Consider the following 51,030-nt stretch of genomic DNA (forward strand, 5'->3'; position numbering starts at 1 on the left):
AAGGGACTTATTCGGGCTGGAGGTCAGGCTGGAGGTCTTTGAGTAGTAGTGTTCCGCAGGGATCTGTACTGGGATCTCTGCTGTTTGTGATGTACATAAATAACCTGGATGAGTATGTTGATGGGTGGGTTAGCAGATGATACCAAGATTGGTGGAGTTGTGAATAGTGTAGAAGACTGGCGACTGATACGCAGTGATATAGATCAGTTGCAGATGTGGGCAGAGAAATGGCAGATGGAGTTTAACCCGGATAAATCTGAGGTGCTGCACCTTGGTAGGATGAATGTCAAGAGGCAGTACACTCCTAAATGCAAGACCCTTAACAGTGTGGAAGAGCAGAGAGACCATGGGGTGCAAGTCCATGGCTCATTCAGAGTGGCTATACAGGTAGACAGGGTGGTTAAGAAGGCTTATGGAATTCTTGCTTTCATTAATCAAGGTATTGCGTACAGGAGTCAAGAAGTTACGATGCATCTCTATAAAACTCTGGTCTCTGGTTAGGCTGCATTTAGAGTATTGTGTGCAATTCTGGTCACCTCACTCTAGGAAGGATGTCGAGGCTTTAGAGAGGGTGCAGAGGAGGTTTACTTGGATGATGCCTGGATTAGAGGGCACGTACTATCAGGAGAGACTGGACAAACTTGGGCCCTTTTCTCTAGAGAGGCGGTGGCTGAGGGGTGATCTGTTGGAAGTGTGTAAAATCATAAGGGGCATAAATGGGGTGGACAACCAACATCTTTTTCCCATTATTGAGTGATCCAATACCAGAGGGCATGCGTTTAAGGTGCAAGGGGGTAGGTTCAGAACAGACATGAGGGGTACATTTTTTACTCAGAGAGTGGTGGATGCCTGGAATGCGTTGCCTGATAGGGTGGTGGAGGCAAATTCATTGGGGGCTTTTAAGAGGGGCTTGGATGGGTACATAAAAGAGAGGAAAATGGAGGGATATGGGCATTCTGTAGGAAGGAGGGATTAGCTATGTCAGCACAACATTGTGGGCCAAAGGCCCTGTTCTGAGCTGTACTGTTCTATGTTCTTATGCAGCAGCTTTATAAAACTCTAGTTGGGCCACATCTGGAGTACTGCATTCCATTCTGGTTGCTCCATTATAGGAAGGACATAGAGGCTCTAGAGAGCGTGCAGAAGGGGTTCACCAGGATGCTGCCTGGATCAGAGGGCATGTGCTATAGGAGAGGTTGGGCGAACGTGTTGTTTTCTCTAGAGCAGCAGAGGCTGAAGGGAGATCTGATAGAGGTTTACAAGATTATGAGATGCATAGATAGGGTAGACAGCTGGTAGTTTTTTCCCAGGGTCGAAATGTCTAATACTAAATGACATGCATTTAAGGTGAAAAGGGTTAAGTTCAAAGGAGATGTGCAGAGCAAGTTTTTTACACAGAGAGTGGTGGGTGCCTGGAATGTGTTGCCTGGGGTGGTGGTGGAGGCAAATATGATGGAGACATTCAAGAGGCTCTTGGATAGGCACATGAGTATGCAGAGAATGGAGGGATATGGACATTGTGTAAGGATTAGGCATTTAATTACTAGTTTAATTAGCTTGGCACAACATACTGGGCTGAAAGGCCTGTTGCTGTGCTGTACTGTGCTGCAGTGTGGTGTTCTATGATCACCACACTATAGGAAAGATGTGATAGCACTGCAGAGGGTGCAGACAAGATTCACCACGATGATGCCTGGGATCAAGCAGTTCAGTTATAAGGAGAGACAGGAGAGGTTATGTTATATGTTCCTTATCTGTTTACACCTATCTTGCAACAGCCTCTGTCTCTTAACTCCCTCTCCCTACCCCACCTGCCCATCATCCCTCCTCCATCTGGTTTCACTGATCATCTTCCAGCCTCTGTCTCTACCATACCCCTTACCCGCCCCACTTGGCTCCATCTGCCCATCAGCTCCCCACCTAACATCAAAAATGGGAAAGTTATTTGAGGGGATCCTGAGGGACAGCGCCATTTGGAATTGAATGGATTGAAAAGGGGTAGTTAGCAGGGCTGAAAAATTTGTTAAGTTTTTTAAGGAGGTAATGAACATGATTGATGAGGATAGGCCAGTAGACGTTGTCTACATGGACTTTAGCAAGGCCTTTGTGTCATGAACCAGCAATAAAAGAAACACACTGAGTCATGGTTCAGTGTTAAAAACTATTTTATTAATCACTACATATGATAATAAGAAAAATAAAAGTAAAAATGTTAGTATGTTAGTCGTAAAAATGTTAAACCTTGAACATTAACCCCAAAAACTAAATCCTTCATGTGTGTGTGGCAAAGTCCCAAACTCCAAGTCCAGGAATGGTTCTTAAAGTTCAGTTCAGCAAGCCATAAGGTGAAACATGAGCAAAGGCTTCTTCAACAACCACCATTGTCTGAAGATAAAACGTAGATGTAGAGAGAACATAGAGAGTAATTACAAAATCCAAATGTTCCACAATGGAACCCAAACAACACCTCAGTGTTTACTCAGTAGTGACTTCCTCACCCCGAAAAGCACCCGAATCATGGCCGTCCACACTAATACCTGTTTCCCTTTACAGGTAAACAACAAAGTGAACTCCACTGGATTACTTCCTATTTCCATACGTGGATTGCAGTAACAGACACAAGTTATTGTTTCTCATCCATCAACTGAGAAACTCGCAGGCTGGTGTCTCTCTCCCTTCTCTCTCTCTCTCTCTCTCTCTGACTGACTTCGACTGACTTCTTCAACAACGTCATTACGTCCTTTATCTTTGGTTGCACGCCACACACACACACACACACACACACACACACTACTAACTCTATCTTAAAGGGACATTCACCGAGTCAGTACATTTGACAAGGTTGCCCATGGTAGACTAGTCTGTAAGGTTAGATAACGTGGGATCCAGGGTGAGCTAGCCAATTGGATACAAAAGGAGACAGAGGGTGGTAGTAGAGGGTTGTCATTCAGATTGGAGGCCTGTGACCAGTGGTGTATGACAGCGATCAGTGCTGGGTCTACTGATGTTTATCATTGATGCCAATGATTTGGATGAAAATGTTGTTGACATGCTTAGTAATTTTGGGGATGACACCAAAATTGGTGGTGTAATGGATAGTGAAGAAAGTTATCTGTGACAATGACAGGACCTAGATGAACTGGGGAAGTGGGCTGAGAAATGGAGTTTAACTCAGACAAATGTGGAGTGTTGCATTTGGTCAGTTAAACCAGAGCAGGACTGGCACAGTAAATGGTAGACCCTTGGTGAGTGCTGTTGAACAGAGATATCTAGTTCAGCACACAGTTCCCTGAAAATGGTGACACAGGTAGACAGGGTGGTGAAGAAGGTGCTTGGCATGCTTGCGTTCATTGGTCAGGGCAGTGAATGCAGGAGTTGGGATGTCATGTTACAACTGTACAAGTCATTGGTGAGACCACATTTGGAGTACTGTGTGCATTTCTGGTCACCCAGCTCTAAGAAGGATGTCATTAAGCTGGAAAAGGTGCAGAGAAGATTCACAAGAATATTACTGGGACTGGAGGGCTTGAGTTATGAAGAGTGGCTGGATAAGCTGGGACTTTTTTCCCTGGATTGTAGGAGGCTGAGGGGTGATTTTATACAAGTATATAAAATCATGAGGGCCATTGATAAAATGGGTGGCCACAATCTTTTTCCCAGGGCAGGGGAGTCTAAAACTAGAGGACATAGATTTAAGATGGGGGGGGGGGGAAGGATTTAAAAGGGATCTGATGAGTAAATTTTTCACAGAGAGGGTGGTGGGTATGTGGAATGAGCTGCTGTAGGAAGTGGTTGAAGTGGGTACAATCACAATGCGTAAAAGACATTGAGACCAGAGACGTGGATAGAAAAGTATGAGATGAGCCACACGCAGCCATATGGGACTAGCTCAGATAGATATCATGGTTGACATGGACATGGGGCTGAGAAAAATAGAGGGCTATGGGTAAGCCTAGTAAGTTCTAGGGTAGGGACATGTTCGGCACAGCTTTGTGGGCCGAAGGGCCTGAATTGTGCTGTAGGTTTTCTATGTTTCTATGACATGGACGATTGGGTTGAATCACCTATTTCACTGCTATATAATTCTATGACTCTAAGTCGATTTGAGGCCGTGGCAGATAAGCAGTAAGCAGTTGAATGGCAGAGCAGGCTTAATGGGGCACCTGTCCCACTCCTGCTCCTATTACCTGTCCCTCGAACATGCTCCAGCATTCTTCAGGATAGTGGCTGATGTTCTACCTCGCCTCGGTTCCTGTCCTAACTCACTACCCATTGATTCCTTTCAAACCCAGAACTCTATCGATCTCTCTTTTCAATTTCTAGTGATTAGCAAGCAGCTGAACCCTCAGACGGTATCTAAACTGGACATCGTAAGTAGGATGCGTTGTGCCAAGACCCCAGCGGCTAGTATCAATGGGAGGTATCTTCTCCTCGGGGTTGAGCAGCTCGAAGTCGAAGTAGCACAGCATGAGGAAAGCGAACTGCTTCAGTTCGTTGGTTGCGAAGAAGCGACCGGGACACATTCTGACGCCTGCTCCCCACGGCATGCTGTAATATTTCACCTTCTGCCCCTTCTTGTAGAAGTCCGTCTTCCTCGTCCCGTCCGCGTTGAGGAACCGGTCGAACTGGAAGGAGTGCGGCCGCGGGTGCACCTCCGGGTCCATCTGCGCCGACAGGTGAGGGAAGAGAGCCACCCAGTCCCCTTTCCGCAGCGAGTAGCGCCGGCCGTCGGCCATCGCCAGCTCAGTGTCCTGAACCACGGCCCTGGTCAGTAGCGGAGCGGCGTTCAAACGCAGGCTCTCCTCCACGGCGCTGTCCAGCACCGGGGTCTTCTGCAACATGTCCCGGGTCAGGTTGACGGGCGGCCCGCCCGCCGTCGCTCGCTGGCCGGTCTGCGCCAGCAATTGGTCCACTTCGGCCCGCGCTGCGCTCATTGCTTGAGGGCAGCGGCAGAGGTTTAGGAGGAGCCAGAACGCCGAGGGACCGGTGTTCCCCTGCGACGCCCAGAGCAGCAGGAACATGTAGCGGCTCTGCATCTCGAGATTCACACCTTGTTCGTTCAGCTGCCGCTGGCGCTCCGAGACCCAGTCGCTGACCTGCTCCCGGCTTCTCATGCCCTGCACCGAGAGCAGGTCCCAGAACTTCCTCTTGAGCCTCTCGGCTTCCAGCTTCTTCCTGGCCGGGAGCACGGCGTGAACCAGCCCGGGGAACAGTCGGTCGTACTTCCTGAACTGGACGAAGAGTTGGTCCGAGTGCTCTCGGTCCAGCTGAACGGCACGGTCCTGATCGCCATGAGCTGACTCGGTGCCGAACAGGGCGAGGTAGCCCGCCCTGAACATTATGTTGTAGCAGTAATGAAACAGTCCATCTTGCTTCCATTCCCCGGCACCGTCCACTGGCTGGTGAAGCATCAGTTTCTGCAGATTCATCATCATGACTTGGGTCAAGTCCACCAACCCGTTCCCCATTAGGTATTTGTTGTGCAATCTGGCCACGGATTTTTGGAAACCTTCTTGGGCATGATATCCGAACACCCTTGCAACCAACTCAACCGAAGACTTTTCAAAGTCTAGCTTCGATCTCGGCGCCTTCACCACGGCTCCGTAGGATATCGGGTCCATCAGGAACGTAATGTAACGGCCGGCTAGCTGGACTGTGAAGATATCCCCGTGCTTTTTCTGCATCTCCTGCAGGAACTGCTCCGTGTCCCTTCGGAAGGACAGGACGTGGCCGAGCCATGGCAGGTGGCCTGTGTCCAGGGGCGGCTCGTTAGGTCTCCTTCTTCTCAAAGCGCCCAGAAAGTAAAGGAGGGCGACGAGAAGGATTGTCAGGCTCAAAAGCACGTAAGCCATGGTGTGGAAGAAACTGACTGCTGCAACCCCTTTTCACTCACCAGTGACGGTGTGTGCCGTGACTTTGGTGTGGGAGGAGTTATTAACCTTTGTTAACTGTCCTTCACTAAGAAGATTCTGCAATAGGCAATACTTTGGAATGAACTTAAGACATATAGCACAGGAACGGGCACATTGACGCACGTTTTCTATGTCGAATGTGATGCCAATTTGAATTAATCGCTGGTCTACACATGGCCTATGTCCCTCCATCCGCTGCCTCTTCATGCGTCTGCCCATGAGCCCCTTAAGGGTTGCTCTACCATCTGCTTCCACTACCTCTCTTGTCACCACGTTCCAGGCACCTGCTACTTTAAGGCATTAAGTCAAAACAAGTTTTTGTTACATTCTGCATGAAGGAAATGGTATTGGTATTGGTTTATTATTGTCACTTATACCGAGGAACAGTGAAAAACTTGTCTTACAAACCGATCTTACAGGTCAATTCATTACACAGTGCAGTTACATTGAGTCAGTACAGAGTGCATTGATGTAGTACAGGTAAGAACAATAACAGTACGGAGTAAAGTGTCACAGCTACAGAGAAAGTGCAGTGCAATAAGGTGCAAGGTCACAACAAGGTAGATATTGAGGTCATGAGGTCATAGGTCATAGTCCATCTCATTGTATAAGGGAACTGTTCAATAGTCTTATCACTGTGGGGTAGAAGCTGTCCTTAAGTCTGGTGGTACGTGCCCTCAGGCTCTTGTATCTTCTCGCCGATGGAAGAGTAGAGAAGAGAGAATGTCCCGGGTGGGTGGGGTCTTTGATTATGCTGGCTGCTACACCAAGACAACCAGAGGTAAAGACAGAGTCCAAGGAGGGGAGACTGGTGTCCGTAATGCACTGGGCTGTGTCCACAACTCTCTGCAGCTTCTTGCGGTGTTGGGCAGAGCAGTTGCCGTACCAAGCCTTGATACATCCTGATACAATGCTTCTATGGTGCATCGGTAAAAGTTGGTGAGAATCAAAGGGGACAAACCAAATTTCTTCAGCCTTTTGAGGAAGTAGAGGTGCTGGTGAGGTTTCTTGGCCATGGCATCCACGTGGTTTGTCCAGGACAGCTTGTTGGTGATGTTCACTCCCAGGAACTTGAAGCTGTCAACCCTCTCAACCTCAGCACCATTGATGCAGACAGGTGTATGTACACCGCCCCCTTTCCTGAAGTCAATGACCAGCTCTTTAGTTTTGTTGACATTGAGGGCAAGGTTGTTGTCATGACACCATGCCACTAAGCTCTCTATCTCCTTCTTGTACTCCAACTCATCACTGTTTGAGATACGGCCTACAACAGTGGTATCATCTGCAAACTGATAGATGGAATTAGGGCAGAATCTGGCCACACAGTCATGAGTGTATAGGGAGTAGAGTAGAGGGCTGAGGACGCAGCCTTGAGGTGCACCAGTGTTGAGAATAATCATGCCGGAGGGATTGCTGCCTATCCTCACTGATTGCGGTCTGTTTGTGAGAATGTCAAGGATCCAGTTACAGAGGGAAGTGTTGAGTCCTAGGTCTCGGAGTTTGGTGACAAGCTTGCTTGGTATTATTGTATTGAAGGCAGAGCTGTAGTCAATAAACAATAGTCTAACATAGGTGTCTTTACTGGCCAGATGCTCCAGAGCTGAGTGAAGGGCCAGGGAGATGGCATCCGCTGTAGACCCGTTTCAGTGATAGGCGAATTGCAGTGGGTCCAGGTTGTCTGGTAGGCTGGAGTTGATGCGTGCCATGACCAACCTCTCTAAGCACTTCATGATGGTGGATGTCAGAGCCACTGGTCGGTAGTCATTGAGGCATGTTACCTTGCTTTTCATTGGTACCGGGATGATAGTGGTCTTCTTAAAACAGGAGGGAACTTGAGATTGAAGCAGGGAGAGGTTGAATATATCCGCAAATACTTCTGCCAGCTGATCAGCACAAGATCTGAGCACGCGGCCCAGGACACCATCTGGGCCAGGTGCTTTCCTCGTGTTCCCTCTTGGGAAGACTGATCTTACGTCCTCCACTGTGATCACAGGTTCAGCTGCGTTGGTGGCTGTCAGAGTTGATGGTGACAATCCACTTCCTTTTTGTTCAAAACGTGCATAGAATGCGTTAAGTTCATCAGGAAGTGATGCGCTGTTGTTAGTTATGCAGCCTGACCGTCTTGTAGCCTGTTATGGCATGTACACCCTGCCATAACTGGAGGCTGGTCAGGGACTCTATTTTGAGTTGGTATTGCCTCTTGGCATCCCTTATAGCTTTACGAAGGTCATACCTCGCTTTCTTATACAGATCAGGATTACCAGATTTGTGTGCAGCAGTCTTCTCCTTCAGTAGGGAGTGGATCTCCCGGTTCATCCACGGCTTCCTGTTTGGGAACACCCGTATTGTCCTCTTTGGTACACAGTCCTCCACACACTTGCTGATAAAGTCTGTGATGGTGGTGGCATAGTCATCAAGGCTGGCAGCTGAGTCTTTGAACATGGTCCAGCCCACTGTCTCAAAGCAGTCATGTAGAAGTCATGTAGAAGCTCATCTGCTTCCTCAGACCAGCACTGCACGACTCTCTGTACCGGATCCTCCCGTTTCAGTTTCTGTTCGTATGCAGGGAGAAGGAGCACAGCCTGGTGGTCTGATTTCCCAAAGTGAGGATGTGGGGTGGCTCAGAAGGCATCTTTGATGGTTGTATAGCAGTGGTCAAGGGTGTTGGCGCCCCTGGTGGAGCAGGAGATGTGCTGATAGTATTTTGGTAACACACTCCTGAGGTTGGTCTGATTGGTGTCCCCCGCGATGATGAAGAGGGCCTCAGGGTATCCTGTCTGAAGATTATTGACCACGGAGTATAGCTCATTGAGTGCAGGCTTCATGTCCGTCTGTGGTGGGATGTAGACTGCCATCAGGATAGCTGAAGCGAACTCCCTTGGCAGATAGAATGGTCGACACTTCACAAATGGGCTATTCTAAGTAGTAGCAAAATATATTGATGAAGCCATTGTGGTCGGTGTGGTCTGCATGGACTTCAGTAAGGCCTTTGCAAGGCGCACATGGGAGATTGGTCCAAAAGATTAGAGCCCATGATATCCAGGGCAAGTTGTCAAAATGGATCCAAAATTGTCTGGAGAATAGGAGCAGGGATTGTGATAGAAGGTTACTTTTGTGATTGGAAGCCTGTGACCAATGTTCTGAGATTTGTATAGCATGGAAACAGATCCTTCGGCCCACAACATCCACACTCACCATAGCCCTCTATGCCTAGACACTTCAAGCACTCATCCAGACACTTCTTAAATGCTATCAGTGACTCTGCATCCATCACTTTCTCAGGCAGTGCATTCCAGGTATTCACCACTCTCTGGGTGGAAAAGGCCTCTGTCAGATCCCATCTAAATCTCTTCCTCTAAATCTATGTCCTCTAGTTTAATCTATGTTGATATGGGAAAAGGTTTCCTGCAGTCTACCCTATCTATACCCCTCATAATTTTATATACCTCAGTTATAACTCTCCTTAACCTCTAGATCTCCGCTCTGGAGAAAACAGACCGAGTTTCTCCAGTGTCGTAACTGAAATGCTCCATTCCAGGCAACATCCCAGTGAATCTCTTTTGTGCCCTCTCCAGTGCTATCACATCTTTCCTATAGTGTGATGACCACAACTGAACACAGTACTCCAGCTAGGTCTGACCAATGTTTTATAAAGTTGGAGCATTACTTCCTTGCTATTGTATTGAATGCCCCAACAAATGAAAGCCAGCATCCCCTATGCCTTCTTGACCATGTTGTCTACCTGCTTTGCTAACTTCAAGGATCTTTGGGCTTGTACATCAAGGTCCCTCTGTCTCTCAGTAGTCCCTTGGATCCTACCATTCCCGTTCTATGTCCAGGCCTCATTACTACTTCCAAATTGCCTCACCTCACATTTATCAGGATTCAACTCCATCTGCCGTTTCACCAATGCATCAATCTCACCCTGTACCCTAAGACTACCCTGCTCACTATCAACAACTCCACCAAACCTTGTGGCATCTGTGAATTTACTGATCATGTCACCAACATGCATGTCCAAATCGAGGGTGCCAGCACCAATCCCTGTGGAACACCATTGGTCAAAGGCATCCAATTATAAAAGCAACACTTTACCACCAACCTCTATCCCAACACCAATTTTGGATCTAATTAGCCAACTTGCCCTTGATCCCATGGGCCCCAACCTCTTGGACCAGTCTCCTATGTGGGGCCTTGGCAAAGGCCTTACAGAAGTCCATGTAAAGCACACTTACCGCACTACCCTCATCAACACACTTTGTTACCCCCCTCAAAATTTCAAGCCGATTAGTCAAACAGAATCTTCCAGTGTCAGAGCCTTGTTGGCTATCTCTGAATAGTCCCTGCCTTTCCAAGTGATCATTAATCCTTGCCGTCAGAATTTTTCCAATAACTTACCTCTCACCGATGTTTAGGCTCACACCTCTGTAATTGCCAGGCTTTTTGCTGCTGCCCTTTTCAGAAAGGGAGAAGCACATTTACTGTCCTCCAGTCTTCCACTAGCTCTGTTGTGGCCAGCAAACATTCCTCCTACATCCACATCCAAATTGTTCAAGTATGAATGTGCCTATTTCTCGAGGTCGAGGATGATGGTCTTCATTCCGTTGATCTATTTATGGGCTTTCAAGTGGCTTATGAGTCCAATCTTGGCTCGGAAAGTTCTTCCGCATTCAGGACAGGTAGTTCCAGACGGCAGATCGGGCTTTGGTTGTTGCTGCCTCTCTTTCCATTTTCTTCTCTTTTCTTCTAATTCTGCACATCTGTTGGCTTCGAAAGTTGCTGTTCCTTCTCGGATGATGGTTTGCCAGAGTTTCCTGTCCTTGGCATTGGTTTCCCAATTGTTGATGTCGATTTTATATTTCTTCATGTTGGCTTTTGAGACGTCTCGAAATCTCTTCTGTTGTCCGCCTCTTTTACATTTGCTTACTTTAAGCTGGGAGTAGAAGATTTGTTTCGGCAGACGTTCGTCTTTCATCTGAACAACATGACTGCTCCATCTTAGTTTGTTCTTGATAACGTAGGTTTCAATGCTTGTTGTCTTTGCTTCAATTTAGCATGCTGATGTTGGTTCTTCTATATTCCCAGCTGATATTTAAGATGTTTCGAAGACAGCGTTGATGGAAATTTTCAAGTGCCTTCAGATGTCGTCGGTATGTTGTCCAGGTTTCTGATGCATACACGAGCATTGGGATCACCACTGCTTTCTACACTAACATTTTAGTGTCTGTTCAGATGTCACGATCATGAAAGACTCTTGTTCGGAGATGTCCAAAAGCTGTTCCAGCACATTTAAGACGATGTTGGATCTCGTCATTAAGGTTGACATTGGAGAAGAGCTGACTTCCAAGATATGGGAAATGGTCCATGTTTGCCAGGGTTGTTTTGCCAAGTTGAATTGATGGTTCTGTCCGATTTGTAACCGTTGTTGACGGTTGGTAGATGATCTGAGTCTTCTTGGAATTGATGGTAAGTCCAAGTTTTGTGTACGCACGGTTGGAGGCAGTTAGAATCTGTTGTAAGTGGTTTTCTGAGAGAGCTGCAACACAGTTGTCATCTGCATATTGGAACTCGATGAGGGAACTCGTGGATGTCTTGTTTTTGGACTTGAAACAGGCAAGATTGAAAAGTCTGCCATCTGTTCTGTAGACAATTTCGATTCCTGGGGGGTAGATCGTCCTTGATGATGTGGATGATTGTCACAATGAAGATGATGAACAAAGTTGGGGCAATCACACATCCGTTTTACTCCTGATTTGACTTGAAAAGACTCACAGTTACTGTTGCTGACCATGACTGTGGCAAGCATGCCGTCGTGGAGGAGTCTCAGGATTCGAATGTACTTCTCAGGGCATCCACAGGTGGATAGGACATCCCTTAGGAGTTCTCTTGATACCGAGTCAAAGGCTTTGGTGAGGTCGATGAATGCCATGTACAAAGGTTGAAGTTGTTCATGACATTTTTCTTGCAGTTGTCGCATTGTGAAGATCATGTCCATTGCTCCGCGTGATGGTCTAAAACCAGCTTATGTCTCCAGAAGGATCTTCTCAGCTTAAGGCTTGAGCCGGTTGTTTATGATGCAGGTGAGGATCTTTCCTGCTGTTGCTGACAGGGAAATTCCACGATAGTTTCTGCATTCGGATTGATCACCTTTCCTTTTGTAGATGGTAATGATTGCTGAGTCTCTAAAGTCTGCTGGTACGTCTTCATTTATCCAGATCTTGTTAAGAAGTTGATGCAGTTGGTAATGAAGCAGGTTACTTCCAATTTTGTAGACCTCGGCTGGTATTCCATCGAGTCCAGCGGCCTTGTTGTTTTTCAAGGTTTAGGTAGCTTCCCTGACTTCTTCAAGTGTTGGTATTTTGCTTAGGGAGTCGTCAACGGGCTGTTTTGGAATGTTGTTAATCATATTCCTGTCAAATGAGACGGTCTGATTTAGAAGGTCTTCAAAGTGCTCCCTCCATCTAGAACTGATGTCAGCATTGCTCTCCAGGATGGTTGAACCATCTTTGCTTTTGAGAGGGGCTTGACCGTGAGTGGATGGGCAAAAAATAGCTTTAGTTGCATTAAAAAAGCCTTGAGTGTCATTGGCATCTGCTAGTTGTTGGATTTCCTGAGCTTTCTTCCTCCACCATTGGGTTTTCAGGTTTCCGGTGCTCTTCTGGACTGCAGCCTTGCATTCCTGATAGCGTTTCCTTTTAGTGGCCGATTGTTGATCATTTTGGAAAGTGATGAAAGCTTTTCACTTTTCGTCAATGAGTTGTTGGAGTGGTTTGTCATTATCATCGAACCAATGCTGATGTCTTTTTGTCTTGAACCCAATTGTTTCCTTGCAGGAGGTGATGATAGCATTCTTCAATTGATTCCAGTGTTCTTCTACAGATGGTGGGATTTGTTGAGGCAGTTGTTCTTGAAGATTTTGTTGGAACTTCTGTATATGGTTGATGTCTTGAAGGATGTCAACATTGAATTTCTTAATAGTGTTCTGATTTTGGTGCCTCCTTTTGGGCTGAATCTTCCATCTCATGGTGGACGAGATGAGTCGACGGTCTGTCCAGCACTTGTCGGTACCAGTAACAGCTCTTGTTATCGGTACATCTTGTTGGTCCCGAGATCATACGATGATGTAGTCGATGAGGTGCCAGTGTTTGGAGCATGGATGCTGCCAGGAGACTTTGTGCCTGTTTTTCTGGAAAAATAGGGTGTTTTTAATCACCAGGTTGTGTTCAGCATATTTGGTGAGGAGGAGTATTCCATTGGCGTTGACCTTGCCAACTCCTTCCTTGCTTATTATTCCAGTCCAGAGCCTATGATCTTTCCTAACTCTTGCATTGAAGTCTCCCAAGAGAATGATCTGGTGGTTGTTGGGAACAGATGAAAGGTCGTTGTCAAGTTGGGCATAGAAGTTCATCTTTACTTCCTCTTCAGCGTCCAGAGTTGGAGCATAGGCGCTGATGATGGTGGCATGTTGGTTCTTGATGAGCTGGAGTCGCAGAGTCATTAGACGTTCATTGATTCCCAATGGTTGCTCTGTCAGCTTCTGAAGTAGGCTGTTTCGGATGGCTAAACCTACTCCATGGATCCTCGGTCGTTCAGGATCAAGTCCTTTCCATAAAAAGGGTGTATTGACCTTGCTCTTCATTTCGTTCCCCTTCTCCAGCTCTGTGGGTCTCACTCAGAGCAACAATGTCAAAGTTGAATTTTTGAAGTTCCCGGGCAACAAAAGCAGTTCTCCTCTCTGGTCGGTCTGAGTTTGGGTTATCCATCAGAGTTCGTATATTCCAGGTTCCAAATTTCATAGTTTCACTTCTCGTTGTTTTTTGACAGCATGATGGTGATCCCTCTGGACGCGGCTTTTCAGACAGGGTGGGGTGAAACAGACTATTTTTAGGGCACCTTTTCTAGCCCCCTCCCAGTTCAGGGTGAGCAGATTGGATCCTAAATAGGGCTGCTCAGAAGTGAATACTGCTACCAAACAACTTTCCTGCTTCTATCCAAAATTTGAGTGACTGAATCAAGTATTCACGGCCTTCATCTGGATCTTGACTAGGAGCTTCCAGCCATCACATTCCCCCCGATCACCAAAAGACTTGAGAAGTAGCCCACAGACCGAAGATGCCTGTGCATGTATTTGTTTAGTGTGTACTTGATGTTGCACTACAAAAAGCACACGATACTTCACAAATCAACCAACTGATTCCAATGGCATGGAAACCATGACGATTGGAGCTGATGGATTTGTTGCAGCCTTCATCTGCCTTCACAGCCATTGAGTTCGAAGTAACTTCGTCTGCCTGTTCCACCGTTGAGGTCTTGGTTGGATTGTTCTTTGTCAGGTGTTACGGACTCAGTGAATGTCCCTTTAAGATAGCGTGTGTGTGTGTGTGTGTGGGTGTGTGTGGGGCGTGCTTACGTCAATAGAAGATAAAGGACGTAATGACGTTATTGAAGAAGCAGAAGAAGAAGAGAAGAGAGAGAGAAGGGAGAGAGACACCAGCCTGCTGGTTTTCTCTATCGATGGATGAGAAACAATAACTGTGTCTACCACTGAAATGCATGTACGGAAGTTGGAAGTAATCCGGTGGAGTTCACTTTGTTGCTGACCTGTAGAAGGAAACAGGTATTTGTGTGGACGACCACGATTCGGATGCTTTTCGGGGTGAGGAAGTCACTACCGAGTAAACACTGAAGTGTCGTTTGGGTTCCATCGTGGAACATTTGGATTTCGTATTTACTCTCTCTATGTTTCTCTATGTCTACGTCTTATCTTCAGACAACGGTGGTTGTTGAAGAAGCCCTTGCTCATGTTTCACCTTATGGCTTGCGGAACTGAACTTTAAGAACCATTCCTGAACATGGAGTTTGGGACTTTGTCACACACACACAAAGACTTTAGTTTTGGGGTTAACGTTCAAGGTTTAACATTTTTGAATTCTAACATACTAACATTTTTACTTTTATTTTACATATGGTCATAAGTAATGATTAATAAAATAGTTTTTAATACTGAATCATGCTCAGTGTGTTTCTTTTGTTGCTGGTTCATGACAAAATTGGGGGCTCGTCCGGGATCCAACCCAAGGATTAACGAGTGTAGTCTGGGATCGTTCCCCAGATTGACGAGATTCGTTCGGGATCCAATCCAAAGATTGTTGAGGGAGGTCTGATAAATTCTGTTTAATTGGCTTGTGTGTGTGGAAACCAGCAGCAATGGATATTAAGGCATTTTTGGAGTCACCAACCCTACAGGGATTGGAGGTGGCGAAAAAGGATGATCTGATAAAGTTTGCTACAAAGCTAAACCTTACAGAAGTAAGGCAGTCTATGAGAAAAGCAGTTATTCATAGAATGATAGTTGACTATTATTTGGAGAAGGAAGTGTTTGAGTTGAGTGAGGTAGTTGAGTTGAGTTTCCTGAGAGTAAACCAGTGATTTCTGATGTGACTTTTCAACCAGTGGAGTTGGAGGATCTGGAGGAGGAAGAATTAGAACAGTTAGAAGAGTTTTCTGGGAGTGAGTCGGAGATTCCTGTTAGACAGGTGCAGATAGCAAAGATGGAGTTAGAACAAACACGACTGAAGGTCGAGTTGGGACAAAAAAAGATAGAGGCTGAATGAGAGCAAAAGAAATTAGAGGCTGAACGAGAACAAAAGAAATTAGAGGCTGAACGAGAACAGACCCAGTTAAAGATAGAGGCTGAACGAGAGATAACTCGGATGAAGATAGAGGCTGATCTAGCAATGAAGCAGATGGAATTGAAGAGGATGGAGCTGGATAGTGAGGAGAAGGAGAAACAGAGGCAGCATGATTTACAAATGATGCAAAAGAGTGTGGAATCTGATTCTGATGATGGTTTTTCAGCCAGCAGGGAGGTTCGATTAGTCCCTCCTTTTGAGGAAGATCAGGTTGATCAGTATTTCCAACATTTTGAAAAGGTTGCTGTGAGTTCAAACTGGCCAAAGGAAGGATGGGCTCTTATGGTACAGAGTGTGATTAAAGGTAAAGCTCAAAAAGCTTATTCTGCTTTGTCTGTTGAGGATGCAGCTGATTATACCAAGGTAAAACAAGCTGTGTTGAAGGCCTATGAATTGGTACCTGAAGCTTATAGACAAAAATTTAGAGACTTGAGGAAATCTGCAGATCAGACTTATATGGAATTTGCCAATGGAAAGAGAATATGTTTTGAACGATGGTACATGGCTAAAAATGTAGATGGGGATTTTGATAAATTGAAAGAATTGATACTAGTGGAAGACTTTAAAAGATGTGTTCCAGCTGAATTAACAACATATTTAAATGAAAAGGGAGTGGAAACTTTACAAGAAACTGCTAGGTTGGCAGATGATTATGCTATAACCCATAAATCCAAATGGGGACAACCTAAAACCTTTCAAAAGAGTTACAAGGACAATCCAGGTAAACCGGAGATTAAATTGGGAGGTAATCAAAAAGGGAAGGATGAAAAGAAGCCAGGGCTGGAGAAACCTGTTGAGCGTACTTGTTATTACTGTAAGAAACCTGGCCATGTGATATCTAATTGTGCCCTTTTGAAGAAGAGGAAGGAAGCTGTGCCCAATGCTTGCTTTCAGGCAATTAAAAATCAAAAAGGTTTAGGAGATGCTGTTAAAGATCGGTCATTGCAAGAGGTAAAAGCGGAAAAGTTGGAGGAGGTGAGAAAGGAATTCTGTTCTTATGTATCAGAGGGTTTTGTTTCACTGAATGATGAGTCACCCCAGGTGCCAGTGAAAATTCTTAGAGATACTGGGGTTTGCCAATCTCTCTTGCTGGACAGTGTTTTAAATTTTGGTGAAGAAAGTGACACTGGTGAGGTAAATCTAGTGCGAGGCGTTACAGATGACACCATATCTGTCCCTTTACACAGGGTGATTTTAAAGTCAAAGTTCGTAGAAAGACCAGTCGAGATAGGGATAAGACCTAGGTTACCAGTGGAAGGAGTTTCTTTGTTATTGGGGAATGACCTTGCGGATGGAGAAATTGTTCCTGTGGTACAGTTAACAACCAAACCAAGGATTGATGAGCCTGAGAATGATCCAGATGTTTACCCATCATGTGCGGTGACTCGAGCTAGAGCTAGAGAATTAGCCAAGACAGACAGTCCGGTGCAGTCTGATGTGGTTCCTTGTGATGGTCCTAAACAGGAAGAAAATTATGATGCCTTATCTGAGACTTTTCTGTCTTCACTGGAGGATCAACATCCTTGTAGGGAGCCTGAATTTAAAGATTTGTCTTTGTCGAGGAAGGAGTTTATGGTGGAACAGACAAAGGACCCTGAGTTGATAGAATTGAAAGAAAAAGCACTCTCATGTGAGGAGATTGAAAAAGTGCCAATTGGATATTATGTCAAAAATGGAGTGTTAATGAGGAAATGGAGAGCTCCTCATGTCCCTGTTAATGAGGAATGGGAAGTTATTCATCAGGTTGTTGTTCCAAAAGTTTATAGGAATGAGATTTTAAAAATGGCTCATAGTATGCCTTTGGGTGGTCATTTTGGTGTGAATAAAACTGTAGGGAAGATCTTGAACCAATTCTATTGGCCTGGTTTGAGAAAAGATGTGGTGATGTTTTGTCGAACTTGTCACACATGTCAGATGGTAGGTAAACCAAATCAAAAACCCCCTGTGGCTCCTTTGAAGCCAATTCCTGCTTTTGGTGAACCCTTTTCGAAGGTGATTGTGGACTGTGTTGGCCCATTACCAAAGTCTAAGACTGGAAATCAGTATTTGTTAACCATCATGTGTGCCACTTCTAGATTTCCAGAGGCAATACCCCTTAGAAATATTAAGGTCAAGATGGTGTCAAAGGCTCTTTTAAAATTTTTTACCTTGTTTGGTTTGCCAAAAGAAATCCAATCTGATCAAGGTAGTAATTTTATGTCAAATGTTTTTCAACAACTAGTCTATGAGCTGGGAGCAAAGCAGATTGTATCATCTGCATATCACCCAGAATCTCAAGGAGCTCTGGAGAGATTTCATTCTACTCTCAAAAATATGCAGAAGACTTATTGCTTTGAAAACACAAAGGATTGGGATGAAGGCATTCATTTACTTTTGTTTGCCATTAGAGATTCAATCCAGGAGTCATTAGGATTTAGTCCGTTTGAGCTTGTATTTGGACATAGGGTGAGAGGACCTTTGGAATTGTTAAGAGAGCAATGGGTTAATGAAGAAGTGCACTTGAGTCTGTTGGACTATGTCCAAAAATTTAAAACTCGGTTGGAGAGAGTCTGCCAGCTCACGAGAGAGAATTTGAAAACCAGCCAGATAAGAATGAAGACATATTTTGATAGACGTGCTCGGCCTAGGACATTTGCAGTGGGGCAAAAGGTGTTGGTATTTTTCCCTAGCCAAAATAATCCATTGCAATCTCATTTTTCTGGACCCTATGTTATTGAATCTCGAGTGACTGATTTAACATATATAATCAAAACACCGGATAGACGCAAGAAAACACAACTCTGTCATGTAAACATGCTAAAGCCTTATTATGAGAGGGATTCAGTTGTGGCCTTGGTGGGTGATGTGAAGGTTGTTTCTAGAATGCCTGATGTTGATGTTGAGGAAGGCCAATTTAGACCAAATATTGTTCTATCGAAACTAAAAAACCAAAATATCCTGGAGAACCTTGAAACAAAGTTGGACCATTTACAAGTTTCACAAAAACAACAGATGAGAGAATTAATTTTAAAATTTAAAAATCTGTTCCCAGATGTTCCAAACAGAACATCGATAATTACCCATGATGTTGATGTTGGGGATGCAAAACCAATCAAACAACACCCATATCGAATGAATGTGGAAAAAAGTAAACTTGTTGATCAGGAGATCAAATACATGTTGGAAAATGATATTATTAGACATTCAACTTCAAATTGGAGTTCGCCCTGTGTTATTGTACCTAAACCTGATGGAACTGTTAGATTTTGCACAGATTACAGGAAAGTGAATGCTGTAACAAAGTCAGATGCTTACCCTATTCCTAGGGTGGATGATTGCATAGATAGAGTGGGAAAGGCAAAATTTCTTACAAAGATTGACCTATTAAAAGGGTATTGGTGTGTTCCATTAACAGATAGGGGAAGGGAGATTTCTGCCTATGTAACCCCTTCTGGATTGTATGAATACAATGTTTTGCCATTTGGAATGAAAAATGCTCCGGCAACATTTCAAAGAATATCAAAGAAAAACATTTCAAAGAAAGTGATTCATGGGTTAAAACATACAGATGCCTACATTGACGACTTAGTGACTGGGAATGATACATGGGAGGATCACATCTCTGCGTTAGAAAGGTTGTTTGAAAGACTTTCCAAGGCTAACCTTACAGTTAACTTGGCTAAAAGTGAATTTGGCCATGCCACTGTTACGTATCTTGGTTATGTTGTAGGTCAAGGCAAGTTAGCTCCTGTTCAGGCAAAAGTTCAAGCAATATCTGAGTTCCCTGTTCCCACGGGTATGAGGATTGTTAGAAGATTTTTGGGAATGGTTGGATATTATCGAAAATTTTGTAAGAATTTTGCTGATGTTGCTCTTCCCCTAACTAATCTTCTGAAGAAGGGAGTAAAGTTTGTTTGGACAGATTGTTGTCAAGAAGCATTTGAGAAGCTGAAAGCCATTTTATGCTACCATCCTGTGCTCAAAACACCTGACTTTGAAAATCCATTTTCATTAGCAGAAGATGCCAGTGATGAAGCTGCAGGAGCTGTGTTGTTGCAGAAGGGTGACCTTGATGATATTGACCATCTGGTAGCTTACTTTTCAAAGAAATTTAATGAGCATCAAAAGAATTATTCCACCATAGAGAAAGAATTACTGTCGCTTGTTTTAGCCTTGCAACATTTCAGTGTATATGTTTGCACCGCTCAGAAACCATTGACTGTATATACAGATCATAACCCATTGGTGTTTCTGAGCCGAGTCAAAAACAAGAACAGAAGGCTGTTAAACTGGAGTTTAATTTTGCAAGAGTTTGATCTCATGATAACTCACATTAAAGGCAAAGATAATGTGATTGCTGATTGTCTTTCCTGATGTTAAATGGGAAACATGTATCTGTACTAATCTGATAGTCTGTAGTTGTGTAGAATGATAATTATTAACATTACTAACTGTATGCGCGGTTAAATTTTTCTTGGGAAAAATTTTTTTTAGGTGGGAGGTGTTACGGACTCAGTGAATGTCCCTTTAAGATACAGTGTGTGTGTGGGTGTGTGTGGGGCGTGCTTACGTCAATAGAAGATAAAGGACGTAATGACGTTATTGAAGAAGCAGAAGAAGAAGAGAAGAGAGAGAGACACCAGCCTGCTAGTTTTCTCTATCAATGGATGAGAAACAATAACTGTGTCTACCACTGAAATCCATGTACGGAAGCTGGAAGTAATCTGGTGGAGTTCACTTTGTTGCTGACCTGTAGAAGGAAACAGGTATTTGTGTGTGGACGACCACGATTCGGATGCTTTTCGGGGTGAGGAAATCACTACCGAGTAAACACTGAAGTGTCGTTTGGGTTCCATCGTGGAACATTTGGATTTCGTATTTACTCTCTCTAAGTTTCCCTATGTCTACATCTTATCTTCAGACAAGGGTGGTTGTTGAAGAAGCCCTTGCTCATGTTTCACCTTATGGCTTGCGGAACTGAACTTTAAGAACCATTCCTGAACGTGGAGTTTGGGACTTTGTCACACACACACACGACGAGTTTAGTTTTGGGGTTAACGTTCGAGGTTTAACATTTTTGAATTCTAACATACTAACATTTTAACTTTTATTTTACATATGGTCATAAGTAGTGATTAATAAAATAGTTTTTAACACTGAATCATGCTCAGTGTGTTTCTTTTGTTGCTGGTTTGTGACACAGGGACCTCACCATCGACCTTACCGCCAGGGGGTGAACCTACCAGGAGCATAGCTCCAGACGGCATCACTCTCGGGATCTCAGGACCACAGAAGCTTCTCCACCACAACAAGGTGACAATCCACAGAGAAGTGTTCAAGTATATTACAATAACAAGGGTCTCAGACTGATCTCTGTGGTTCATCACTCTTCACAGGCATCCAATGACAGAAACAATACTCTACCATCATCCTCTATCTCCTATTGCCAAACCAATTTTATACTTACCAGGCTTATCCCTACTGCCCTTTTTGGACAAGGGGATAACATTAACTATCCTCCATTATTATGGTACCTCACCTGTAGCTAACAATGATGAAAAAGTCTCCCCCAGAGCCCCAACCATATCCTCCCTGGCTTCCCTTAACATCCTGGAATAGATTCCATCTTGTCCTGCAGATTTATTCACCCTAATGTGCTCCAACATTTCGAGCACATCTTCGTTCCTAATACTAACATGCTGCAGAAAACCAGCATACCCTTCCCCATTAATTCTTAAGCATTCAAGTCCTTCTCCTTGGTGAATACATTTCAGATCTCGTCCAGATCCTCTGGTTCCATGCATAGATTACCACTCTGGTCCTGGAAGGGATTTCTTTAGCAACCATCTTGCTTCTAATATACTTACAAAAGGTTTTATGATTGTCGTTTATCCTACTTGAAACGGCAATTTCATAGCCCATTTTTGCGCTGCTAATTTCTTTCTTAACTTTTATCCTATATCCCCTATAGACCTCAAGTGAATCAGCCAATAGCTATTTCCTACACCTGACATATGATTTCTGCTTTTCCCTGATCAAACCTTCCTTATAGGGTCACAGAGCACGGAAACAGGCCCTTCGGCCTAACTGGTCCATGCTGACCAAGATGCCTCATCCAAGCTAGTCCCATCTGCCAGCATTTGGCCTCATCCAAGCTAGTCCCATCTGCCAACCTTCTAAGCCTTTCCAATCCATGCACTTGTCCAACTGTCTTTTAAAAATTGTTATTGTACCTGCCTCAACCACTTCCTCTGGCAGCTGATACATACGACACTTTGTGTAAAAAAAGTTGGCCCTCAAGCTCCACTTAAATCTTTCCCCTCTCACCTTAAACATCTCGTTCTTGATACCCCAGCTCTGGGAAAAAGACTGAGTGCATTCACCCTATCTATGCCCGCATGATTTTATATACCTCTATAACATCACCTCTCAGCTTTCTATGCTCTAACGAATAAAGTCCTAGCCTGTCCAGCCTCTGCCTATAACTCAGTCCCTTAAGTCCTGGCAACTTCCCTGTAAATCTTTTCTGCACTCTTTCCAGTTTAATAACATCTTTCCTATGGCAGGGTGAACAAAACTGAACACAATACATTAAGTGCGGCCTCACCAGCATCTTGTACAGTCGCACCATGAAGGCCTGCGTGCCAAAAGCCTTCTTCACCATCCTGTTTACCTCTGACCACATTCAATGAACCATGTACTTGTACTTCAAGGTCCCTCTGTTCTACAACACTTCCCAGGGCCATGCCGTTCACTGTGAAGGTTCTACCTGGATTTGACTTTCCAAAATGCAACACCTCGCACTTATTCAAATTAAGCTCCATTTGCCATTCCTCAGCCACCTTACTCAGCTGATCAATATCCCCCTGTAATTTTTGATAACCTTCTTCATTGTCCACTATACTATCTATTTTAGTGTTATCTAAGAACTCACTAACCATGCCTTGTACATTCTATCCAAATCATTGATACTGTATATATGACAAACAACAATGGAACCAGCACCAGCCCCTAAGACACACCACTAGTCACGTGCCTCCAGCCTGACAACCAACTTTCTTCCATCACCCTCTGCTTTCTACCATCAAGCCAATCGTGTATCCAATTAGCCAGTTCTCCCTGGATTCCATGTGATCCAACCTTCCAGAGCACCTACCATGTGGAACCTTATCAAAGGCCTTACTGAAGTCCATATAAACCACCTTTACCATGCTGCCCTCATCAACTTTCTTAGTCACCTCATCAAAAAACTCAGTCATAAGACATGATCTTCCAGGTACAAAGCCATGCTGACTACCCCTAATCAACCCCTGTCTTTCCAGACGTACATATATCTTACCCCTGAGAATCCTCTCCAGTAACTTACCTACCACAGATGTTAGTCTTACTGGCCTGTAGTTCCCAGGTCCCGTGGTTAATGATGATGCAAATATCTCAGCCAGGGCTCCTGCAATTTCTTCTCGAGCCTCCACGGTTCTTGGATAAGGCTGGTCAGGCCCTGGAGATTTGTCTAGCTTCATACCTTTTAAGACATCCAGCACCTCCTCTACTGTAATACAGACTATCCCCAAGACCTTCCCATTTACTTTTCCTAGTTCTGAAGTCTTCATGTCAAGGTAAAAACAGAGGAGGAATATTCATTCAGAACCTTGCCCACCTCCTGCGGCTCAACACAAAGGTGTCCTTTTTGGCCTTTGAGGGACACTATTCTCTCTCCAGTTACTCTTTTGCCCTTAATATAAAATCTCTTTGAACTTTTCCTTAATCTTCTCTGCCAAAGTTACCTCATGCCCTCTTTTTACTCTCCTAATTTTCTTCTTGAGTACACTTTTGCATATTCCACCAGGGATTCACTTGATCCCAGCTGCATGTACCTGAGCCTTGTCTCCTTTTTCCTGGCCAGAGCCTCAATATCCCTCATCATCTAGGGTTCCCTACTCCTACCATCCTTGCCCTAAAGGAAAGATGTCTAAAACATGAGAGCATATGTTTAAGGTAAGAAGTTTTAAGGGCATCTGTGGAGGATCTTTTACCACCCAGTGGTGATTGAAATCTTCAACAACACACAAAAAGCTGGAGGAAGTCTGACGGGTCAGGTAGCATCAATGGAGGGAATTTGACATTTGACATTTTGGGTGGAGACGCTTCATCCTGACTGAAAGATAGAGGGGAGATAGCCAGTATAAAAAGGTGGAAGGAAGGGGTGGAGCAAGATCGAGCTGGTGATAGGTGGATCCAGTTGACGGGGGGATTATAGGCAGATGAGGGAGGGGAGAATGGGACTAGGGCCAGAAATTGAGACGTGATAGGTAGAAGCGATGAAAGGATGAAAATGATGCAATCTGATAGTAAAGGAAGGTAGAGCATGAAATTAAAGGAGGAAAGTGGGGAGGGCAGATAGGAGTAGTGGGGGAGGGGAATCAGTGGGATGATTGGCAAATGGAGAGGGTGGAGGAGGGGAAATGCTGATGGAGACTAGGTCATCAGGAAGAGAGAGAAAAGGGGCAGAGGAGGAGCAGTTTACCTAAATTTGGAGAATTCAATGTTCATGCTGTCAGCTTGTAGGCTACCCAGACGGAATATGAGGTGCTGTTCCTCTAATTTTGTTTAGCCTTTGGTGTGGGAATGGGGAGGAACAGTAAAATGGCTGGCAACTGGGTAATTCAGATGGCTATGGCAGAGGGAGTGTTGATGCTTGGTGAAGCAGTTGCCCAGTCTGCATCCGGTCTCACTGATGTAGAGGAGGGCACATCGGGAGCACTGGATGTAATAAATAAGGCTGGAGGATATGCATGTGAATGACTGCCTCACCTGGAAGAGCTATTTAGGGGACTGGATGGTGATGAGGGAGGAGGTGTAGAAACAGGCGTTAGACTTCTTACGATTACCGGGGAGAGTGTCTGAGGAGAGAGGGGGATGGGGGAGCAGGATGAGCGGGCCAGTGAGTCATGGAGTGATCCCTGCAGAAAGTGAAAAGGAGTAGGGAGGAGAAGATGTGGCTGTTGATGGGATCACATTGTAGATGGTAATAGTTACAGAACTGCTACAAAATTATTAGTTGCACTAGCCATAACAACCATTAGCTACAGAATAGATCAACAGTGTCTTCCTAGGAATTGGCTAACCATCTGCTTAATGAGCTACAATAAATCAAAAGCGTCTCCCTAGGAATGGGCTAACTATTTGTTTAATGAGCTATATGTTTCCCGCACTAAGAGTTTCCCGCGCTCGGGCTGGAGAAGAAGGAGACCCAGCGGACATCTTAAGGAGACCAGCGGCCACCTTAAACACAGAGCAGACTATGAATAAAAAAAAGCGCACAGCCTCTATTTTCCATATATTCTATACTTCAGGCAGTAGTCCCATTCTCCCCCCTCACCGGGATTCACCATCGCCTGCTAGCGATGCACCTTCCATCTACCTGTTTATACTGGCTATCTCCCCTCTATCTTTCACAGTGCTGATGAAGGGTATCGGCCCAAAAGGTTACCTGTCCATTTCCCTCCATAGATGCTGCCTGACCTGCTGAAGTCTGCCAGCTTTTTGTGTGTTGCTCAGGATTCCAATATCTGCAGTCTCTTGTGTCTCAAAATTTGAAACACAATGTCTGAGTTGGTGGTGAAGAGAGAGACTCTTATAACAGATTATTAATGTATCCAGATGAGCATTTGAATCGCCAATGCATAGAAGCTTATGGACCAAGGGCTGGTAAGTGGGATTAGTATAGATGGATACTTAATTGTCAGCATGGGCATGGTGGGCTGAAGGGCCTCTTTCTGTGTTGTATGACTCTATGATGTCTGCTCTCATTTAACTCTAGTCTCGTCTTACCAAATCGAGCTGTCTGATGTCATGTTCTCGAAAGCAAAATATCTGCTGATACTGGAAACTTGAATTTGATACAAGGCAGAATATTCTTTTATAAATGAATATGTTTCTTTGAACTTTTACAGTTTTAAGGCAGTCTTAGAATGAGAATGCTATTTATTGTGGCAGTGATCTCAAAAGAGTGTTAGGAACTGCTCTGCTCGAGTTTAAGGTTTCAATGTATGGCAATTTTGCCAAGATAGAATTCTCATGTGAAATCATTAGTCCTACTTAAAACGGGTGGTCTATTGAGGCTAGAGAATAAAATGGATAACAACGGTTTAAGTTCAATTATTTATTTTCTGATGTTCAAGTACAATCGTTAGGTAATCCGGGATGCCATCACCAGTCACATCTTCCTCTCTTCGCCCGTTTTTGCTGTCTGCAGGGACCACTCTCTCCACGATCTCCTGGCCTGCTCGTACCTATCCGCCCACTCCTCCCAAGTCTCCTGCTACTTTACCACAAGTGTCCCCTCACCTCCTGAATCATCATCATCCGAAGACCTAAACAGCCCTTCCAAGTGAAGCAGAGATTCATCTGCGCCTTCTCCGATCTCATCAACTTGCATTTGGTGCTCCCAATATGGCTTCCTCTACATTAGTGAGTCCAAGAGTAGACGAAGCGACTATTTTGCGCAGCACCTGCGCTGTCGCTAACAGCCGTCTTGAGCTTCCAGCTGCATGTCATTCTAATTCTCCTCCCCATTCTCACAGACCTGTCTGACTTCGACCTTCTCTACTGCAACAACAAGGCCAAACGCAAACGAGATGGCACCCCATATTCACGGGTAGCCTCCGCTCCATTTATCTGTCCTTACCCTCTACCCATTGATTCCCTTCATATCCAGAACTTTATCAATCTCTCTTCTTTTAATGTAGTAGTGATTAGTTGCTTTGGGGTTGTAAGTGTTAGGTGAATAGGACGGGTGTGTGTGCTTGGAAGAAATTGTAGCAAACAGCTAAAACCTGAAGCGGTATCTAAACTGGACATCGTAAATAGGCTGCATTGTGCCAATACCCCAGCGGCTAGTATCAATAGGAGGTATCTTCTCCTCGGGGTTGAGCAGCTCGAAGTCGAAGTAGCACAGCATGAGGAAAACGAACTGCTTCAGTTCGTTGGTTGCGAAGAAGCGACCGGGACACATACTGACGCCTGCTCCCCACGGCATGCTGTAATATTTCACCTTCTGCCCCTTCTTGTAGAAGTCCGTCTTCCTCGTCCCGTCCGCGTTGAGGAACCGGTCGAACTGGAAGGAGTGCGGCCGCGGGTGCAGCTCCGGGTCCATCTGCGGCGACAGGTGAGGGAAGAGAGCCACACGGTCCCCTTTCCGCAGCGAGTAGCGCCGGCCGTCGGCCATCGCCAACTCAGTGTCCTGAACCACAGCCCTGGTCAGCAGCGGAGCGGCGTTCAAACGCAGGCTCTCCTCCACGGCGCTGTCCAGCACCGGGGTCTTCTGCAGTATGTCCCGGGTCAGGTTGACGGGCGGCCCGCCCGCCGTCGCTCGCTGGCCGGTCTGCGCCAGCAATTGGTCCACTTCGGCCCGCGCTGCGCTCATTGCTTGAGGGCAGCGGCAGAGGTTTAGGAGGAGCCAGAACGCCGAGGGACCGGTGTTCCCCTGCGACGCCCAGAGCAGCAGGAACATGTAGCGGCTCTGCATCTCGAGATTCACACCTTGTTCGTTCAGCTGCCGCTGGCGCTCCGAGACCCAGCCGCTGATCTGCTCCCGGTTTCTCATGCCCTGCACCGAGAGCAGGTCCCAGAACTTCCTCTTGAGCCTCTCGGCTTCCAGCTTCTCCCTGGGCGGGAGCACGGCGTAAGCCAGCCCGGGGAACAGTCGGTCGTATTTCCTGAACTGGACGAAGAGTTGGTCCGAGTGCTCTCGGTCCAGCTGATCGGCACGGTCCTGATCGCCCTTGGCTGACTCGGTGCCGAACAGGGCGAGGTAGCCCGCCCTGAACACTATGTTGTAGCAGTAATGAAACAGTCCATCTTGCTTCCATTCCCCGGCACCGTCCACTGGCTGGTGAAGCATCAGTTTCTGCAGATTCATCAACATGGCTTGGGTCAAGTCCACCAACCCGTTCCCCATTAGGTATTTGTTGCTCACTGCCTCCAGCAACTTGTGGTCATCCTCTTGGGCATGATATCCGAACACCCTTGCAACCAACTCAACAGCAAACTTTTCAAAGTCTAGCTTCGATCTCGGCGCCTTCACCACGGCTCCGTAGGATATCGGGTCCATCAGGAACGTAATGTAACGGCCGGCTAGCTGGACTGTGAAGATATCCCCGTGCTTTTTCTGCATCTCCTGCAGGAACTGCTCCGTGTCCCTTCGGAAGGACAGGACGTGGCCGAGCCATGGCAGGTGGCCGGTGTCCAGGGGCGGCTCGTTAGGTCTCCTTCTTCTCAAAGCGCCCAGAAAGTAAAGGAGGGCGACGAGAAGGATTGTCAGGCTCAAAAGCACGTAAGCCATGGTGTGGAAGAAACTGACTGCTGCAACCCCTTTTCACTCACCAGTGACGGTTGTGTGCCGTGACTTGGTGTGGGAGGAGTTATTAACCTTTGTTAACTGTCCTTCACTAAGAAGATTCTGCAATAGGCAATACTTTGGAATGAACTTAAGACATATAGCACAGGAACGGGCACATTGACGCACGTTTTCTATGTCGAATGTGATGCCAATTTGAATTAATCGCTGGTCTACACATGGCCTATGTCCCTCCATCCGCTGCCTCTTCATGCGTCTGCCCATGAGCCCCTTAAGGGTTGCTCTACCATCTGCTTCCACTACCTCTCTTGTCACCACGTTCCAGGCACCTGCTACTTTAAGGCATTAAGTCAAAACAAGTTTTTGTTACATTCTGCATGAAGGAAATGGTATTGGTATTGGTTTATTATTGTCACTTATACCGAGGAACAGTGAAAAACTTGTCTTACAAACCGATCTTACAGGTCAATTCATTACACAGTGCAGTTACATTGAGTCAGTACAGAGTGCATTGATGTAGTACAGGTAAGAACAATAACAGTACGGAGTAAAGTGTCACAGCTACAGAGAAAGTGCAGTGCAATAAGGTGCAAGGTCACAACAAGGTAGATATTGATGTCATGAGGTCATAGGTCATAGTCCATCTCATTGTATAAGGGAACTGTTCAATAGTCTTATCACTGTGGGGTAGAAGCTGTCCTTAGTCTGGTGGTACGTGCCCTCAGGCTCTTGTATCTTCTCGCCGATGGAAGAGTAGAGAAGAGAGAATGTCCCGGGTGGGTGGGGTCTTTGATTATGCTGGCTGCTACACCAAGACAACCAGAGGTAAAGACAGAGTCCAAGGAGGGGAGACTGGTGTCCGTAATGCACTGGGCTGTGTCCACAACTCTCTGCAGCTTCTTGCGGTGTTGGGCAGAGCAGTTGCTGTACCAAGCCTTGATACATCCTGATACAATGCTTCTATGGTGCATCGGTAAAAGTTGGTGAGAATCAAAGGGGACAAACCAAATTTCTTCAGCCTTTTGAGGAAGTAGAGGTGCTGGTGAGGTTTTTTGGCCATGGCATCCACGTGGTTTGTCCAGGACAGCTTGTTGGTGATGTTCACTCCCAGGAACGAAGCTGTCAACCCTCTCAACCTCAGCACCATTGATGCAGACAGGTGTATGTACACCGCCCCCTTTCCTGAAGTCAATGACCAGCTCTTTAGTTTTGTTGACATTGAGGGCAAGGTTGTTGTCATGACACCATGCCACTAAGCTCTCTATCTCCTTCTTGTACTCCAACTCATCACTGTTTGAGATACGGCCTACAACAGTGGTATCATCTGCAAACTGATAGATGGAATTAGGGCAGAATCTGGCCACACAGTCATGAGTGTATAGGGAGTAGAGTAGAGGGCTGAGGACGCAGCCTTGAGGTGCACCAGTGTTGAGAATAATCATGCCGGAGGGATTGCTGCCTATCCTCACTGATTGCGGTCTGTTTGTGAGAATGTCAAGGATCCAGTTACAGAGGGAAGTGTTGAGTCCTAGGTCTCGGAGTTTGGTGACAAGCTTGCTTGGTATTATTGTATTGAAGGCAGAGCTGTAGTCAATAAACAATAGTCTAACATAGGTGTCTTTACTGGCCAGATGCTCCAGAGCTGAGTGAAGGGCCAGGGAGATGGCATCCGCTGTAGACCCGTTTCAGTGATAGGCGAATTGCAGTGGGTCCAGGTTGTCTGGTAGGCTGGAGTTGATGCGTGCCATGACCAACCTCTCTAAGCACTTCATGATGGTGGATGTCAGAGCCACTGGTCGGTAGTCATTGAGGCATGTTACCTTGCTTTTCATTGTACCGGGATGATAGTGGTCTTCTTAAAACAGGAGGGAACTTGAGATTGAAGCAGGGAGAGGTTGAATATATCCGCAAATACTTCTGCCAGCTGATCAGCACAAGATCTGAGCACGCGGCCCAGGACACCAATCTGGGCCAGGTGCTTTCCTCGTGTTCCCTCTTGGGAAGACTGATCTTACGTCCTCCACTGTGATCACAGGTTCAGCTGCGTTGGTGGCTGTCAGAGTTGATGGTGACAATCCACTTCCTTTTTGTTCAAAAACGTGCATAGAATGCGTTAAGTTCATCAGGAAGTGATGCGCTGTTGTTAGTTATGCAGCCTGACCGTCTTGTAGCCTGTTATGCATGTACACCCTGCCATAACTGGAGGCTGGTCAGGGACTCTATTTTGAGTTGGTATTGCCTCTTGGCATCCCTTATAGCTTTACGAAGGTCATACCTCGCTTTCTTATACAGATCAGGATTACCAGATTTGTGTGCAGCAGTCTTCTCCTTCAGTAGGGAGTGGATCTCCCGGTTCATCCACGGCTTCCTGTTTGGGAACACCCGTATTGTCCTCTTTGGTACACAGTCCTCCACACACTTGCTGATAAAGTCTGTGATGGTGGTGGCATAGTCATCAAGGCTGGCAGCTGAGTCTTTGAACATGGTCCAGCCCACTGTCTCAAAGCAGTCATGTAGAAGTCATGTAGAAGCTCATCTGCTTCCTCAGACCAGCACTGCACGACTCTCTGTACCGGATCCTCCCGTTTCAGTTTCTGTTCGTATGCAGGGAGAAGGAGCACAGCCTGGTGGTCTGATTTCCCAAAGTGAGGATGTGGGGTGGCTCAGAAGGCATCTTTGATGGTTGTATAGCAGTGGTCAAGGGTGTTGGCGCCCCTGGTGGAGCAGGAGATGTGCTGATAGTATTTTGGTAACACACTCCTGAGGTTGGTCTGATTGGTGTCCCCCGCGATGATGAAGAGGGCCTCAGGGTATCCTGTCTGAAGATTATTGACCACGGAGTATAGCTCATTGAGTGCAGGCTTCATGTCCGTCTGTGGTGGGATGTAGACTGCCATCAGGATAGCTGAAGCGAACTCCCTTGGCAGATAGAATGGTCGACACTTCACAAATGGGCTATTCTAAGTAGTAGCAAAATATATTGATGAAGCCATTGTGGTCGGTGTGGTCTGCATGGACTTCAGTAAGGCCTTTGCAAGGCGCACATGGGAGATTGGTCCAAAAGATTAGAGCCCATGATATCCAGGGCAAGTTGTCAAAATGGATCCAAAATTGTCTGGAGAATAGGAGCAGGGATTGTGATAGAAGGTTACTTTTGTGATTGGAAGCCTGTGACCAATGTTCTGAGATTTGTATAGCATGGAAACAGATCCTTCGGCCCACAACATCCACACTCACCATAGCCCTCTATGCCTAGACACTTCAAGCACTCATCCAGACACTTCTTAAATGCTATCAGTGACTCTGCATCCATCACTTTCTCAGGCAGTGCATTCCAGGTATTCACCACTCTCTGGGTGGAAAAGGCCTCTGTCAGATCCCATCTAAATCTCTTCCTCTAAATCTATGTCCTCTAGTTTAATCTATGTTGATATGGGAAAAGGTTTCCTGCAGTCTACCCTATCTATACCCCTCATAATTTTATATACCTCAGTTATAACTCTCCTTAACCTCTAGATCTCCGCTCTGGAGAAAACAGACCGAGTTTCTCCAGTGTCGTAACTGAAATGCTCCATTCCAGGCAACATCCCAGTGAATCTCTTTTGTGCCCTCTCCAGTGCTATCACATCTTTCCTATAGTGTGATGACCACAACTGAACACAGTACTCCAGCTAGGTCTGACCAATGTTTTATAAAGTTGGAGCATTACTTCCTTGCTATTGTATTGAATGCCCCAACAAATGAAAGCCAGCATCCCCTATGCCTTCTTGACCATGTTGTCTACCTGCTTTGCTAACTTCAAGGATCTTTGGGCTTGTACATCAAGGTCCCTCTGTCTCTCAGTAGTCCCTTGGATCCTACCATTCCCGTTCTATGTCCAGGCCTCATTACTACTTCCAAATTGCCTCACCTCACATTTATCAGGATTCAACTCCATCTGCCGTTTCACCAATGCATCAATCTCACCCTGTACCCTAAGACTACCCTGCTCACTATCAACAACTCCACCAAACCTTGTGGCATCTGTGAATTTACTGATCATGTCACCAACATGCATGTCCAAATCGAGGGTGCCAGCACCAATCCCTGTGGAACACCATTGGTCAAAGGCATCCAATTATAAAAGCAACACTTTACCACCAACCTCTATCCCAACACCAATTTTGGATCTAATTAGCCAACTTGCCCTTGATCCCATGGGCCCCAACCTCTTGGACCAGTCTCCTATGTGGGGCCTTGGCAAAGGCCTTACAGAAGTCCATGTAAAGCACACTTACCGCACTACCCTCATCAACACACTTTGTTACCCCCCTCAAAATTTCAAGCCGATTAGTCAAACAGAATCTTCCAGTGTCAGAGCCTTGTTGGCTATCTCTGAATAGTCCCTGCCTTTCCAAGTGATCATTAATCCTTGCCGTCAGAATTTTTCCAATAACTTACCTCTCACCGATGTTTAGGCTCACACCTCTGTAATTGCCAGGCTTTTTGCTGCTGCCCTTTTCAGAAAGGGAGAAGCACATTTACTGTCCTCCAGTCTTCCACTAGCTCTGTTGTGGCCAGCAAACATTCCTCCTACATCCACATCCAAATTGTTCAAGTATGAATGTGCCTATTTCTCGAGGTCGAGGATGATGGTCTTCATTCCGTTGATCTATTTATGGGCTTTCAAGTGGCTTATGAGTCCAATCTTGGCTCGGAAAGTTCTTCCGCATTCAGGACAGGTAGTTCCAGACGGCAGATCGGGCTTTGGTTGTTGCTGCCTCTCTTTCCATTTTCTTCTCTTTTCTTCTAATTCTGCACATCTGTTGGCTTCGAAAGTTGCTGTTCCTTCTCGGATGATGGTTTGCCAGAGTTTCCTGTCCTTGGCATTGGTTTCCCAATTGTTGATGTCGATTTTATATTTCTTCATGTTGGCTTTTGAGACGTCTCGAAATCTCTTCTGTTGTCCGCCTCTTTTACATTTGCTTACTTTAAGCTGGGAGTAGAAGATTTGTTTCGGCAGACGTTCGTCTTTCATCTGAACAACATGACTGCTCCATCTTAGTTTGTTCTTGATAACGTAGGTTTCAATGCTTGTTGTCTTTGCTTCAATTTAGCATGCTGATGTTGGTTCTTCTATATTCCCAGCTGATATTTAAGATGTTTCGAAGACAGCGTTGATGGAAATTTTCAAGTGCCTTCAGATGTCGTCGGTATGTTGTCCAGGTTTCTGATGCATACACGAGCATTGGGATCACCACTGCTTTCTACACTAACATTTTAGTGTCTGTTCAGATGTCACGATCATGAAAGACTCTTGTTCGGAGATGTCCAAAAGCTGTTCCAGCACATTTAAGACGATGTTGGATCTCGTCATTAAGGTTGACATTGGAGAAGAGCTGACTTCCAAGATATGGGAAATGGTCCATGTTTGCCAGGGTTGTTTTGCCAAGTTGAATTGATGGTTCTGTCCGATTTGTAACCGTTGTTGACGGTTGGTAGATGATCTGAGTCTTCTTGGAATTGATGGTAAGTCCAAGTTTCGTGTACGCACGGTTGGAGGCAGTTAGAATCTGTTGTAAGTGGTTTTCTGAGAGAGCTGCAACACAGTTGTCATCTGCATATTGGAACTCGATGAGGGAACTCGTGGATGTCTTGTTTTTGGACTTGAAACAGGCAAGATTGAAAAGTCTGCCATCTGTTCTGTAGACAATTTCGATTCCTGGGGGGTAGATCGTCCTTGATGATGTGGATGATTGTCACAATGAAGATGATGAACAAAGTTGGGGCAATCACACATCCGTTTTACTCCTGATTTGACTTGAAAAGACTCACAGTTACTGTTGCTGACCATGACTGTGGCAAGCATGCCGTCGTGGAGGAGTCTCAGGATTCGAATGTACTTCTCAGGGCATCCACAGGTGGATAGGACATCCCTTAGGAGTTCTCTTGATACCGAGTCAAAGGCTTTGGTGAGGTCGATGAATGCCATGTACAAAGGTTGAAGTTGTTCATGACATTTTTCTTGCAGTTGTCGCATTGTGAAGATCATGTCCATTGCTCCGCGTGATGGTCTAAAACCAGCTTATGTCTCCAGAAGGATCTTCTCAGCTTAAGGCTTGAGCCGGTTGTTTATGATGCAGGTGAGGATCTTTCCTGCTGTTGCTGACAGGGAAATTCCACGATAGTTTCTGCATTCGGATTGATCACCTTTCCTTTTGTAGATGGTAATGATTGCTGAGTCTCTAAAGTCTGCTGGTACGTCTTCATTTATCCAGATCTTGTTAAGAAGTTGATGCAGTTGGTAATGAAGCAGGTTACTTCCAATTTTGTAGACCTCGGCTGGTATTCCATCGAGTCCAGCGGCCTTGTTGTTTTTCAAGGTTTAGGTAGCTTCCCTGACTTCTTCAAGTGTTGGTATTTTGCTTAGGGAGTCGTCAACGGGCTGTTTTGGAATGTTGTTAATCATATTCCTGTCAAATGAGACGGTCTGATTTAGAAGGTCTTCAAAGTGCTCCCTCCATCTAGAACTGATGTCAGCATTGCTCTCCAGGATGGTTGAACCATCTTTGCTTTTGAGAGGGGCTTGACCGTGAGTGGATGGGCAAAAAATAGCTTTAGTTGCATTAAAAAAGCCTTGAGTGTCATTGGCATCTGCTAGTTGTTGGATTTCCTGAGCTTTCTTCCTCCACCATTGGGTTTTCAGGTTTCCGGTGCTCTTCTGGACTGCAGCCTTGCATTCCTGATAGCGTTTCCTTTTAGTGGCCGATTGTTGATCATTTTGGAAAGTGATGAAAGCTTTTCACTTTTCGTCAATGAGTTGTTGGAGTGGTTTGTCATTATCATCGAACCAATGCTGATGTCTTTTTGTCTTGAACCCAATTGTTTCCTTGCAGGAGGTGATGATAGCATTCTTCAATTGATTCCAGTGTTCTTCTACAGATGGTGGGATTTGTTGAGGCAGTTGTTCTTGAAGATTTTGTTGGAACTTCTGTATATGGTTGATGTCTTGAAGGATGTCAACATTGAATTTCTTAATAGTGTTCTGATTTTGGTGCCTCCTTTTGGGCTGAATCTTCCATCTCATGGTGGACGAGATGAGTCGACGGTCTGTCCAGCACTTGTCGGTACCAGTAACAGCTCTTGTTATCGGTACATCTTGTTGGTCCCGAGATCATACGATGATGTAGTCGATGAGGTGCCAGTGTTTGGAGCATGGATGCTGCCAGGAGACTTTGTGCCTGTTTTTCTGGAAAAATAGGGTGTTTTTAATCACCAGGTTGTGTTCAGCATATTTGGTGAGGAGGAGTATTCCATTGGCGTTGACCTTGCCAACTCCTTCCTTGCTTATTATTCCAGTCCAGAGCCTATGATCTTTCCTAACTCCAGCATTAAAGTCTCCCAAGAGAATGATCTTGTGGTTGTTGGGAACAGATGAAAGGTCATCGTCAAGTTGGGCATAGAAGTTCGTCTTTACTTCCTCCTCAGCATCCAGAGTTGGAGCATAGGCGCTGATGATGGTGGCATGTTGGTTCTTGATGAGCTGGATTCGCAGAGTCATTAGACGTTCATTGATTCCCAATGGTTGCTCTGTCAGCTTCTGAAGTAGGCTGTTTCGGATGGCAAACCATACTCCATCGATCCCCGGTCGTTCAGGATCAAGTCCTTTCCAAAAAAAGGGTGTATTGACCTTGCTCTTCATTTAGTTCCCCTTCTCCAGCTCTGTGGGTCTCACTCAGAGCAACAATGTCAAAGTTGAATTTTTGAAGTTCCCGAGCAACAAAGGCAGTTCTCCTCTCTGGTCGGTCTGAGTTTGGGTTATCCATCAGAGTTCGTATATTCCAGGTTCCAAATTTCATAGCCTCACTTCTCGTTGTTTTTCGACAACATGATGATGATCCCTCTGGACGCGGCTTTCCAGACAGGGTGGGGTGAAACAGACTATTTTTAGGGCACCTTTTCTAGCCCCCTCCCAGTTCAGGGTGAGCAGAGTGGATCCTAAATAGGGCTGCTCAGAAGTGAATACTGCTACCAAACAACTTTCCTGCTTCTATCCAAAAGTTGAGCGACTGAATCAATTATTCACGGCCTTCGTCCGGATCTTGACTGGGAGCTTCCAGCCATCACATTCCCCCCGATCACCAAAAGACTTGAGAAGTAGCCCACAGACCGAAGATGCCTGTGCATGTATTTCTTTAGTGTGTACTTGATGTTGCACTACAAAAAGCACACGATACTTCACAAATCAACCAACTGATTCCAATGGCATGGAAACCATGATGATTGGAACTGATGGATTTGTTGCAGCCTTCATCTGCCTTCACAGCCATTGAGTTCGAAGTAACTTCGTCCGCCTGTTCCACCGTTGAGGTCTTGGTTGGATTGTTCTTTGTCAGGGATTCACCATCGACCTTACCGCCATGGGTGAACCTACCAGGAGCATAGCTCCAGACGGCATCACTCTCGGGATCTCAGGACCACAGAAGCTTCTCCACCACAACAAGGTGACAATCCACAGAGAAGTGTTCAAGAATATTACAATAACAAGGGTCTCAGACTGATCTCTGGTTCATCACTCTTCACAGGCATCCAATGACAGAAACAACACTCTACCATCATCCTCTATCTCCTATTGCCAAACCAATTTTATACTTACCAGGCTTATCCCTACTGCCCTTTTTGGACAAGGGGATAACATTAACTATCCTCCATTCTTATGGTCCCTCACCTGTGGCTAACAATGATGAAAAAGTCTCCCCCAGAGTCCCAGCCATATCCTCCCTGGCTTCCCTTAACATCCTGGAATAGATTCCATCTTGTCCTGCAGATTTATTCACCCTAATGTGCTCCAACATTTCGAGCACATCTTCATTCCTAATACTAACATGCTGCAGAAAACCAGCATACCCTTCCCCATTAATTCTTGAGCATTCAAGTCCTTCTCCTTGGTGAATACCAATGAGAAAGTATTCATTGAGGATCTCGCCCAGATCCTCTGGTTCCATGCATAGATTACTACTCCAGTCCTGGAAGGGATTCCTTTAACAACCATCTTGCTTCTAATATAATTATAAAAGGTTTTATGATTGTCCTTTATCCTACTTGCCACGGCAATTTCATAGTCCGTTTTTGCACTGCTAATTTCTTTCTTAACTTTTATCCTATATCCCCTATAGACCTCAAGTGAATCAGCCAATAGCTATTTCCTACACCTGACATATGATTTCTGCTTTTCCCTGATCAAACCTTCCTTATAGGGTCATAGAGGACGGAAACAGGCCCTTCGGCCGAACTGGTCCATGCTGACCAAGATGCCTCATCCAAGCTAGTCCCATCTGCCAGCATTTGGCCTCATCCAAGCTAGTCCCATCTGCCAACCTTCTAAGCCTTTCCAATCCATGCACTTGTCCAACTGTCTTTTAAAAATTGTTATTGTACCTGCCTCAACCACTTCCTCTGGCAGCTGATACATACGACACTTTGTGTAAAAAAAGTTGGCCCTCAAGCTCCACTTAAATCTTTCCCCCCTCACCTTAAACATCTAGTTCTTGATACCCCAGCTCTGAGAAAAAGACTGAGCGCATTCACCCTATCTATGCCCCCATGATTTTATATACCTCTATAACATCACCTCTCAGCTTTCTATGCTCTAACGAATAAAGTCCTAGCCTGTCCAACCTCTGCCTATAACTCAGTCCCTCAAGTCCTGGCAACTTCCCTGTAAATCTTTTCTGCACTCTTTCCAGTTTAATAACATCTTTCCTATAGCAGGGTGAACAAAACTGAACACATACTTTAAGTGCGGCCTCACCAGCATCTTGTACAGTCGCACCATGAAGGCCTGCGTGCCAAAAAGCCTTCTTCACCACTCTGTTTACCTCTGACAACTTACAGTGAACCATGCACTTGTACTTCAATGTCTCTCTGTTCAACAACACTTCCCAGGGCCTTGCCGTTCACTGTGGAGGTTCTACCTGGATTTGACTTTCCAAAATGCAACACCTCGCACTTATTCAAATTAAACTCCATTTGCCATTCCTCAGCCACCTTACTCAGCTGATCAATATCCCCCTGTAATTTTTGATAACCTTCTTCATTGTCCACTATACTATCTATTTTAGTGTTATCTGAAAACTCACTAACCATGCCTTGTACATTCTATCCAAATCATTGATACTGTATATATGACAAACAACAATGGATCCAGCACCAGCCCCTAAGATACACCACTAGTCACGCGCCTCCAGCCTGACAACCAACCTTCTTCCATCACCCTCTGCTTTCTACCATCAAGCCAATCGTGTATCCAATTAGCCAGTTCTCCCTGGATTCCATGTGATCCAACCTTCCAGAGCACCTACCATGTGGAACCTTATCAAAGGCCTTACTGAAGTCCATATAAACCACCTTTACCACGCTGCCCTCATCAACTTTCTTAGTCACCTCATCAAAAAACTCAGTCATAAGACATGATCTTCCAGGTACAAAGCCACGCTGACTACCCCTAATCAACCCCTGTCTTTCTAGATGTACATATATCTTATCGCTGAGAATCCTCTCCAGTAACATACCTACCACAGATGTTAGTCTTACTGGCCTGTAGTTCCCAGGTCCCGTGGTTAATGATGATGCAAATATATCAGCCAGGGCTCCTGCAATTTCATGTCGAGCCTCCACATGGTTTTTGGATAAGGCTGGTCAGGCTCTGGATATTTGTCTAGCTTCATACCTTTTAAGACATCCAGCACCTCCTCTACTGTAATACAGACTATCCCCAAGACCTTCCCATTTACTTTTCCTAGTTCTGAAGTCTTCATGTCAAGGTAAAAACAGAGGAGGAATATTCATTCAGAACCTTGCCCACCTCCTGCAGCTCAACACAAAGGTGTCCTTTTTGGTCTTTGAGGGACGCTATTCTCTCTCCAGTTACTCTTTTGCCCTTAATATAAAATCTCTTTAAATTTTTCCTCAATCTTCTCGGCCAAAGTTACCTCATGCCCTCTTTTTACTCTCCTAATTTTCTTCTTGAGTACACTTTTGCATATTCCGCCAGGGATTTACTTGATCCCAGCTGCATGTACCTGACCCTTCTCTCCTTTTTCCTGGCCAGGGCCTCAATATCCCTCATCATCCAGGGTTCCCTACTACCATCCTTGCCCTAAAGGAAAGATGTCTAAAACATGAGAGCATATGTTTAAGGTAAGAGGTTTTAAGGGCATTTGTGGAGGATCTTTAAGCACCCAGTGGTGATTGAAATCTTCAACAACACACAAAAAGCTGGAGGAAGTCTGATGGGTCAGGCAGCATCAATGGAGGGAATTTGACATTTGACATTTTGGGTGGAGACGCTTCATCCTGACTGAAAGATAGAGGGGAGATAGCCAGTATAAAAAGGTGGAAGGAAGGGGTGGAGCAAGATCGAGCTGGTGATAGGTGGATCCAGTTGAGGGGGTGATTATAGGCAGATGAGGGTGGGGAGAATGGGACTAGCGCCAGAAATTGAGACGTGATAGGTAGAAGCGATGAAAGGATGAAAATGATGCAATCTGATAGTAAAGGAAGGTAGAGCATGAAATTAAAGGAGGAAAGTGGGGAGGGCAGATAGGAGTAGTGGGGGAGGGGAATCAGTGGGATGATTGGCAAATGGAGAGGGCGGAGGAGGGGAAATGCTGATGGGGACTAGGTCATCAGGAGGAGAGAGAAAAGGGGCAGAGGAGGAGCAGTTTACCTAAATTTGGAGAATTCAACGTTCATGCTGCCAGCTTGTAGACTACCCAGATGGAATATGAGGTGCTGTTCCTCTAATTTTGTTTAGCCTTTGGTGTGGGAATGGGGAGGAACAGTAAAATGGCTGGCAACTTGGTAATTCAAATGGCTATGGCAGAGGGAGTGTTGATGCTTGGTGAAGCAATCGCCCAGTCTGCATCCGGTCTCACTGATGTAGAGGAGGGCACATCGGGAGCACTGGATGTAATAAATAAGGCTGGAGGATATGCATGTGAATGACTGCCTCACCTGGAAGGGCTGTTTCGGGGCCTGGGTGGTGATGAGGGAGGAGGTGTAGTAACAGGTGTTAGACCTCTTACGATTAACGGGGAGAGTGCCTGGGGAGGGAGGAGGATGGGGGGGCAGGATGAGCGGGTCAGTGAATCATGGAGTGATCCCTGTAGAAAGTGAAAAGGAGTAGGGAGGAGAAGATGTGGCTGTTGATGGGATCACATTGTAGATGGTAATAGTTACAGAACTGCTACAAAATTATTAGTTGCACTAGCCGTAACAACCATTAGCTACAGAATAGATCAACAGTGTCTTCCTAGGAATTGGCTAACCATCTGCTTAATGAGCTACAATAAATCAAAAGCGTCTCCCTAGGAATGGGCTAACTATTTGTTTAATGAGCTATATGTTTCCCGCACTAAGAGTTTCCCGCGCTCGGGCTGGAGAAGAAGGAGACCCAGCGGACATCTTAAGGAGACCAGCGGCCACCTTAAACACAGAGCAGACTATGAATAAAAAAAAGCGCACAGCCTCTATTTTCCATATATTCTATACTTCAGGCAGTAGTCCCATTCTCCCCCCTCACCGGGATTCACCATCGCCTGCTAGCGATGCACCTTCCATCTACCTGTTTATACTGGCTATCTCCCCTCTATCTTTCACAGTGCTGATGAAGGGTATCGGCCCAAAAGGTTACCTGTCCATTTCCCTCCATAGATGCTGCCTGACCTGCTGAAGTCTGCCAGCTTTTTGTGTGTTGCTCAGGATTCCAATATCTGCAGTCTCTTGTGTCTCAAAATTTGAAACACAATGTCTGAGTTGGTGGTGAAGAGAGAGACTCTTATAACAGATATTAATGTATCCAGATGAGCATTTGAATCGCCAATGCATAGAAGCTTATGGACCAAGGGCTGGTAAGTGGGATTAGTATAGATGGATACTTAATTGTCAGCATGGGCATGGTGGGCTGAAGGGCCTCTTTCTGTGTTGTATGACTCTATGATGTCTGCTCTCATTTAACTCTAGTCTCGTCTTACCAAATCGAGCTGTCTGATGTCATGTTCTCGAAAAGCAAAATATCTGCTGATACTGGAAACTTGAATTTGATACAAGGCAGAATATTCTTTTATAAATGAATATGTTTCTTTGAACTTTTACAGTTTTAAGGCAGTCTTAGAATGAGAATGCTATTTATTGTGGCAGTGATCTCAAAAGAGTGTTAGGAACTGCTCTGCTCGAGTTTAAGGTTTCAATGTATGGCAATTTTGCCAAGATAGAATTCTCATGTGAAATCATTAGTCCTACTTAAAACGGGTGGTCTATTGAGGCTAGAGAATAAAATGGATAACAACGGTTTAAGTTCAATTATTTATTTTCTGATGTTCAAGTACAATCGTTAGGTAATCCGGGATGCCATCACCAGTCACATCTTCCTCTCTTCGCCCGTTTTTGCTGTCTGCAGGGACCACTCTCTCCACGATCTCCTGGCCTGCTCGTACCTATCCGCCCACTCCTCCCAAGTCTCCTGCTACTTTACCACAAGTGTCCCCTCACCTCCTGAATCATCATCATCCGAAGACCTAAACAGCCCTTCCAAGTGAAGCAGAGATTCATCTGCGCCTTCTCCGATCTCATCAACTTGCATTTGGTGCTCCCAATATGGCTTCCTCTACATTAGTGAGTCCAAGAGTAGACGAAGCGACTATTTTGCGCAGCACCTGCGCTGTCGCTAACAGCCGTCTTGAGCTTCCAGCTGCATGTCATTCTAATTCTCCTCCCCATTCTCACACAGACCTGTCTGACTTCGACCTTCTCTACTGCAACAACAAGGCCAAACGCAAACGAGATGGCACCCCATATTCACGGGTAGCCTCCGCTCCATTTATCTGTCCTTACCCTCTACCCATTGATTCCCTTCATATCCAGAACTTTATCAATCTCTCTTCTTTTAATGTAGTAGTGATTAGTTGCTTTGGGGTTGTAAGTGTTAGGTGAATAGGACGGGTGTGTGTGCTTGGAAGAAATTGTAGCAAACAGCTAAAACCTGAAGCGGTATCTAAACTGGACATCGTAAGTAGGCTGCATTGTGCCAAAACCCCAGCGGCTAGTATCAATGGGAGGTATCTTCTCCTCGGGGTTGAGCAGCTCGAAGTCGAAGTAGCACAGCATGAGGAAAACGAACTGCTTCAGTTCGTTGGTTGCGAAGAAGCGACCGGGACACATACTGACGCCTGCTCCCCACGGCATGCTGTAATATTTCACCTTCTGCCCCTTCTTGTAGAAGTCCGTCTTCCTCGTCCCGTCCGCGTTGAGGAACCGGTCGAACTGGAAGGAGTGAGGCCGCGGGTGCACCTCCGGGTCCATCTGCGGCGACAGGTGAGGGAAGAGAGCCACACGGTCCCCTTTCCGCAGCGAGTAGCGCCGGCCGTCGGCCATCGCCAGCTCAGTGTCTTGAACCACGGCCCTGGTCAGCAGCGGAGCGGCGTTCAAACGCAGGCTCTCCTCCACGGCGCTGTCCAGCACCGGGGTCTTCTGCAGTATGTCCCGGGTCAGGTTGACGGGCGGTCCGACCGCCGTCGCTCGCTGGCCGGTCTGCGCCAGCAATTGGTCCACTTCGGCCCGCGCTGCGCTCATTGCTTGAGGGCAGCGGCAGAGGTTTAGGAGGAGCCAGAACGCCGAGGGACCGGTGTTCCCCTGCGACGCCCAGAGCAGCAGGAACATGTAGCGGCTCTGCATCTCGAGATTCACACCTTGTTCGTTCAGCTGCCGCTGGCGCTCCGAGACCCAGCCGCTGATCTGCTCCCGGTTTCTCATGCCCTGCACCGAGAGCAGGTCCCAGAACTTCCTCTTGAGCCTCTCGGCTTCCAGCTTCTCCCTGGGCGGGAGCACGGCGTAAGCCAGCCGGGGGAACAGTCGGTCGTATTTCCTGAACTGGACGAAGAGTTGGTCCGAGTGCTCTCGGTCCAGCTGATCGGCACGGTCCTGATCGCCCTTGGCTGACTCGGTGCCGAACAGGGCGAGATAGCCCGCCCTGAACACTATGTTGTAGCAGTAATGAAACAGTCCATCTTGCTTCCATTCCCCGGCACCGTCCGCTGGCTGGTGAAGCATCAGCTTCTGCAGATTCATCATCATAGCTTGGGTCAAGTCCACCAACCCGTTCCCCATTAGGAATTTGTTGCTCACTACCTCCAGCAACTTGTGGTCATCCTCTTGGGCATGATATCCGAACACCCTTGCAACCAACTCAACAGCAAACTTTTCAAAGTCTAGCTTCGATCTAGGCGCCTTCACCACGGCTCCGTAGGATATCGGGTCCATCAGGAACGTAAAGTAACGGCCGGCTAGCTGGACTGTGAAGATATCCCCGTGCTTTTTCTGCATCTCCTGCAGGAACTGCTCTGTGTCCCTTCGGAAGGACAGGACGTGGCCGAGCCATGGCAGGTGGCCGGTGTCCAGGGGCGGCTCGTTAGGTCTCCTTCTTCTCAAAGCGCCCAGAAAGTAGAGGGCGACGAGAAGGATTGTCAGGCTCAAAAGAACAAACAGCACGTAAACCATGGTGTGGAAGAAACTGACTGCTGCAGCCCCTTTTCGCTCATCAGTGATGGTGTGCTCCTTGACTTTAGTGTGGGAGAGGAATTATTAACCACAATTAACCTCTTCAATTCATAGTTCAATTATTAACTTCATCAGGGGCGGGCACCATAGTGTAGCGGTTAGCATAACGCTATTACAGCGCCATCTATTCGGGTTCAAATCCACCTGTAAAGTGTTTGTACGTTCTCCCCGTCTGCGTGGGTTTCCTCCCACATTCCAAAGACCTACAGGTTGGGCAGTTGTGGGCGTGCTATGTTGGCACTGGAAGCTGGGGATACTTGTGGGCTGCCCCCAGAACACTATGCAAAAAGATGCATCTCACTGTGTGTTTCGATGTAGATATGATTAATAACGATAATCTTAGGCAACAGTTTAGAATGAACGTGGAACATAGAACAGTAAACACAGGAACAGGCTCTTTTGCCTGACCTGTGAGTCGACCATGATGCCAATTTAAATTAATCCCATCTGGTCTGTATCCCTCCATTCCTGTTCATGTGCCTGTCTAAATGCCTCTTAAACATTGCTGTCCCATTTGCTTGTACTACCTCCAGGGCAGCGAGTTCCAGGCATCTACCAGTCCATATAAAAAGAAGCTTCTCAATACTAGAGGAATTAAATTAAAACATGTTCTCGTTACATACTGCATGAATGAAATGGGCTTTTTAAAGAAGTGGCAAAATAGATTGATGAGGCCATTATGGTTGATGTAGTCCGCATGGACTTTAATGGAGCCTTTGCAAGCTCCCACATGGGAGACTAGTCCAAAAGCTGACAGCCCATGACACCTAGGATGAGTTGTAAAATTGGATCCAAAATTATCTGGATAAGAGGAGCAGGGATTGTGATGGAGGGTTGTTTTGTGGTTGTACGCCTGTGACCAGTTGTCATAGACTTGTATGGCATGGAAATTGGTCATCTGACTCACCACATCCACTCCAATCATAGTCTTCTATTCTTAGGTGATTCAAGTGCTCATCTAGACTCCTCTTAGATGCTGTCAGTGACTCTGCTTCCAGCATTCTCTCAGGCAGTGCATTCTAGGTATTCACCACCCTCTGGGTGAAAAAGTTTCTTCTCAGAGCCCATCAAAATCTCTTACTCATTACCCTCAATCTCCATCCTCCAGTTTTGTTTACTGCTATCAAGGAGAAAGTTTCTGCAATCTATCTTATCTACAGTATATCCCTCATAATTTTATATATCATGTCCTACGGCCTCGCACCTTATTGTCTGCCTGCACTGCACTTTGTCTGCAACTACAATACTGTATTCTTCATTCCATTATTGTTTTTCCCTTGTACTGCCTTAATGCACTGATGTGATGAAATGATCTGTATGGATGGCATGCAAAACAAAGTTTTTCACTGTACCTCAGTACACGTGACAATAATAAGCCAACTTACCAATTACAACTGAAACTCTACATCCCAGGCAACATCCTGTTGAATGTTACTTCTTTCTAGTGTGGTGACCAGAACTGCACACAGTACTGCAGCTGAGGTCTGACCAATGTCTAATAAAGTTGGACCATCTCCTGGTCAATGCCCAAACTCAAGTGTGAGGTGTTGCATGTTGGGAGATCAAATGTAAAGGGAAAGTACACAGTTAATGGCAGGACCCTTAACAGTGTTGATGTACAGAGGGATCATATAATAGAGATGTTTAAGAGGCTCATTAGATAGGCACATGAAAATGCAGAGAATGGAGGGATATGGACCACGTGCAGGCAGAAGGGATTAGGTGTCATTAGCTCATTAGCTTAATTAGTTCGCCACAACATCTGAGGCCGTAGGGCCTGTTCTTGTACTATTATGTTCTATGTTCTTATGAAGGTCACCTTCCCATATGCCTTCTTAACCTAGCTGCTTAACCTTAACTGCTTAACCTAACCTTATCCGGCTGTTCTGCCACCTTCAAGGATATTGGACTTGTACACCAAGTCCCTCTATCTATTCTCTGCAGTCTGTTGCATCTCCCTCTGTTCATCAACACCTACTGGATCCTGACCATTCACCATCAGTGTCCTAGCTTCATTAGTACTCCCAAAACACATCACCTCACATTTATCTGGATTAAATTTCATCTGCCATTTCTCAGCCCATTTCACCAACATATCCATATCATCCTGTAACATGAGACTACCCTCCACACTATCAAAAACTCTACCAATTTTTTTGTTACTGCTAACTTACTGATCATGCCTCTTCTACATCCATATCAAAATTATTTGTGTATATTACAAAAAGCAAGGTTCCAGAGCCAATACCTGGGGAATACCACTGGTCATAGGCATCTACTATCACCCTCTGTCTCCTACTGCCAAGCTAATTTTGGATCAAATTTATCAACTTGCCCTGGGACCCATGGGCTGTAACCTTATGGACCAGTCTCTCACGTGGGACCTTATCAAAGGCCTTACTGAAGTCCATGTAACCCACAACTACTGCACTGCCTTTATCAATACACTTTGTTAGCTCTTCAAAAAATTCAATCCAGGACCTGCCCTTGACAAAACCATGCTGGTATTTCTGATTAGTCCCTGCCTTTCCAAGTGAACACCCTACACTCATCTCTGGAGCATCTGGACAGTAAAGACACCTACGTTAGACTATTATCTATTGACTACAGCTCTGCCTTCAATACTATAATTCCAAGCAAACTCATTACCAAACTCTGAGACCTGGGACTCAACACCTCCCTCTGCAATTGGATCCTTGTCTTCCTGATCAACAGATTGCAGTCAGTGAGGATAGGCAGCATCACTTCCGGCACAATTATTCTCAACACTGGTGCCCCCCCAGGGCTGCATCCTCAGCCCTCTGCTCTAATCCCTATACACTCATGACTATGTGGCCAGATTCTGCTCTAACTCCATCTATGTTTGCAGATGATACTACCGTAGTGGGCTCTATCTCAAATAACAATGAGTCGAAGTACAGGAAGGAGATAGAGAGCTTAGTAACATGGTGTTATGGCAACAACCTTTCCCTCAATGTCAGCAAAAGAGCTGGTCATTGACTTCAGGAAGGGGACAGTGCACATGCACCTGCCTACATCAATGGTGCTGAGGTTGAAAGGATAGAGAGCTTCAAGTTCCTAGGAGTGAACATCGCCAATAGCCTGTCCTAGTCTAACCACATAGATGCCAATGCCAAGAAAGCTCACCAGCGTCTCTACTTCCCCAGGAGACTTAAGAAATTTGGCATGTCCCCGTTGACCCTCACCAATTTTTTCGATGCACTATAGAAAACATCTTATCTGGATGCATCACTGCTTGGTATGGCAACTGCTCTGCCTGAGACTGCAAGAAACTGCAGAGAGTTTCTGGACACAGCTAAGCACATCACAGAAACCAGCCTCCCCTCCATGGACTCTGTTTATACTTCTCACCGCCTCAGTAAAGCAGCCAACATAATTAAGGACCCCACCCACCCCGGCCATTCTTTCTTCTCCCCTCTCCCATCAGGCAGAAGATACAAAAGCCTGAAAGCACATACCACCAGGCTCAAGGACAACTTCTATCCTGCTGTTATAAGACTATTGAACTTTTCCTTAGTATGATAAGATGGACTTTTCACCTCATAATCTACCTTGTTATGACCTTGCATCTTATTGTCTACCTGCACTGCACTTTCCCCTGTAGCTGTTACACTTTATTCTGCATTCTGTTATTGCTTTACTTTGTACTACCTCAATGCACTGTGTAATGAATTGATTTGTATGGATGGTATGCAAGACAAGTTTTTCACTGTACCTTGTTACACGTAACAATAATAAACCAATTCTAATTATCTCCCTCAGAATTTTTTCCAATAGTATCCCCACTACCAATGTTAGGCTCACAGGTCTGTAATTACCAGGATTTTCCCTGCTGTCCCTCTTGAAAAGGGGTAATACATTTGCTGTTCTACACTAATTTGGTACTTCACTTGTGTCCAGTGAAGATTTAAAGATTATAGCTGCAGCCGTAGCAATCTCTTCCCTTGCCTCCCACAGCAGCCTGGGATAAATCCCATGCAGCTCTGGTGCACCACAGGGATCATTGCTGGGGCCCTCATTTGGTATATATATATTGTTAGATTGAGTATGAATGTAATAGGTATGATTAGTTGTTATGCAAATTATGCAAAAATTGGCAGTGTTGTTGATATTGAGGAGAATAATTATAGGCTAAAGGATGATAGTGACAAGATGGGCAGAGCTATAGCCGATGGAATTTAAAGCTGAGAAACATAAGGACTAGTACAAGTCACAATCAATGGTAGGGCTCTCACAAGTACTAAGCAACTGAGAGATCTTGGCGTACAAGTCCAAGGAGTCCAGAAGGTGTGAAGAAGGCATACAGGGTGTTTGCCTTCATTAACTGGGGCACAGGATATAAGAACAGGGAGGTTGTGGTACTGTCGAATTCGGTTGGAGAGAAGACTCAAAAGACCACTGTTCTCGTTCAATCTCTTTATTACTTGATCCGAGGAGAGAGCACCAAGTCAGGCACCTATGTCCCGGACTGGGTGGTCTCCGAGATACATTGAGCTACATACATTCTTATACTTTTTCAGAGGTGCAAACAATTAGTCAGGCAGCATGGCACTTATTTTCTACATCGTGATTGGTCACAGACAAAGGAATTTACTTAAAAAAAGTTACTAAAGCTATAGTTCCTTAATCTTTTCGGACCATCTTGTTCCACCAATTATCTTTGTATACATGAGGTTTCTCATGGTGGGCTCAGGGTCAGTTTAGTGGAGCAACAGTCAAGTCTGCAGACTTCTGAGACAAGAACTGATTTTACTGTATAATCATATCTCAAGGCTGAAGAAAACTAGCTGAAGCAAGCAAAATCTCTGAAGCAAGGCACTACAAAGCGAAGCACAGCTATTTCAAGCAGTCTATTACAGCCATAATGATGTACCCTTAAATTCTCTTTACAGGGCTCACAACCTTTTACTCTCCTAACCTTTCATTATACCTTATACACATTCTCATTCCCTCCTTTTATCATATCATGATAATACTCCTCTGATGGTAGTGGTCTCAAAAGTTCCTCGTGATCCTGGCCTCGGGGTGAACGTGCGACCAGCACCTTTTGCATGGGTATTAATCCCTCGACCAAGTTCATCATCCGGTGCAGAATACATTTTAATATGACTAGGCCAACAAATAGACCCACGATGATTATTAAAGCAGAAATTGCCAGATTAGCTAACCAACTGCTCCATCCCGATAACCTCCAGCTTCCCCACTCCCATCCAGGTTCCTTCCTCCACCTATTCCCTGCCTCCTTAATGTTGGAGATGTGCTTTTGAATGTGCTGGGACAGGTCAGTGATATTGGAAGAAACATCAGGTATAAATGTGCAGCATTCCTTCCCTATCATGGCGCAAGTGCCCCCCTTCTCTGCTAGGATAAAGTCCAACACCATCCTATTCTGCAATACTATCAGGCGGATGGCTATCATCTCGGTTGTTATGCTGTTCACCTGCGATTGGGTGTCCCCTAGAGCGTCGGCCGTATTGTCAGCAAGCTCTTCCAGAGCTGCTGCTAATTTCTGAATCTCCACACCTGCTCTGGCAGTACTGTATGGTGGGAACAGAGTCCAGAAAAATCGATCTGTTTCTGTCACCTTTCATCATTGCCGCATTAACCAGTCTGGGTGTTCCCAGGGGTGGTTCAAAATACGCAAATGAGGGGCAGGATAAGCAAGGTAACAGCACCCACTCCACCCTTTACGTGAGGCGGGTGTATACATGAAACCCAAGTCCTCCCCTCTGGGATTTGGTCTTACCCCAGGTAACCAAGGATAGGCCTTGTTCCCGCACACCCAATGGATACCGTTCACGGGGCGCTTCTCTTTTCAGGGCTCACAATCTTTTACTCTCCTAACCTTTCATTATACCTTATACACATTCTCAGTACCACCTTATAAATCATTAGCTGGTGTTCATTGCACAGTTCTGGGTTTAGGGTAAGGGGCAAAACACTTAGAGCTGTTCTGGAGAACAACTTTTTTTTAAACCTAGAAAGTAGTTGGAATCTGGAATGCCCTTTCTAAGGTGGAAGCAGAACCATTTAAGAAATACCTAAAAATGAAAATCAAAAGGACTGTAGCTTAATCTGATCCCACCATCCACATGTCTTCACCTGATCAGAAAAATTCCCTTTGTTCCACCGTGTCGCTCTCCTCCACCTTCGCTGTTACCTGTACTGGTTACTGCTACCATTAAGCCATTTCAACTAACCATATCACAGGCATTCTCTTTGTTCTTCATATCCCTCCCCACCTCTCTGACTGAAAACTAACTGGTATCTCTTTTCCAGTTCTGACAAGGAGTGCAGACCTAAAATGTTGACTGTTTCTCTTTCAACAGATGCTGCCTGTCTTGCTGAATATTTCCAGATTTTCTGTTTTTATTTTAGTAGTATCAAGAAGAACACATTAAGCACCAACATACTAATACTACATACCAAGTGCTGCTAAATAGGACTAGTATAGAGTCATTGAGTCATACAGCACAGAAACAGCTCTTTCAGCACATCATCTCCATGCTGCCCGTCTATACTAATCCCATTTGCCTGCATTAGGACCGTATCCTTCTATGCTTTGTCTACTGAAGTGTCTGTCTAAATTTGTGATTGTATCCAACTCTACCACCTCCGTTGGCAGCATGTTCCAGATATCAACCACTTTCTGTGCAAAAAACTTATTCCTCAGATCCCCTTTAAAACTCCTTTCTCTTACCTTAAACCTGCTGTTTTTGATACTTCTACCATGGGAGATAGATTATAACTATCTATCCTATCTCTGCATCTCATAATTTTATATACCTCTATCAGCCTCCTTCTATCCAGGGAAAACAAACCCAGCTTGTCCGATTTCTTCTCATAATTAAAATCCTCCACTTCAAGCAACATCCTGGTGAATCTCCTCTGTTCTCACTTAAGTGCAATCACTCATATAGTGTGGTGACTAGAACTGCACACAATACTCCAAGCATGGCCTAACCACATAGATAGGTATGTGTTGGTTAATATAGAAATTGTGGGCCAAAAGCCCTTTTTAGTGCTGCACCACCATCTGGTGTCCTGTTTACCTACTGCATGATAACTTAATGAATAAATCACCATAGGCAAGATACTGGTTCCCATCACACAGTTTCATTCAGTGCAAGGGGAGTCAATAGTAATTACTAAATGACAAAATGGAAGCTCTGGCATTTTATGACATGATTAATACTACACTGGAGATTGGATCCAGAGATACCCACTGTGCATAACACTCACGCTGATCGCGATTTTATAGGTCTAATGATGTTGATTTCCGTTTTGTGATCTTTTGAAATCCAAATGAACACATTGCTCTACCAGCCAGTTTTCAGTCAGTCATTCACCACTCCTGGATGAATCATGTTCCACTTGCAATGTTTGCTCTGTAATAAATTTTAAATTAAATTTTATTTACAGCATGGTAACAGGCCCTTCCGGCCCAACGAGTCCGCACCGCCCATTTTGAACC

At 45.4% G+C, this 51,030-nt stretch overlaps 3 protein-coding genes across 3 annotated transcripts; all 3 read right to left on the bottom strand.

Annotated features, from left to right (window-relative positions):
* Nucleotides 1-2,153: 2,153 nt before the first annotated feature.
* LOC127570193 (5-beta-cholestane-3-alpha,7-alpha-diol 12-alpha-hydroxylase-like) lies at nucleotides 2,154-5,864 on the bottom strand. The gene has a single exon (XM_052015464.1). It carries the CDS (start codon nucleotides 5,850-5,852, stop codon nucleotides 4,320-4,322), a length of 1,533 nt encoding a protein of 510 aa, XP_051871424.1. The 5' UTR covers nucleotides 5,853-5,864; the 3' UTR covers nucleotides 2,154-4,319.
* A 19,866-nt stretch (nucleotides 5,865-25,730) lies between these two features.
* On the bottom strand, nucleotides 25,731-27,938 carry LOC127570194 (5-beta-cholestane-3-alpha,7-alpha-diol 12-alpha-hydroxylase-like). Its single transcript, XM_052015465.1, has one exon. It carries the CDS (start codon nucleotides 27,924-27,926, stop codon nucleotides 26,412-26,414), a length of 1,515 nt encoding a protein of 504 aa, XP_051871425.1. The 5' UTR covers nucleotides 27,927-27,938; the 3' UTR covers nucleotides 25,731-26,411.
* Nucleotides 27,939-41,271: 13,333 nt separating this feature from the next.
* On the bottom strand, nucleotides 41,272-43,537 carry LOC127570186 (5-beta-cholestane-3-alpha,7-alpha-diol 12-alpha-hydroxylase-like). Its single transcript, XM_052015453.1, has one exon. The coding sequence runs from the start codon at nucleotides 43,473-43,475 to the stop codon at nucleotides 41,955-41,957; it is 1,521 nt and encodes a 506-aa protein (XP_051871413.1). The 5' UTR covers nucleotides 43,476-43,537; the 3' UTR covers nucleotides 41,272-41,954.
* Nucleotides 43,538-51,030: the final 7,493 nt, after the last annotated feature.

The sequence above is a fragment of the Pristis pectinata genome, chromosome 5, assembly GCF_009764475.1.
Source record: "Pristis pectinata isolate sPriPec2 chromosome 5, sPriPec2.1.pri, whole genome shotgun sequence".
Taxonomy (NCBI): domain Eukaryota; kingdom Metazoa; phylum Chordata; class Chondrichthyes; order Rhinopristiformes; family Pristidae; genus Pristis; species Pristis pectinata.

Coding starts and splice junctions, on each gene's coding strand:
- LOC127570186 (XM_052015453.1), bottom strand. CDS start 43,475: ATGGTTTACGTGCTGTTTGTTCTTTTGAGCCTGACAATCCTTCTCGTC.
- LOC127570194 (XM_052015465.1), bottom strand. CDS start 27,926: ATGGCTTACGTGCTTTTGAGCCTGACAATCCTTCTCGTCGCCCTCCTT.
- LOC127570193 (XM_052015464.1), bottom strand. CDS start 5,852: ATGGCTTACGTGCTTTTGAGCCTGACAATCCTTCTCGTCGCCCTCCTT.